At 42.1% G+C, this 72,089-nt stretch overlaps 2 protein-coding genes across 3 annotated transcripts; one reads left to right on the top strand and one right to left on the bottom strand.

Annotated features, from left to right (window-relative positions):
• Positions 11,394-22,095, top strand: SRP19 (signal recognition particle 19). 2 transcript variants are annotated; one of them, XM_003480888.4, is made up of 5 exons: positions 11,394-11,716; positions 12,336-12,411; positions 16,026-16,097; positions 16,186-16,297; positions 18,484-22,095. In XM_003480888.4, exons 1-5 carry the CDS (start codon positions 11,676-11,678, stop codon positions 18,615-18,617), a joined length of 435 nt encoding a protein of 144 aa, XP_003480936.1. In that variant the 5' UTR covers positions 11,394-11,675; the 3' UTR covers positions 18,618-22,095. The 2 variants fall into 2 exon arrangements, with proteins under 2 accessions (XP_003480936.1, XP_003480938.1); XM_003480890.4 differs by having other exon boundaries at positions 18,452-22,095.
• On the bottom strand, positions 26,534-67,214 carry REEP5 (receptor accessory protein 5). Its single transcript, XM_003480887.4, has 5 exons — positions 66,073-67,214; positions 65,307-65,400; positions 42,062-42,200; positions 34,400-34,568; positions 26,534-29,150 (listed from the first exon to the last, which is right to left on the bottom strand). The coding sequence occupies exons 1-5, from the start codon at positions 66,188-66,190 to the stop codon at positions 29,101-29,103; spliced, it is 570 nt and encodes a 189-aa protein (XP_003480935.1). The 5' UTR covers positions 66,191-67,214; the 3' UTR covers positions 26,534-29,100.

Below are 72,089 nucleotides of genomic sequence, written 5' to 3'. Positions count from 1 at the left end.
TTGAAGGGTCTTATTTCACATTTGTATTAATAATTGTCAAAAGGGCCTCTTTTAAAAGCTTATATAAATTTTTTCTTCAAATTCTATGCATTAAGAGTAAAATTCCTCTTACTGTAATAAAAACAATTGAAGCTGACTGTTGGCCTTTAACCATTCCATGCATTGGCACTTAACTTTTCCTGAAATTTATTTTTTATATGTGATGAGCACTTCCTGATGTTTAATATTTTTCCACTTTTTTTTTTTCTTACTCCGCTGGAGTTGATTTTTAAAATTCATATGATAGCAATGTGAACTGCCTAGCACAGGACTTGGTATAATAGGCCCAAATGGAATATTTCTTTTTTCTTAAAAGAAGTCTATACTTGAGAAATTAATTATTCCTAGGTATAAGTGGTCTCTTCCAAGCCTGTCTTGGAATGTAACTGTCTTGTCCCTGCGTCTTCTCCCTGTTGCTTCTGGGTCTGGAATGAACACCTTTTTATCCCCCTGTGTGTTACAGCAAAATTCCAGCAGCCAAGTATAATCAGCACTTTGCCATGCTCGGAAGATGCAAATCGCGCGGATCTTCAAAGGTAGATTTAATACTGTTAAGGTATTCAGAAGACTGTTTAGCAACCCCTCCCTGTTAAGGAAAACTTTGTTTTTGATGGATCAAGTTGTGGGGTATGTATTCCAGTGCCCCCTTCCTCACAGAGCAGGGAGAGAATGAAGGAAGATAAACTGTTAGACTTATTTTAAAAACTAATATATCTTACCAGAATTTGTTCTAAATGATCAGAGGGTAAGGATGATGGTAAATGCTCACATATTTGTTGAATAAATGAAATTTTATTTTGAATAATAAAAGTCATGCACTCTGCATTTGGGAAAGGAAAAAAGATATTTAGATATGTCAGAATCCTGGGGAAAGGAGGTGAGGGGTAAGCACATCTGTCTACCTGGTGTCTTTGAAATCACATCGTGTCGTTAATTATCAACCTCTTACCTGTGTTTATCATTTATAGAGAATGACTTTTTTCTAAGCTACAATAGCAGTACATAAGTGCTATGACTCGAAGTAAGGCATTTGATCCCAAAGCCCATAGTCTTCCTATAGCACCACTTTGCAAACACCTCAATTACTGACCTTTGGAATATATCTACATTTAAATTTGTGTTAAATGTTATCTGAATGAAATAATGTGTAAGTAATAATACTCATTTATTCTGTTTTTCTCAAAGGCTGCCTTATCCGAGAGGGATATACATGGATATAGGTCATATTTCTTTTCCTTTTCCTTTAGTCCTGATTTTCTATTCTTTTTCTTGTTGTTGTTACTGCATGCCAGTTTTTATAAACCACTTCAGATATTTTTATGGAAAAAGATGGCATGTAAGTCAATTAGAATAAAATTGCCTTTCTCAAAGAAGAAAAAAAAATATTATTGAGACTGAAAATAGGAGTTCCCTTTGTGGCTCACTGGTTAACAAACCTGACCACGATCCATGAGGATGGGGGTTTCATCCCTGGCCTCGAACTCAGTGGGTTAAGGATCTGGCATTGCCATGAAATGTAGTGTAGGTCTCAAAGGAGACTCGGATCCCGAGTTGCTGTGGCTCTGGCCTAGGCTGGCCGCTGCAGTGCCAATTCGACCCCCTAGCCTGGGAACTCCAAGGTGCCACAGGTTCGGCCCTAAACAGCAAAAAAAAAATTAAAAAATAAAAGAGAGAGACTGAAAATGAAAACAAGGTGCCTTCCATAGGCCAGAAAACTCAGGAATTCCAGTAGGCAACACCTACTGGGAGAAGGTACAATAGGTCTACATTGACCATTGAGGGAAAAGTTGCTGTCTGAGACCCTCTAGTTGAGATAATGGCTCTGAATTGGTAAAGGAACAAATCTCAGTTCTACTTTTAGAAGTTCACAGGGTGCTGCCGTAACCGATGACAGGCCAAATATTCCAAACTGATGCTTGTTACAAATGGCGTACCGAGTTAAGAGTTGGGGATTAGTTGAGTTGCACTGCCTGTTTAGAGAAGTAAGGCAGTGCCCTCTCTGGCTTTGGACTGCAGCAAACAGAACTCCTAAAGCACTGGTTTACAAACTAGAATGCATTTGAATCACCAAAAATGCTTATTGAGATACAACCCCCATACTTTCTGATTCTGACTGAGACCTAAGAATTTGCATTTCTAACAAGTTCTCAAGTGCTGCTGATGCTGCTGGTCTTGGAACCACACTCTCAGAACTACTCCCCTGTATTGAAACGGTGAAGCTCCTTGAGGACTGCTTTCTGTCCTAGCTATTCATCTCATCAACTGCTCTCATCATCTGACTAAGTATACCAAAAAATAAACTTCCCTCTCCTTTAGGCTTGAAAGATTTGAATATTGAGCTGTATAATCTGATACAGTTCATCTCAACTCCTAATAGTAGACAGATTTACCAGACATGAATGAACAGGTAATTCTAAAGACAATGACTGTAGCTGAATGATTGACTGATGTTGCCTTTGGAACAGTTATTGAAAAGGCAATAATTTCAGCACATATCTAGATATTTCAAAAATATCTTATTTCCAATAAGATCAAAAGACACTCCCCCTAGAAAAAGACAAAAGAGAACTTTGAAGTGAGGGCAGGGGTTTCAGGTGAAAGAGAAATGTACCCAGTTTGTTAGTATACAAAGAGCGATGAGTTAACTGTGGCAAATTGGTATTTGAGAATAAACTTTACAAGTTACCTTGTACTAGAAGGAAAGATAATAAGAGGGAAATAATGAGATAAAAGATAAGCCCGAAAGGATCAAATTACACTAAGTACAGTCAAAAATTTTTTTCCTGTAAATTAGGTTGTGTTTCCACAAAGTTAATGAGAAGGGCTGAATCTTGGTGAAGAAGGGAGCCAGTTGCACTATATCTGAATTCATGTTATCACAGGATTTTTTTTTACCTAAAATAGGAAAAGAACATAGTGCCAGAAATGCATACTGTAAATTGCAAGAACTGAAAAATATTTGCATAGTCAGATCATTTAAACTTACAACACAAAAATAAATTTTCAAAAGTCATGATGGCTGAAATAGGGTATACAAATTATTTTTTAATTTCTAATTCCTGCATATTATGCTACTTTTAAATACTGCTTTGTAGTGTTGAAACCTCTGGTCTTTGATTCCTGTAAACACCAGTTCATTTTCTTGCCATTCTCCTAACTCTGTCCTGTGGTCTATAAAACTATATTCTGGTTTTTGTTAGACCATTGCTGCTTCTTTCAACCTGTATAGGTCTTTTTGTGTGTAATATTGTTCTTGGTGCTAAATACACTTTCTTATGGTATTCAGGATAACTCTACATTTGTGACTATTTGCTTATTTTCTTCAAGTTATGAGACTTATTTTTTTAATTAAAAATACCCAACATTATGCTAGTAAAGGTGACCACTGAATATAAAGTAACATTAGTGAAAATTAACTATTGAGAACATTGCAAACATTGCCAGCCTTGGAGTTCCCGTCGTGGCTCAGTGGTTAACGAGTCCAACTAGGAACCATGAGGTTGCAGGTTCGATCCCTGGCCTTGCTCAGTGCATTAAGGATCTGGCGTTGCCATGAGCTGTGGTGTGGGTCGCAGACGCGGTTTGGATCCCCGCGTTGCTGTGGCTCTGGCGTAGGCCAGTGGCAACAGCTCAGATTGGACCCCTAGTCTGGGAACCTCCATATGCCGCGGGAGCGGCTCAAGAAAAGGCAAAAGGACAAAAAAAAAAACCAAACAACAACAACAAAAAAAACATTGCCAGCCTCACCTACAGTACCACCTTTTGGAATCCAGACACTTAGTCTTACTATTGGTCACTAAATCCCGTATCCAGTCTTTCCCCTGGACCAGGCACCAGAAGCAGATATCTGACCTAGGGCAGACTTATTAACTGACCAGTGACCAAGACATGTAAGACTTGTCTTAAAAAGACAGCCAATTTGAAATGAGTCACAAAGGAAATTTGTAGTTGGTGATTGAGTGCTGGAACTGAAAGATCTTGTAGAGTTAAAGCTGAGATCACTAGGACTGGGCTCATGAAGCTAAGAGAAGGACGGTCAGTAGAGAGAGAAGGAACAGATACGGGAAGGAGGCATTAAGAACAAGTGAGAGAGTGACTAGCCCCTGGTGTTACCTCAGTCCCTGCCGGTTCTGGGACCTAGTTCTACTTTCCCTTGTGTTTGGGGTACCTGTGAACCTTAAATCCACTTTGTTCCTGAAGTAACTTGAAACTAACAGAAAACTACATTTAGACACCTCTTAGTTGTTTTTTAATTTTAAATATAGAGAAAGCTTTCTAAAAAACATTGTGGGGAGAGAAGAATAAGCTGCCTTAAAAAAGAAAAAAATAAAATTGGTACTCTGCCAAGTACCAAGTGCCAAAAAAGAAATATTATCCAAGAAGGCCAAAACCAGCCAAACTAGCATTTAATTTATCTGAAATACTTGTATCATTTGGGATTCTTATTATAATTGTTAACAAGAGCTTCTCTGAAAGACAAGACCTTCATTTAAGAAATTGTAGGTAGCTCACAGGAGCAGTATGAAGGCCAGAAAGTCAGTCTCGGAAATGACACAGCAAAAACAATACCCAATACCCAATACTGTGAGACTCCATCATTAAAGACCTAGTTATTGCCCCTAAACTCCAGAACCCTCTGACACCACCTTCCCCCCAGAATTAAGGTTCTGTGTGGCACTTGCTTCCTCACACTGCTCACTTCTAGACTGAAGTCTTGCTTGGCAAGTCATGATTGGCAGAAGCTATGCCACATGCCTGTGGAGTCTGGGAAAGATTGATTGTGTGGTTTCTCCACTAAGGAAGTTGGATACATAATGCAGGAATTCTGCAAGTTGGCCAGGGGTGTTTCAAAAGCATTGGGCAACTGGAATCTATGACATGTCTCTATTATAGTATTCCTGCTACCTGAGCAATTAAATAACTGGGAAAATATTAAGGAAACAATTTGAGCAATAAAACCTTTAAATTTGAATAAACATGTAAATAATTGTTAATCTAATAATGAATCTCAATGTGAATGTCCATGTAACTCAAAACTAAAAAGATGGGGAGTTCCCACCGTGGCTCAGTGGATACAAATTTGACTGGCATCCAGTTCGATCCCTGGCCTCGCCCAGTAGGTTAAGGATCCCAAGTTGCTGTGAGCTGTGGTATAGGTCACAGATGCAGCTCAGATCCAGCATAGGCTTTGTCGTAGGCTGGCAGCTACAGCTCCAATTCAACCCCTAGCCTGGGAACCTCCACATGCTGCGGGTGGGCCCTTAAAAAAAAAAAGACCTGGAGTTCCCGTCGTGGCGCAGTGGTTAACGAATCCGACTAGGAACCATGAGGTTTCGGGTTCGGTCCCTGCCCTTGCTCAGTGGGTTAAGGGTCCGGCGTTGCTGTGAGCTGTGGTGTAGGTTGCAGACGCAGCTCGTATCCCACGTTGCTGTGGCTCTGGTGTAGGCCGGTGGCTACAGCTCCAATTCGACCCCTAGCCTGGGACCCTCCATATGCTGCGGGAGCGGCCCAAGAAATAGCAAAAAGACAAAAAAAAAAAAAAAAAAGACCTGAAAAGATGAAATACTTAACTATTTTAATGATCATAAATGCCAGATTATTCCAACCCAAACTAGGAAATGATTTACAAGGGAGGGAAGATGTAAAAACATGCTAAATCTGTAATCTTTTCTTGGGGGGGGGGTCTTCCATTTTTGGCTGCCCAGTGGCATATGGAGTTACCAGCCAGGGATCAGATCCAAGCTGCAGCCAAGGCAATGCCGGATCCTTAACCCACTGTGCCTGGCCAGGGATCAAACCTATGACTCAGCACTCCCAAGACATGGCCCATCCTGTTTAGCCACAGTGGGAACTCCCTAAATCTCTAATCTTAAATAAACAGTGTCAAAATATACTATTTTAATTTGGAAAAGTACAAATTTAATTTTTTTATTTAGTGGTAACCCCAAATATTAAAAAGAAAAAAAAAATTCCATCCAAATCTTTAGTCAAAAGATAACTAAGAATACCTGAACAAGATAACAAAGAATGGGGAAAGTAGGAAAGGGGGAATTAGTCACAAAAAAAGCATATAATGACACATTGATACCAAATAAGAAGTGGACTAAGCGCATATGGTAAAATAACTGCTCTCAGGTTGGAGTCAAATTTTTAAAAATCTTCCAAATATATGTCATTAATAGAAGACAGACTTAAAATTATCCCAAATGAATAAAACTAAAATTACAACCACAGCCAAATGCAAAGAAAACAGTAAAGATAAATTTATGTCAAAGTATAATTCTCAATAAAAAGCATCAAATGTTAATGAAACATCAGTTACGACTTTCTTCAATATATCAAACAAAATTACCAAGGTACTGACAAGAACCGTGGAACTAGTGAGACTATCAGTATTTTACACACACAAATCAAAAGGAGAGTTATTTAAAACCACAACCTCCTTCCAGAAAGGGTGGCTCTTGCTGTGGGAAAATTCTCAAGGGTGATTATCTTTAGCTGAGGACCTTGATGGGTTTGGGATCTGTAAAGCCCAGCCTGGAGTTTGAGTGGGAGGAGGGTTAGAGAAAATCTTAGGTTTGCTAAAGACAGGCAAGAACTTGGGATTCTTGGGGTACACGGGAATAGGAATTGAGGAACAGAGATGGGGAAGACCAAAGGAAAGTTGGAAGGCAGAAAAAGGCAAGTCAAGGTCCTATGAAAACCCTGGAGATGCAGCAAGTTAAATTACTTTGGAAACAGGCATACAGCTGTTTCAATTGGAACCTAAGTCCTTTGTAAAGTCTCTGTTCAAGTGGTAATCATTTGTTTTTAACTTTCAGAATCTTTAAACAATCGCAATTATCTTCACCATCACATTTTAAAATTTTTGGCTGCCACACAAAACAGCTTGATGTGGGATCTCAATTCCCACACCAGGAATTGAACCTGGGCCAAAGCAGTGAAAGCACCAAGTCCTAAGCCCTGGACCAGCAGGAAACTCCCCACATTAGTAATAATTATTTGAATTTAGTTATAAATTAGGTATAAATGTTCACCACTGTTTGCTCTATATTGCAAAGGAAATCCTTTGCCAATTCCTTATATTAGCATAATTTGGTTTGGCTGCAGTATGTCCTTAAATAGTTTTGGGTTTTGTTTTGTTTTTTTTTTTCCCCAGAGAAGCAAAGTTGGAAATATACTTTCTAAATTCTTGCTTATTTAAAATTGTTTTCTTTTTCCATCACACAAAGGATAATTTGGTCACAACTTTGGTCACAATTCATTTTCTCCAAAACTTTAACTTTTAATGTTTACCATGGCTAAAAACTTCAAGTAGCAATCTGAGTTATTTTCCAGTATAGGCAACTTTTATTTCCTATCTTCATGTTTTTAGGTTTATGTTTTCAATCTTTGAAATAAAGCAATTTTACTGGCATAAGTCCAGCTGTGTGTCTTTTTTTCTACAGCCCTGTCTTTTAATACTGAATCTTTTCAATCTTGAGTCTTCAGTTCAGTAAGTATTCTCATGTTATCTCTTTTCAATCCAATCAGATTTACCAAAATGGCCCTCTCCATCAGACACCATCCAAAATCTTGGTGGTGCCTAAGTGGGGACCACACTGTCAGGGTTCTTGGCATCAGAAGTTGCACTCTATTCCTCTGTAAGTGGGAAGAACACCTGTCCTCTACTTTGGTATCGACATTTCCCTAGAAGTGTACCAAAGCCGTATTTCATGTTTTCAAATACCTTAAAGGATTTGTAATGAAAGTTTCATTAAAAGAAATTTTACTTACAGTGTACCCTCCTACCCCAGGATATAGATATGGATCCAACAGAGGCTCGATATGGAATGTAGACAAAACTTAGTCATAAACATCATGTTGTGCTCTGAATTTCCCCCGCAACAGTGAAAGCTGTGTCATTAGATCAGGTTGGTGTACCTAGCATTTCATTATCCTAGGGCAAATTCTACATCTTCTGTGGAAACTGACTTCTGATTCTGTGGTAGATCACATTTCCAAAGATGGGAAAATATCCCTCATACTACATCTTTTTTGTAATAGATGCCTATTACCCCTCCTTTTTCTTGTCTTTTTTTTTTTTTTTTTTTTTTTTTTTTGTCTTTTTAGGGTTGCACCTGCCCTATATGGAGGTTCCCAGGCTAGGGGTCAAATCAGAGCTGCAGCTGCCAGCCTACACCACTGCCACAGCAACAAGGGATCCAAGCTGAATCTGCCACCTATACCGCAGCTCTCGGCAACCAGATCCTTACCCACTGAGCAAGGTCAGGGATTGAACTGGCATCCTCTTGGATACTAGTCTGGTTTTTTTTTTTACTCTGTGCCATGACGGAAACTCCTATTACCCCTCCTTTGAATCTCAGCTGGCCCTGTGACTGTTTCGACCAATAGAATATAGAGAAAGTTACAAAACCAGGCATTTAAAAGTCCTGCCAGGAGTTCCCATGGTGGCAAAGCAGAAACAAATCTGACTAGTATCCATAAGGACGTGGGTTTGAACTTTGGCCTCGCTCAGTGTCTCAAGGATCTGGCATTGCCATGAGCTGTGGTGTAGTTCACATATGCGGTTTGGATCCCGCATTGTGTCTGTGGCTGTGGCTGGCAGGTGTAGATCCAATTCAACCCCTAGCCTGGAAACTTCCATGTACCATGGGTGCAACCCTAAAAAAGCAAAAAAAAAAATTTTAATTTAAAAAAATCCTGCCAGCTTCCATTTTGTGATCTGCAGGAAGCCAGCCAGAATGTAAGAAGTCCTACCTTGCTATGAGGAAGCTTTTAAAGAAAAAGTTACTCTGACACTGGTTAAAATGGTAAGGAAGACTTTATTTATCCCGAGTATATAACAGGGATATTGCAAGAGAGGAGAGAGATCAGCTCAACTCCAAATGCAGCAAAGATGGCTGGATATCTATAACCAAAGAGCAAAGTGAGGGAATCATAGAAAATTACTAAGGGTAAGGGGATTCTTGTTGAAGGTAGGCCATGGACTTAGAAGTTGAGAATGAGAAATTTGATCAGTTAGTGAGGGTGATCAGATAGCAAGGTGGGGAGACTTGCTAAACTTACTGTGATGGTTAATTTTGTGTCAACTTGACTGGGCTGAGAGATGCCCAAACAGCTATTCAAACTTTATTTCAGGGTGTATCTGTGAGGGTGTTTCTGGAAGAGATGAGCATTTGAATCAGTAGACTGCATAACAAAGATCTGCTCTCATCAATGTGGGAAGACATCATGCAATTACTGAGGGCCAAACAGAACTTATGGGGTGAAGAAGGGCGAGTTCTCTTTTTTTTGATCTTATACTTCCACCTCTTCCTGCCCTCCAACATTGGAGCTCCAGATTTTCAGATCTCCTAACTCCAGGACTTAACACCATCAACTCTCCCCCTTCCCAGGCCTTCAAACTGCACTTTCCTGGGTTCCACTTGGAGGTAGCATATCGTGGCATGTCTCAGCTTTCATAAAGGTGTGAGTCAGTTCCTCTAACAATCTCCTCATATATCTGTATATGTCGTAATGGTTCTCTGTGAAGAACCCTAATATACTTAGTAGGATTCTTGCTAAAACTGAGTTAGGAAGATAAAAAGACAGAACAGGGGTTAAGGTCAAGGCCCACTCAGGATGAGGGCTCAAAGGGGTTCCCTTATATAAAATGGTGTAGTATTTGCATATAACTTACGTATATCCTCCTGCAGATTTTAGTCATCTCTAGATTGTTTATAATACCTAATACAATGTAAATACTATGTAAATAGTGGTAAATAGTTGCCATCATGCTGCAAATTCAAGTTTTGCTCTTTGAAACTTTCTGAAAATAATTTTTAAAAATATTTTGACCCTTGGTTGGTTGAATCAGCAGATGCAGAACCCATGAATACAGAGAGCTGACTGTACATCACATCTCTTCCTTAATCCCTCTCATCCTGCTTTCAAGTCTTATTCAACTATCTCAGCGAAATTTCTCCTGCCCACCTTGATCTTTGCTTTCCACCTTTGTGAACCCCGTCCCTACCCAAAAGCCTCAACCAAGGTTGTTAGGTTGAATTTATTGGCACATCTATATGAGGAATACTGATTACACTTGAAAAAAGTACGGTCAATTCCTGAAGGCCTTTCATCATCTCTGCAATTTTCTGTGTACCACTTTATCCTCTAGTTTAACTCGCTTTTCCGCAAGCATCCACATTTTAAAACTTTGTATTCACTTGTTTTATAATCATTAGTGTGGTAACAATATTGCCACTCGCCCTCCCCTTCTCTTTGAACTCCTACAATATTTTAACAATAGTGTAGAGTTAAACAGGCATTACAGCATGGAATGCCACTCAAAAACATCGGCCCCATTGAGTCCCTATGTATAAACCAGGAACTATAACCACTTTTAATATTGGTCTTTTTGTCTCAAATTACTTACATGGCTCTGAAAAAACAACCCCACTGTAAACTACTGCATGTGTGTATTAAACCTAAGACTGCCTTGTTCATTTCACACCTTGTCTATATATCACATTTTTCTATATATCGTATTTATGGTAACATAAAATGTTGATTTTCTTAAAGTATGTGAATTTTCTTGTGATGCAACTAAAGTATGAAAGTGAAGTCCTGAACCATCTATTTCAAAGTCTGGATTCATTTCATCCCTACATGTTTGGTTTGGCCAGGCATGAAGATTTTTTTACAGGACTCTTGTTCACTTTAGAAAGAAGTAAAACATTTATATCTGGTACTAAGGCACTAGTACAAGGATGATTGAGAGGCAGGAATTGAGAGGATGGAGAAAAGTCAGGAGCTTACAGTCAGACCAGCTGGGCATCTATGCTCAGCCATCATTAGTACGATGATAATGGGCAAATTACCCATCACTGAGACTCAAGCTTTTGGGAAGACTTGTTTATTTTGTTTTTTTTTTTTCATCCGTAAAAGGGAAAATACCTATTTTGCCTTGCCCCCTTTTTGTTGGTTTTTGTTTTTAATAAGCAGCCGCTAAGAAAATAGGAATGAATGTGTGTTTAGTTTAGGAACAGAATCCTCAAATAGTGCTTTGCAATTAACCTAAAATATATAAAAATAGTGAATTTTAGGGTAGAAGTTTTGAAAGGTGTATAGTCACAGTGCAAGTAATTTAGCCAGTTCCACACCATAAAAATGCTTTTTTGCCAAGTTGAAAGCAAGCTGCAGGGCCCAAAAGCGGTTAAAAATTTGCTTACTCTAACAACCTGCTCGGAATTCACAGATTACTGTGGCGTAGGGCCCTACTCCAAGTGGGAGAGAGTTTAGCACAAAACTCAGCGTAGAATTGAATTCAGATAAGAGCATGAACGTGGAATCCAAGTTTAGCTGTCGCGCATGCGCCCCAAAGGCCGGCTTTGAGAAAGGAAGGAGTTGGTCGCGTTCTCAGGTCGTCTCGCGAGAATTGGAGATTGCATCGCCACGTCAGAAACTAGCAATCTTGGCGCCTAGGGACAGGTGCTGGAACAGACCGACTGTGAAAAGCCGCGGTCGCGTAGGCGTTTTCGGTGGGCTGGACTTCCGCCGGAAACGGGGTGGCCTGGAACCTCTCCTAGTGGAGATTCCGCTGTTTTTTTTTCCTCTTCTGGTCGTGTCTTGGCACTGTCTGGGCCTGAGTGAAGATGGCTTGCGCCGCCGCACGGTCCCCGGCCGACCAGGACAGGTGGGTCCGGAGAGAGGAAGAGGCCCGAGGCAAGCTCGCCGGTGCTGCAGCGCCTTCAGCAGCCGCGAGAAAGGCCGGGGGAGCTCGGCCCGAACCCCAGGCCTCGCCTCCCTCAGGCCAGCTGCGCCAGCCTGTTCGCAGGGCCCCTAGTTTCCGACTTTACGTAGCTCACTATTTACCTGTACGTGAGACAAAGGGCTCTGGATGCTACGTCAACATTACGTTAAGTAGTCACAAAATGAAAAAATCTCTTGTAATTGTTAGTACGTTCGGAAAGGCTTATTTGGTTTCTTTCGAGTCCTTTATACCTGTGACACCGTACGTTCTGTGTAAGAAAGCGGGCTCCCACCCTCGGGAATTTTTGACAGGCATTTGTACCCAACTCAACAGCGACTTTGTATCTCACTGAGCAGTATTTTTTGTTTAAATGTTATCTAGCAAGTGATTTTTTTTAAACATCTAAAGTAATAAGTTAATGGTTACTTTTAAGTAGTGGGGAGACAATTTAAAGAAAAAAGTAAATAATAGTATATGTGTACCGGTAGTCCTAATGATGACGAATGAATGAATTTTTGAAAATATTGCTCTAGTGATGCCAGCTGGGTTTTTCCTGTGGCAGGTTCATTTGTATCTATCCTGCATATTTAAATAACAAGAAGACCATTGCGGAGGGGAGGCGAATTCCCATAAGTAAGGTAAGCAGGCTGGAATCTTTGGACTTGAGGGTCTGGGGAGGTTGTCCTGTTAGAGACACAAAGTTTTCTTTCACTTGTTGGCCTGAGGAGAACAGCAAGCAAGAATTGGGGTGTTTTCCTTAATGGCAAAACCAGGAGTTCCATTGTGGCGGGGCAGGTTAAGGATCCCACATTGCCCTACTTCTGGTGGAATCACAGCTGCAGCTCTGATGGGTATGACACAAATCAAAAAAGAAAAGAATGGTGAAACCAGAAGGGTACAGATTCGAAGTTCCTGTGGTGGCTTAGCAATAACTAACCCGACTAGTATCCATGAGGATGCAGGTTGAATCTCTGGCCTTGCTCAGTGGGTGAAGGATCTGTTGTTGCCTTGAGCTGTGGTGTAGGTCTTGGACATGCCTGGGATCCTATGCTGCTGTGGCTGTGGTGTAGGCCCGCTGCTGCAGCTCTGATTGGATCCCTATTCTGGGAACTTCCATATGCCCACAGGTGTGGCCCTAAAAAAAGAAGGGCATGGATTCATAACTAAAAGAATTGACTTTTTATTTTTATTTTTTTTTAAGACTGCACCCGCAGCATATGGCGGTTCCCAGGCTAGCGGTCCAGTCAGAGCTACAGATGCCAGTCTAGCCACAGCCACAGCCATGCCAGATCCGAGCCGTGTCTTCAATCTACACCACAGCTCAAGGCAATGCTGCTGGATCCTTAACCCACTGAGCAAGGCCAGGGATTGAACCCACAACCTCATGGTTCCTAGTTGGATTCATTTCCCCTGTGCCACGATGGGAATTCCATAACCGAAAGAATTTAAGTGAGAGTTCCCCTGTGGCACAGCAGGTTAAGGACCAGCTTTGTCATTGCAGCAGCTTTGGTTGCATTTTTGGTGGGGGTTGGTTCCCTGGCCTGGGAGCTACCACATGCCTACAAACACAGCGCCCCCCCCCCCAAAAAAAGAGAAAATTTAAGTGTTTCTTCATGAGTGTGTGTTTGAAAGAAGTTTGGGGGGGATTGTGGATATTCATATATATAATTTTAAAGCAAGGTTATGACAGTTTTCCCCTTAATAAAGGAGACCAACATTATGGCACTGTATGATATGCCCCAAATGGAATTGAATTTTTATTTTTTTTTTATTTTTTTATTTTTTTTTCATCTTTTTGCCATTTCTTGGGCCGCTTCCGCGGCATATGGAGGTTCCCAGGCTAGGGGTCGAATCGGAGCTGTAGCCACCGGCCTACGCTAGAGCCACAACAACGCAAGATCCGAGCCGCGTCTGCAACCTACACCACAGCTCACGGCAACGCCGGATCGGTAACCCACTGAGCAAGGGCAGGGACCGAACCCGCAACCTCATGGTTCCTAGTCGGATTCGTTAACCACTGCGCCACGATGGGAACTCCGGAATTGAATTTTTAAACAAGACTTGTAGAAAATGCAGATGTGTTGAAATTTATAAAAGGTATATCCATTATCATCACTTTTTTTCCCTCACTTTTTAGGGCTGCACTCAAGGCATATGAAGGTTCCCAGGCTAGGGATCCAATCAGAGCTATAGCTGCTGGCCTACACCACAGCCACAACAACTTCGGGATCTGAGCTGAGTCTGTGATCTCCACCACAGCTCACGGCAACACCGGATTCTTAACCCACTGAGCGAGGCCAGGGATTGAACCCACATCCTCATGGATCCTGGTCCCCTCATGAGCCATGACGGGAACTCCACCTTCATCTTTTTTTTGAGAGGGGTAATGTTACTTTAAAATTAATGCTTTTTAAAAGTAGATGTTTATAGTTCTAAAAGAGATGATTTCTCCTTTGTGCTGTTTAAATAGAAAAACCCAAGATCAGGAGTTCCTATTGTGGCGAAGCAGAAACGAATCCAAGTAGGAACCATGAGGTTGCAGGTTCGATTCCTGGCCTTGCTCCATGAGTTAAGGGTCCAGCATTGCCGTGAGCTGTGCTGTAAGTCACAGACACAGGTTGGATCCTGTGTTGCTATGGCTGTGGCATAGGCTGGCAGCTGTGACTCCAGTTGGGCCCCTAGCCTGGGTACCTCCATGTGCCACAGGTGTGGCCCTAAAAATCAAAAAAAGAAAAACCCAAGATCTAAGCCTGGTGGCTTAAGTTTGGAAAGTGCCTAGTGCCAAGTGAAGGGTCTTTGTAGTTTTTTATTTTCAAAATTAATGTCATATTTCTATTTTTAAGAGTCATTTACATTTTGTAATCTAATGAAAATTATAAGGAACTTGGGCTGAAGCATTACATTATATTTGTGTTATTTAATATCTCCCATTTTACTGCTTAAATCTATAAAGTTTACTTAGCTGCCACAAGGCAAAAAAGAAAAGATGCCAAAGCACAGATTCACAGTAATCCTTAACATCAAGTCTCACTGACTGAGGCCTCTAGTAGCAAGCTCTCAGACAATTTGGGGAATGATTGAATTGTTTTTAATTTTATTTGGCTTATAGGATATATTCAGAAACATAAGTAAATCTTAATTTTTTTTTTTTTTAATTTGTCTTTTCTAGGGCCGCACCCACAGCATATGGAGTTTCGCAAGGCTAGGGGTTCAATCAGAGCTATAGCCGCCGGCCTACACCACAGCCACATGGGACCCGATCCACGTCTGCAACCTACTCCACAGCTCATGGCAACGCTGGAATCTTAACCCACTGAGCAAGGCCAGAAGGATCGAACCTGCATCCGCATGGATGCTAGTCAGATTCATTTCCACAGAGCCACGACGGGAACTCCTATCTGCACTTTTGAGTATAGTTTGTTAAATCTCATTGTTGTGTAATAGGGTTTCCTGACAGCCACTCTCTTGACATCTTGAGCCAGCTAATTCATGGTTGTGGGGGCTGTGCTGTGTTTTGAGTTGTTTAGCAGCATCTTTGGCCTCTACTCGGTAGAAATCAGTGCCCTACCCACCTTCATTTTAAAGATAAAAAGAGCTCCAAGTATTGCTAAATGTCAGGGGACAAAATTACCATGCTAAAACCCACTGCTCTGTAGTATTTCATTGTGTAAATGTACCACAGTCCATTGTGTTATTGATGGATAGTTAAGCTGTTTCTAGTTTGTGGCTATTACAAATAGTGCTGCTCTTAAAATTCTTGAGATTGTTTTAAATAATGAATATGTTTTTATGTTTTTCTTGGATATGTACCTAGCAGTGGAATTGCATGATATACTTGGTATTCCATGGTATATAATTGCATGGCTGTAAGGAATGTATACATTTAACTTTAGTAGATGCTGCCGAACAGTTTTCTAAGGTGGTTGTATCTGTAATAGTTGTGTAACCAGTATTCATTGAGCACCTACTATGTTCCAAGCATCATGCCAGATGCTAGGAAATATAGTGGTGAACAAAACAGAGAAATTTATGAAATTTATGTTCTGTTGGAAGAGAGATGGACATACAAGTATGAATCATTGTGATTCCCAAGAATTTAAACAATTATAGAGGAAACAACTGTACCTAGTAAAAAAAGAAACCTAGGGTTTTGCTATGTGTTCGGATCATAATATCTGAAATGATTTACACAACTGTAGCAAATATCCACTTATAGCTGAACTGTTGAGTGTTTCTGTTTTTAACTTTTCAGGCTGTTGAAAATCCTACAGCTACAGAGATTCAAGATGTATGCTCAGCAGTTGGACTTAATGTCTTTCTTGAGGTATGATGTGGTTCTTCACTGTTTTCTGTGCTCATCTCATTGACATAATAACTTTCTCAAAGCCTGTTCTTTTTTTTTTTAATGTTAGAAAAATAAGATGTACTCTAGAGAGTGGAATCGTGATCTTCAGTACAGGGGCAGAGTCCGAGTCCAGCTCAAACAGGAAGATGGCAGCCTCTGTCTTGTACAGTTCCCATCACGTAAGCTTTTGAAATAAATGAATAAAATTTGGGATAGGTTATTCTGCTACACTGCAAAAAATGTTTTAAAACTGACTTTTTGACAGGTCAGAAACATAATTTGCATTTTATAGATTAAAGAAAAGACTGATGCTGATTGAGATAGCTGCTGAAAGTCTATCATTGTTCCCAGGTTTAGAGTGTGAAATTATTAAATGGTCAGATATTATTGCTATTTCAGATCTTAAAGACACTTAAGGTCTGTGACTAATTTCTTTCTTTTTTTTTTTTTTGCCTTTTTAGGGCTGCACCTGCCCTATATGGAGGTTCCCAGGCTAAGGGTCTAATCAGAGCTATAGCTGCCAGCCTACACCTCAGCCACAGCAACGCCAGATCCAAGCCACCTCTAAGACCTACAGCACAGCTCACGGCAACGCTGGATCCTTAACCCACTGAGTGAGGCCAGGGATCAGACCCTCAACCTCATACGGTTCCTAGTCGGATTCGTTTCCACTGTGCCACGACAGTAACTCTGGTCTGTGACTAATTTCTATCATTAATCTAAAAACCCATGTTGAATGAAAAAAGCAAGAGATAGTTATAGGGTGGTTCCACTAAAGTATAAATTTAAATACAAAATATTACTGTTTATTAATATTATATACAAACATTTTTGAAATGGACTGGAAGGAAACACCAAGTCTAAAGAGTATTTAAAGAGTTCCCATCGTGGCTCATCGGCGGTGAACCCAACTAGTATCCATGAGGACGCAGGTTCCATCCCTGGCCTTGCTCAATGGTTTCCAAGATCCTGCGTTGCCTTGAGCTGTGGTGTAGCTTGCAGGTGAGGCTCCGATCTGGCGTTGGCCATGGCTGTGGCATAGGCCAGCAGATGCAGCTCTGATTCGACCCCTAGCCTGGGAACTTCCATATGCCGTGGGTGTGGCCCTAAAAAAAAAAAAAAAAGATAGTATTTAACCTACTGGCAAGCAGGGGTGAGGAGTGAGGTCAGGGGTGTGATGGTCAGAGAAGACTGTAGTATTATCTCTAGTATTTTGTTTCTTAAAGAAGAAACAACGATAGAGGGAATTCCCACTCTGGTGAAGTGGGTTAAGGATCTGGTGTTGCTGCAACTGCAGCTCACATTCGATCCCTGGCCCAGGAACTTTCAAATGCTGTGGTTGTGGCAAAAAAAGAAAAAAAAAAGTAACCAAACAAAACTGGACCTCAGTATTCTAAAATATTGAGTATTGAGAAGATAAGTATTTGTTTACATGTTATTCTTTAATTTTCTAGATTTTTTTATTTCTAAAAAGTATGTTTTAATTTTTTTAAGTGGCGTTATTAATTTTTTTGACACAGTAACCCCAAACTGATGACTTGTTTTTAGTTGGATTACAATAATTGGTTATTGTATGCCAAAACATGTCAAGATTGGTAGCTATTTCTAGAAACTTAAGGGTCTAACTCAGGAGTAACAAACAGGTAGTTCATTCCAGTGTGTGTTTTCTTCTCCTTGGCATCTTCCTGTACCAGCTCTTAAAAGTCAAAAGACCAAAAAACAAAAACAAAAAAAACCCCACAACTTTTTGCCTAGACCAGAATAATAAAAACAGTTAATAAAATAAATGTAACAATTACAACTGAAAAGATGTTGATTCCTGTTTCCAGAAAGGAAGTAGTAAGTAAATAGAGAAGGAAAAAGTAAAACGAGAAAAGCTGAGAGGCTGGGCGTATTGAACGTAGTGATTGGAGCTAGAGGAAGTGATTGTTGGCAAATCAGGGGTCCATGTATGCATAAATCACTTGGGCAGATGAGTAACATCTTTTGTAGCTAAATGACATTCGTTTTTGTCGTAGGACTGAGGAGCTATTTCCTAGCTTAGAATACAGTGTTTTCCTGACTCCGTTTCCATCTTATGTTTCGATATACTCTTCTTTGATCTTCAAGTCAATTACTAGGAGCAAGATCCAAATTTTTGTTTCAGATAAAACAAAATGTTTGTTCATTTTAATATCTCCAGCATTGTTCTTAATACATTTTGTTCAAGAAAGGTTCCTACTTGAGCCAGTCATTGTCTTCATAGTCATTTAATTGTTTCCCTTTAAATTCTTCTCATTTTCTTGATGTGATGATTTCTTGAACTTTATAACCTTCGATGTCTTATTTCTCAGATTATACAATGAGCCTCACTTTTGGTTCCTAGGTAAGTCAGTAATGTTGTATGCTGCGGAAATGATACCTAAACTAAAAACAAGGACACAAAAAACAGGAGGCGGTGACCAAAGTCTTCAGCAAGGAGAGGGAAGTAAAAAAGGGAAAGGAAAGAAGAAGAAGTAACCTGATATGAGAATCAAGGATGTGGTACTACTGTAAGAGTAGAATGGAGGCTTCCAATTTGTGTCTGAAGGAAACAGAAGCTTTTTGTTTTCATCCTTTAACTGAACTATGAATATTTGTGCCTCCCAGCTTCAGCATCCAAGTTACAGTGAAATAAATTTACATCAGAAGTTGGCATCTAGCTCTTACGCAGTTAAAAAAAATTTTTTTTGCATTTCAATGCAGTTTTTGTGGAAGAAAGAAGCATAATTTTAGATGGACAGTGGACTCTACCATGTGTTACCTGAAATCCTGTATTTGTTTGTCGTCTTTGTAAACATGTTTCAGTTTAGTAAGATTTGAAATACACATTTTGTTCATCTTAAGTTAATGAAATAAAATTTGAAAGCGACTTTGTAGCCTTTGCTTATGAACTATTTAATGCCAGTAGAGAAGATAAAAGAGAATAAAATGAGTAGTGGAAGCTTAGTGTGAGCCTAAAACCAGAGGAAAGTGGTTAAATCCTCTTGGAGACCTATAAACAGCTAATCTGTAGATCATATTCTTTTAGTCAATTACTGTAATTGAATTGTTCAGTTACTAGTTTGGAAAATCCTGGAGTTTAAGCTTTAGATTTGTTTGTTTTTAGACTTAAGAGCATTATTATAATTGGCATTCTAAAATTACCTTGCTTCAGTATTTTGAGATACATTTTTCTTAAGAAACTAAATTGGATTGGTGATCCTGACTTTATTCCAAAGCACTGTTCCAAAAGTGGTGATTTTATGTAAAATGTGAGAGGCTCCTTATCTAGACTTTTTTTTTTTTTTTTTTTTTTTGTCTGCTGAGTATCTCTTGGGGAAGCCGTCTTCTCTTGTTCCATATAATTATGGAAGAGCTATTAATTACAGCACTGCATTCTGACCAGAGAATATGACCCAAACTGAGCCAATGGATTATTTCTCATGAATTTTAAATCTGGAGTAGAGACTGAAGTACAGATCATGATGGGAACTAAAATAGCTAATGGTCTACAAGTTTGAGCTTCCTGATTCCTGTCTTGCTGAGGCCTGGTTTAAATTGGTGAATGCTGTGAGCCCCTTCATGTCCTTTAAGTCCCAGTTCCTTTAAGTTTTTATTGCATGAGATCAAACAATTCCAGGTGATTACAAAGTGAATGAAGCCAGGAATTCCCATTGTGGCTTACTTAGCAGGTTAACAGCCCAATATTGTCTCTGTGAGGATATAGGTTCAATCCCTGCCCCTGCTCAATGGGCTAGGAATCCAGCATTGCCACAAACTGCAGCACAGGTCGCAGATGTGGCTTGAATCCAGTGTGGCTGTGGCTTTGGTGTAGACTGGCAGCTACGGCTCCAATTTGACCCCTGGCCCAGAAACTTCCTTATGCTGAAGGTGCGGCAGCAAAAAAAAATGTGAAAATTAAAGAGTTTCGGAGCTTTGAAAGGAGTTACGCACCCAGGCTGTATAAAGATGATGCATTGGTATGCAAGAAGAAGTACTAGGATTGCTGCTTAGCTTTTTTCTAACAATTTCTGTTAATATGTTTTATAGTGGACATAGTATAGCAGTTTATATATTGGACATAAATAAACACAGGGGTGCAAGTCGTGACTCAGAGCAGCCCTCTTGGGAAAGTACATCATCTACAAATGTGTTTGGCCGTGTAACAGAAAACAGAGGCTTAAGCAGGAGTTAATTTTTACAAAAAAAATTGGCGGTACATTTGCTTAGTGATGCCCTCGTATCTTTTTACTCCACTATTCATGCCATACACTTGTAAAAGGGCTTATACCACATCTGACATTTTATCAGTATTCCACTTTTTTCCCTCCTTGAAAGCCAAAGATTTCTCAGAATCCCTCCTGGCCAACTTTTGCTTAAGTTTCATTGTCAAGAGCTGTGACACTTAGCCATCTTCAGCTGTAAGGAAGGCTAGGAAAGTGAAAGACAGCATTTTCAGTTCTGAAAGAGGCACCCAGGGAAGAGAGCTGTTGAGAATGGATACCAGCTGAGTCAACTTAAAAGATTTGTTGCAAAAAGATGAGGAATCTAAAATGGTTTAGTTATGGCACAATAAGGATTGTCAGAAAAGGTTTCAGAACTATTGCTGTAACACTGTATTGCTGTTGCTTCACATTGTTGTAATCAGTGAGTAACTGCTTCTTTGCCAATCAAGTGAAAAATAGAATAATTTCTTATGAGCAAGACTGAGCATTGATTCATGTGTTGAAATTTGTATTTATTTCAGTGAATTATGTTCACATCCTTTGCCTTTTAAGGACTTTTATTATTATCGTTGTGTAGAAAGAGCCAGCTACGGTTTTTTTGTTTTGTTTTGTTTAGCTTTTTAGGGCCACACCCACGACATATGGAGGTTCCCAGACTAGGGGTTGAATCAGAGCTACAGCTGCTGGCCAACACCACAGCCACGCCAATGCCAGATCCCTAAGCCACTGAATGAGGCCAGGGATCGAACCCAAAACCTCATGGTTCCTAGTTAGATTTCGTTTCCCCTGTGCCAGGACCAGAACTCTGCCAGCTAGTTTTAATTAATAGTTTCGGTTTTAGGCATTAACTTCCAATCTGAAGGAGAAAATGATTTCATTTTCCTCCTTTTACTAACTCTGACAGGCATGCATGCTTCCCTTCTTCCATCCTACCAACTGTATTTTATAATTTTAGTCACAATTCAGAGTGTATATTATTATCCTATATTCCATTCATAGTTGAACCATGCAGTACCTTTGCTGCTCAAAAGTGTGGTCAAGGGTCCAGCAGCACTGTTCTCTGGGAGCTTGTGAAAATACAGTCTCTTGTCCCAGCCCAGAATTTGAATGCAGTTTTCAAGGTTCCCAGCTGATCCCTGGGAACACTCAAGTATGATGTGATTATTTTTGTTTTCCTTGGGGCTAATTATTTTTATTTGCTTAATTTTCTGAATATTTGGCACTAACTCAGCCACAAATCATCAGTTGTCAAAATGTCCTTTCAGGGAGTTCCCTAGTGGTCCAATGGTTAGGGTTCAGCACTTTCACCTCTGCAGCCCAGGTTCAAGCCTTGGTCTGGGAACTGAGATCCCATATCAAGCTGCTGCATGCCATGGCCAAAAAAATACCAAAAAATATATATATCCTTTCAAAAATTTTGTTCATTTACTCAGCCATTAAAAGGAAAGAAAGAATGGCAATTGCAGCAACATGGATGGACCTAGAAATTATCATGCTAAGTAAAGTTAGACAATGAGACACCCACATCACATGCTGTCACTTACATGTGGAATCTAAAAGCCACAGTGAACTTCTTCACAGAACAGATACTGACTCAGACTTTGAAAAACTTAAGGTTTCCAAATGAGACAGTTTGGGGGTAGGGGGATGCACTGAGGGTTTGGGATGGAAGTCCTGTGAAATTTGTTGTGATGACTGTTGTACAACTATAAGTGTAATAAAATTCATTGAGTAATTAAAAAAATAAAAATGCAAAAAAATTTTGTTCACAACAAGTATATTCCTTTCATCAAGAAGTCTCTGGAGCCATTCACTTGGCTCTAATAACTACCAGTTACTCTTTCAGCTCAGTGCACATCTTCCCTCAGGGTTTTTTCTTCACCGTCATTGGGAGTGTGACTCACTTCACTGCTTTACTGTTTGGATATCCTGCATTACTGCATACTGGGCATTATTTCTTGGGTTACTTTCTTGTTTTGTGTAGTCCATTCTTCAGGATATTTTCTGGGGAAAATGGAAGGAAGGTAAATATTCTTAGACCTTGCATATCTGAAACTCATCATCCTACCTCACATTGATTGGATGGGGATAGAATTACAACTGGAAATCATTTCATTTTTATTTATTTATTTATTTATTTTGGCTTTTTGCCTTTTCTAGAGCCACTTACCGTGGCATATGGAGGTTCCCAGGCTAGGGGTCTCATCAGAGCTGTAGTTGCCAGCCTACACCAGAGCCACAGCAATGCAGGATCTGAGCCGAGTCTGCGACCTACATCCAGATCACGGCAACGCTGGATCCTTAACCCACTGAGCAAGGCCAGGGGTCGAACCCAAAACCTCATGGTTCCTAGTCAGATTCATTAACCACTGCGCCATGATGGAAACTCCTGGAAATCGTTTTATTTCAGAAGTTGAAGGGCATTGTTTCATGGTCTTCTGATGACCATTATAGCTATTCTAGTTCATGATGTATTGTGACTCGTATTTTTCTTATTGAAACATCTTAGTATTCAGAAATATCACAATATTTCATGTGTGAGTCTTCATTTGTCTGTTGTGCTGAGTACCTAATGGGCTTTTTCAATATGGAAATGTGTCTTTTTCAGTTCTGGGAAATTTTCTTTAAAATTTCATTGATGATTTTTCTCCCTTTTCTGATCTTGGAATTCCTTATTTGAATATTGAACCTGCTGGATGATTCCTAAAACTTTCTTTTTTTCTTATTTCCATTTTTTGCCTTTATTTTCTATTTCCTGGAATTCCTCCACTTTATCTTCCAACCCTTCTATTGAACATTCCATTTTTCTTGTATTTTCAGCTTCAGTAATCTCTTGTGTTACCTGAATGTTTCTTTTGTCTAGCATTCTAGTTCATGGATATAATTTCTTCTTTCTCAGAAGGTATGGTTTCTATCCTTTTATTGCTAAGTCCCTTTTTTTAAAAATTTTTATTTTTATTTATGTCCTTGTGTTGAGCGGCTTTCCTTAGACTAATTTTTTTTTTTTTTTTCCTAAGAGTAAAAAACCCAAAAAGTTGCCTGGAAGTTCTGAGCACATAAGAAAGGTTTGCAGACTGTGAGATTCACTAAAGGGCTATCTGGCTGAGACATGTGGGGCAAATTTTCTAAGATTAGAGGAGTTTTCTCTTAGGCTGCTCTGAAAAGTCAGACAAGCTCCCAGGAGAGCCTAGTGGAGAAGGCAGGATGGGGGAAATGGGTCTCAGCATTTAGTCACTCCATCCTGTTTTTTTGTTTGTTTGTTTTTTGTGTTTTGTTTTGTTTTGTTTTTGTCTTTTTTTGCTATTTCTTTGGGCCCCTCCCGCAGCATATGGAGGTTCCCAGGCTAGGAGTCGAATCGGAGCTGTAGCCGCCGACCTACGCCAGAGCCACAGCAACTCGGGATCCGAGCCTCGTCTGCAACCTACACCACAGCTCATGGCAACGCCGGATCGTTAACCCACTGAGCAAGGGCAGAGATCGAACCCGCAACCTCATGGTTCCTAGTCGGATTCATTAACCACTGCGCCATGACAGGAACTCCTCCATCCTGTTTTTAATGCAAATTCTCTCCCCTAACTCTATCCAAACTCTGTCCCCCACTCCACAGATCCCTTACTACCTCCACAGGATAAATTTCCAGTCGTTACTTAGATGGGAATAGGGTAGTTCTTCACTCAACCCTTTTTTAAAAAATTCTCTCCCAACATTAAAATGCTCTTTGCAGTCATTCTGACATTAGAGGTAACTAGAATGAAATTTCTGTACCCAAAGAGAGACTTAGGTGGGATGAGCACAATGTGGGGCTCACTTCCCCCACCCACCACTGCCGGCAAAAAGGAAAAAAACTACCTGTGACTATGTTACTTTACATGGCAAAAGGCTTTGCAGATGAGATGAAGGATCTTGAGCTGGAGAGAGTATCCTAGGTGATCCAGGTGGGTCCTGTGTAATCACAGGCGTCCTTATAAAAGGGAAGTAGCGGTCAGCACACTTGGGAGTCCCTAATGGAGGCATGGCGGCAGCCCGGAGAAGCTGCAAGGAGCAAAGAAATGCATTCTCCTCTACAGTCTCCAGAAGTAATGCAGTCTTGCCACCCTGTTTTGGCTGTCTGATCTTCAGAACTGTAAGCTACATTTGTGCTGTTTTAAGGTACTAAATTAATTTTTTTCATTTACTTTTATTATCTCTTTAAAAATTTATTGGAGTATAGTGACTTACAATATTGTATTCATTTCAGGTGAACAGCAAAGTGAATCCATTATACATATGCATATGTCCACTCTTTTTTCCCGTTTTGGTTATTATAGAATATGCTAGTAGATTTCCCTGTGTTATACAGCAGGTCCTTTTTAGTTATCTATTTTATATAGGGTAGTATATATATGTTAATCCCATCCTCCTAATTTATCCTGCCCCCACCCCACCGCCAGTTTCTCCTTTGGTAACAGTAAGTTTTATTTTGAAATCTGTGAGTTTGTTTCTGTTGTATATAAGCTACTTACTCAATTTGCAGTATGTTCCAGTAGGAAGCTCATGCCTGGTGAACTAATTAACTAAGACAAGCTCTCCAGGCCTTGAGACTCTCGACCTTATTCACAGTCTGTAACAGTGGTTCTCAACCCTGGCTATCTATTAGGATCACCTGAAGAGTTTTAAAATGCTGGCTTCTGGGTATATAGTAGATTAGTGTCAGAATTTCTGGTAGTGGAGGCAGATATCAATATTTTTTTCTTTCTCATTTTTGCCTGCCCTGCGACATATGAAGTTCCCAGACCAGGGATCAGAGCCACAGTTGCTACCTCTGCTGCAGTTGTGGCAATGCTGGATCCTTAGTCCATGGTGCCGGGCTAGGGATGGAACCTGCATCCCAGCGCTCTAGAGATGCAGCTGATCTCATTGTGCCCCAGCGGGAACTCCAGATACCAGTAGTTTTTGGAAAGCTACTCAGGTGATTGTAATGTGCGGCCAGGCCTGAAAACCTGTCTGTATGATAAGCGTAAAGATAGCATTAACCTAACCGAGCAGGTTTATGTCAAAGTGTGGTTTCTGGAGCATCAGCAGCACCTGGGAACTTGTTGCAGTGCACATTTTTCAGCCCTGTCCCAGACTTCCTAAATCAGACTTTGGGGATGGGGCCAGCAATCTGTTTTACCAGTTCCTGCTCCTCTCCCCCCACCAAATAAATCCTGATGCACACTAAAGTTTGAGAACCACTGATTTGACCAAAGAACCTCGTTATTGCTCTTAATTCTCTGAGGTGTGAGTTACAAAGAGATTTCATAAGCAATATTGTAGAAAGGAGCCAGGAAAACCTATAATCGTGGTCATTTTCAAATATACCTACTTTCTCCCACTGGATTATACAGAACTGTACTATGTGATGGCTAAGAATGTGAACTGTGTTACTTGAAACACAGACATACAGACCTGTATAAGCAGCTGTAGGAGATAAAGCAGACCAAAAAAGTATACCCTCCAGAAATAGGCATTTTTAATAAAACCCCAAGTTCTTCCTTTCGTGGTCTCTTCTTAAAGTACAGAATGATTTGGAGGCACATATAAGAGGTGTTGACTACATCAAAATATACATACATGCACTAATAACACTAACTAATAGCTATGTGACACTGTGTGTAATGCATCATGCCAGTAGAAAGCAGTACAGCTGACCCCACCTCAAGCCCATGGTCCCCCATCAGCCACTGCCCTTCCTTCCCATGCAAAAGAGCATCTCCACCTCCTGCTTTCCGCTGTAGCTGGACAGCTGACCCCTCCCAGTCAAATATCCAGAGGTGGCTTTGTAACTGGCTCTCTGGAGCTGCAGTTCTGCATCTGAGATTCAATCAACCGCAGATCATGCAGTACTGTAGTATGTATTTATCGAAAAAAATCCGCATGTAAGTGGATCTATGCAGTTCAAACTCGTGTTATTCAAAGGTCAAGAGTAACTTAGGTTTCCTCTACATCTCTGCTAATTATTGGTAGAAACCTTTTGGTTGCTATGTTTTCTTTAGAGAAATTTTTTCCTATGACAGGTGGTTACCATCAGGGGAAAATTACAGACCAAGTACGGAATGGGGGTCGATAAACATCAGTGTTTAAGGTTCATTTATCTGTATTTACTTAATATTTTCCTTAAATTATTCTCGATTTTTTTAAGCCCCATAAAATAACATGAAATATAACAGCTCAGTGAGATAACGGAATTTTATTTTCATCCATTTCCATTTAATATATATCACATCTTCAGGAGGGGGTAACTTTTAAAGGCTATGCTCATTTCCTTCAGGCTGTAGATAGAAGACTCCCTGGAGCAGCAGTGACTGTCAATCAGAAGCTTTTAAGCAGGAGAAGAATTATTGTAGGCATTCTTTAACTTTACATATCCCCAGTACAGTACTTGTGTACAAATAATTGCTTGTCTTATAGCTAGACACAGGCTCAATTAGTTTTTCAAATACTCTAGCCATGGCAATATATTATTTGGGAAATCTAAACTGAGATAGAATTTTCAACTCATAACTTCTGTCATTAATATTATGTACATTATGACTGCCAAAAAAAGGTAAAATTTCCTAGAGAATGCACTGTAAGAGAAAGCTATGGTGATTAAAAAAAAAAACTGCATAATTTTCTTTCTATAGTAGTTTTTAAACTGATTATTAGGCTGTAAGTAGTTAAGAGCAACAGTAACTTTTTGCTTCCCCATCTTGCCTGATATTTTGCATACAAAAAGTTACATATTCTGTATACTATCAATCTGACTATATAGTCTCCATGCCAGAAGTTGCTAATTTTCATACTTTTTCACATCAAGAAACGAATTTTTTATGGGGAAAGGGATTTAACTATTCCTAGAGGTCCTTTTTTCTTCCCCCTTTAATCTAAGGCTTGATATTCTTCTAATAACAACTAATTCTGTTTGCTTTCTAAAGTTTTGATTTTTATTTTTTATGGAGTTCCTGTCGTGATGCAGCAGAAACAAATCTGACTAGGAACCATGAGGTTGTGGGTTAGATCCCTGGCCTCGCTCAGTGGGTTGAGAATCAGGTATTGCCACGAGCTGTGGTAGGTTGGAGACTCGACTTGGATCCTGCGTTGCTGTGGCTGTGGTGTAGGCCAGCAGCTACAGCTCCGATTAGACCCCTAGCCTGGGAACCTCCATGTGCCGTGAGTGCAACCCTCAAAAAGACAAAATAAAGTTTTGATTTTTTAAAATAAAGTTTAATAAGCTGCCTTATCATCATCACACTCCCCCACTGGAAAAAATAAATGTCCTCATCCATATTATTATAATATTTGGGTGATACTGTCCCTGATTTTTCATTGGTTTGATATTTTTTACATCATAAAACATCATTATGATTTTACCTAATTGTTATCTGCAAGACAACAAATCATCTTTATTTGCTTTAAAAAGTAATATACAGGCCTGGATATTTAATTATGTTATTTGTTATACTCTTGTTTTAGTCAGTATAGTCCAATTCAGAAGGATCCTAGTAGTATGGCTGATATAAAGCTCCAATTCTCCAGTACAGACAAGTTGTCAAGATCCCTATAAGCTATTTGGCCAATCAGGCTAGTGACATTATATGCAGATTATCAAAACAAAGCATGGAGATGCAGGCAAGGAAATGGACTACAAATGATTCTGACTTGTAAACTAGGGAAGCCTCTGGTGCTAGACCTTACAGGCCAAGGAAAGAAGGTGAAGGCAGTTTGGCTTAGCCACTGCCAGCCAGATGATGGGGCGTGTCATCCTTCCTTTCCTCTCCCAGAATGGCTCTTCGAGCCTGGTGACATCCTTAGCCTCTAGTTGCTAACAATATAAACAAGAATGTACATATAACAAGAGGTGGGGAAGTCTCTGGATGTTCCTTAAACAGTTTAAAAAGAGCCTGGGAAAGAAACAAGACTAAACCAACATGTTGCTTGGCTATGAAGGTGAAACAGGGGATGGTTTCCACTATAGCATCTTAAAAGCAGACGAATATCAAGCTTATCAGCCAGTTTTTAAAAAGCTACAAGACAATGGTACTAGTTCTACCGAATTGGGAGTGGTAACGTGTGTGTACATTTCCCCAGCTGCCACTCAAACGACTGCTTTACAAAGCTGTACTGGTATTCAGCTGCTATGGTGTTAGGAACGCAAGCAACCAGGCCAACTTCCGTTCTGCCTCATTTATCAATTAACTGTTCATTTGAAACATGACTCACTGGTGTTCATTTTCTGGAGTGTTACTGGGCAGATCACACCAGCACAAGGGAGTCTTCAGCCTTTGGCAGGCACTCCCTGTGGGCATCTGCACGCATCTGCGCACAGGAACATTCCCCACATGTGTGTGTACGCACAGATACATTAAAACATTTACTACAAAATTGCACATTACATGAAGTAGAACCGAAAGAGTGTCCTAAAATATAAGTACAGAGAAAATGCATGCAGAAAGCCTACTCAAGTACAAGGCCCATGGGATATTATAATTTAATTTGAAGTTCATATTTCTACATGGTAACATAAGTCTTTTCCTACCCAGAGGCAAAATCTACTTTCCAAAAACTTGGACACTGTCCCTATGTATATAGACAGTAAAGGTAAGCAAAAAATCTTACAACATATTCCTTTTTTTATATATATCAAAAATGTTTCCAAGGCAACATTATTCAAATTATTTTACCACAGTTCCTAATATAACATCGAGCTCTAATAGGAAGGTACAGGGAGAGCAGGAAGCTTTCATCCAGCCAGTGGTTTAGGTGCTCTTCTTCTCCTCACCCAATAAATTCACGGCGGCTTTCTTGGCTGTGAAGAGGAAAGAAAATTTTATCAAAGCTGCTTGCAAGGCTGGCTCTGTGCCTCGTGGAGCTACCAGATAACAACTTGGATGACTCAGGTTCTGGTGAGAACACAGTGAGGTCTGTGAGCAGGGTCAGGAGAGTTTCCAGGAACTGGACAAGAGACCTCATTAGCATAAATCCTGAAGGTTACCTGCCCCAGCCCCCTGGTAGTGACCTGTCACCTAAGCCACCTGACCTCTGTCCTCCTTTAAGTGTCACAAGATGCAGAGATTCCTTGGGTATATAGTGTTCCTCTGTACAATCCAGGAACTCTGGTTTGTGTCTGGAGTCGCCTGTGCAATGTCATTTTGTCCCCATCTGATGACAATAGGGTCAGCTTGCTATTCCATGGTGACAAAAATCAAAGAAAAGCACCATTCCCTGAATCAAGAAATGATGGAATATTTATATGCATATTTACTTTCTCTCATTGTGCCACCCTTTCCTTGTATGATGGGAAGGGTGTGCTGTAAGGCTTCAAGTTCCTGGTAAGGTGCTGCATTCATCAAGAAAATATTCCTACCGCGGGGGGAAACTAAGCTGTACCCTTCTAGTTACCAAGTGGCTTGGAATGTGCTGTAAGAATGAGTGTGCTCTGTGTGATGGGGTGGGGGGTGGTGTTTCTGGGGGCCTCCAGGGCCTCCTGAGTTTCCACACACTGCAGCTGTTCCTGATGGAGCCCAGGGGCCCCTCCTTTTTCACCAGCTGCCCAACAGCTGCTCTTCCTCCACTCAGTGAAAACTACTGAACACAGTTTACCAAAAAAACCACTGCAGCCTCTCTCTTAACTAGCCCTTTGTAAAAATGTCCTTTTTGGAGAATCCAGAAACTTCGATATGAATCCAAAATGTGTCAGCATTTAAATTCATTTTACTTTCATTCTCGGAAACCATGGTCTGTTTTGTTTTGTTTTGTTTGCTTTTTAGGGCCACACCCATGGCATAAGGAAGTTCCCAGGCTAGGGGCTGAATTAGAGATACAGCGGCTGGCCTACACCACAGCCACAGACCAGAATCTGAGCCATGTGTACCATCTACACCTTGGCTCATGGCAACACGGGATCCCCGACCCACTGAGCAAGGCCAGAGATCGAACCTGTGTCCTCGTGGATACTATTTCGGATTTGTGCCATAATAGGAACACCCTCACAACTGTGCTCAAGAATGTATCATATTAAAGTATAACTGGATTTTAGAGGACTGAGATCTCAGGGTGAGAGATGTGGCTGAACTAGACAGAAGTGACATCACTGGAAGACGCTGGTCAGGCCAAGAGCAGGGAGGAAGAGTTAGGGAGTCTAAAGAGGAAAAGGCGATCTCGGAGCAGGTGGCTGTGAGGGCTACACCTCAGGACAAACTTAAGACTATAGACAAGGTCCTGAAGGAGACTGGGGCATGTGCCCAGAGCAGGAGTCGGAGCAGAGCGGTCGGTGAGGGAGGAAAGAGAGGACATGCCACACATCACGACTGGGACAGCCATGCTGCTGGGGACTGTCTGGGGGAGCTCCCTCGCCAGGGGCCAGGTCCCCTCCCATCTCCCACTTCCTCATTCCGGTAGAGCTCTTGTTCGAAAATCCCTAATTCTGGGCCCACTTTCTCTACTTCCTAAAATCTTAAGTGCCCTGGAACTTAAGACCCATCATCAGCAAAATCTCTATCATCCATTTCTCCGTCTGTTTCCCTGATCTTGTTGTTTTTACAGAAATCTGGCTTTCCCCTGATGACATGGCTTCTCAAGTGCCCGCTGTTTTTTCCATCTGTGATCCTGGTCCTACTGGGTCTGCAGGTCTGGAAAGCGCGGTCTCGTACTTCATGGCCCTGTTCCGAATCTCATGTTGTCAGATTATCGTTCCAACTGGTCCTCCTTGTTCCTCTCTGACCTTTGTCCAAATTAAATATCACTCTCGAGCACCAGTTGTACTTTGATTATCAGTGACTGCAATGTTCTTCCAATGTGTTAGCCTCCTAGTTCCTCCCCTCAAAGAACCTTTACATTCCATCCTCACTGCTCCAGCCCACCCAGGAGCATCCTTGTCATGACCAGTATGGGCAGCCTCTCCCTAGTCGCAGTGTCAGCATTCCGCTCCACCATCACCTGTCTTGGCAGCTCACCCCCTCTCTCATCCTGCCTCCGAGTTCTCCCCCGACTACCTGGCTGTATCATCCATCGACCCTGTGACTGTTTTAGCTGTTCACCACTTCCCTCCTCACCCAGTTTAAATTCCATCATCAAACATTAGCCACTACTTAGTTCTACTCTCACTTCAGAGTTCCTACTTAACGAAATCAACCTGGACACAACTCTCTATCTATTTCAAAACTGCACCCATGTAGCTGGAAATAAGGCTGGGAAAAACCCCTCAAACATGATCTGGGCTCAAGGTAAGTTCATGAGCACAAACCTCAAGCAAGCCTTTAATACTCCCTGGCAATCACAGGACACTGACCCAGTCCACTCTCTCGGAGGAGCCAGCAAATTGGAGTCACACCCACTGATGACCATGGTACTTTCACGCTGCAACGGCAGAGCTGAGTAGTTGCAACAGAGATCTGATGACCCGTAAAAACCAAAGTATGATCTGAAGCTTTACAGAAAAAGCTTGCCAACCCTGGTCCTAAATAACTATTTCATACCACCTCCTCTTTCCAACACCTCGTTCCCCATCCTCTCCTGGTTGACCTTCTTTCTAAGTTTACCACCCAGCCTCCTCATCCATAAACTCTGATTTCCCTTCTGTAATTCTCAACTGTTCCTGCTCCTGTGACCAATCCCTGTATTTGTTCTCTAGATCCTATTTGCTCTGGTCTAGGTATGGACAGAGTTCCAGCAATTCGCCTTCTCGCTCAGATTTTTTGCTTTTGTTGTTCTCTACTGGATCATCCGTGTTAGTTTCAAAGCTACTTTGTTTCTTATACCCTCCAAAAAAGAATAAAATATCCTCAGGACCCCATTACCTTCCTCTAGTTACAGCCCCAATCTTCCACTTCTCGCTGCAGGAAAAGTCTCAAAAGACAAACCTCTGTTCTCTTGGGCTCTTCCTCCCATCTCTCACATCCATTCTGATCAGGATTTCATTCCCACCACTCCATGAACTGTTTTGTCATGTTAAGTTTGCTAGTGCCGTCCTCACTGCTAAATCCACGGTCAGTTTTCAGCCTTTGTCTTACTTGATCTGTCTGCATTGTGTGATAAAACGGATCACCCCTCCTCTTTGAAACACTTTCTTCACTTGGCCTCAAGGACACCACAGTCTCGGGTTTTCTTGTCCCCTCAACTGGCCACTCCTTACCAGTCTGCTTTTTGGGCTGCTTCTCATTTCCTCGGTCTCTAGACATTGGTGGCCCCAGGGCTCAGTCATCGGACTTCCTCTTCTCTCCCTACATCCCCTCTCTTAGGGATCTCACCCAGTGTCATGCTTATGATCCTGTCTATGTATGCTGACCCCCAAATGTATATCCTTAGTTCAGACCCGCCTCCTGAACTCCCAACATTTTTATCCAGCTGGCTGTGCAGACTTCTCCATGTACCCAGTCAACACAAAGTTATGTCCAGAACCGAATGCCTTTTTTTCCCCTCTAAACTTGTTATGCTCAGTCTTCCCCAGCTGAGTGCCAACTCTGTCCTTCCATCTGTTCAGGCTGAAAGCTTGGCCTCCTTCCTAATACTCCATGCCTAATCCATAAGCAAATCCTATTGGTACTAACTTAAAAATATCAAGAATTTAATGACTTCTTACCTCGTACCGCTACCCACCACGAGTCACGCCACCACCAACATCTCCAGCCACGTCACTGTGATAACCTCCTAACTGGTCTCCTGATTTCCTTCCTGTCCCCTTCAGTCTATTCTTGGCCTCTACAGCGGCCAGCGTGATCTTGTGCAAACACCAGACAAGTTATGTTGGACTTCTGATCAAAATTCTCCAATGGGAAGTTCCTCGGTGGCCTCGCGGTTAAGGATCCTGCACTGACACTGCTGTGGCTTGAGTTCGATCCGTGGCCTGAGAACTTCCCCACACTCAGGGCATGGCCAAAAAACAATTCTCCAAGGCAGTCCATCTCACACAGAGTAAAAATCAAAGCCTTTACAACAGCCTATAGGGCATGGCCTGATCTGCCTTCTTCCAGCTCCAGCTCCCAACCTCTCTGCCCTTGTCTCCTTCAACTCCTTCTCTAGATCACTCCCTTCCAATCACACAGCTTCCCATCCCTGGATTTTGCAGCTGCTGTTTCCTCTCTCTGGAATGTTCTTTCCCAGGTTCCTTCCCTTAACATTTTCTGTTTGTTAGTTTTTGATCTTTTTGCCTTTTCTAGGGTTGCTCCCACGGCATATGGAGGTTCCCAGGCTAGGGGTCGAATTGGAGCTACAGCTGCCGGCCTACGCCAGAGCCACAGCAACGCGGGATCCGAGCCGTGTCTGCAACCTACAGCACAGCTCACGGCAACGCCAGATCCCTAACCCACTGAGCGAGGCCAGGGATCGAACCCGCAACCTCAAGGTTCCCAGTCGGATTGGTTAAACAATGAGCCACACATGACAGGAACTCCCCCTTAACACTTTCAAAGCTGACTCAGTATAGCTACCGTGTGAGGAGTCCTTCAATCACTCTAGTTAAAATTGTAACCTTCCCTTCAGCCCCTGGCACTCTGTTTTATTTGTCTCTGTATCATCTGCTAACTATACCATAACTTGTTTTTTAATTGCATTTGTCTCTCTCTCAAAAACACTGTAAAGTTCAAGTCATATGGTCCGCCTGGCTTCCTGTCATGTCCAGTGCTGTGAACATGACTGTCACATGTTAAGCACCTCAATAAATAAAGATCAGCTGAATGAATGAATCGAGAGAGCTCAGAGAGAGGGTATTCTCTTGGACCACTAACAAAAGCAATTTCGGCAGCATGTGAAGCATCTCAGCCTGAAGAGAAGTAAAGCAATTGCACCTGATATAAATGCATGATTCTCTAAAATCGCTACTCACCACAGGAAAGTCATTTTTCCTCATGTGCTGATGGAATGATGCATAAATGTAGGTGTAGCAGGAGAATGTTGGGAAAAGTCAAGGCATCAGGCAAAGTCTGGGTAAGGAAACCCCAGAGACGCCTTGGTGTGGGGCTGAGGAAAGCTGACAGGGCGACAAGTAAGGAGGCTTGCGATCTGAGCTCAGTGTATCCCTTGTCTTCTCACATGCTGAACCAAGCTGTCCTGGAGCCTTACCTTCCTTAGTGATGGCATCCGCCGTCTCTTTGGCTTTGTCCTTCAAGTCACTCACCACATTGTCTACCTGAGATTCGTGCTTCAGGAAGAAGGGCCGGATGATGCGCTGGTAGAGCAGGTCTGCTCCGTTGGCGGGGCTGGGAGCCATGCACCACAGCAGGAAGCCGCACTGTCAAGAGGAGAGGCAGATGTGACAGAGGGTGGTGGCATCTGACAACACACACTGCCACCACTGCTCTGGGGCTGGCCCTGCCTTTGTTCCTTGCTCCAGGAGCACTTCCAGTGTTTCCCGCATGCTTTTCTTAGGTGGCAAAAAAACATGGCAAATAATGACCTCGTAAGGAAAGGAAAAGCTGAGACCGACAAAGGTAAAACACAGCAAGTCCAGCGGCTTAACTTCCTTCCTAACTTGGACCACTTTTGTTCTTATTTTTATTTTCTTTCTTTATTTATTGCCTTTCATCTTTTTTGGGGCCGCACCCATGGCATATGGAGGTTCCCAGGCTAGGGGTCTAATTAGAACTACAGCTGCCGGCCTACTCCAGAGCCACAGCAACGAAGGATCTGAATCGCATCTTCGACCTACACCACAGCTCACGGCAACGCCAGATCCTTAACCCACTGAGCGAGGCCAGGGATCGAACCCGCAACCTCATGGTTCCTAGTCGGATTTGTTCCCACTGTGCCACGACGGGAACTCCTGGACCACTTTTTAGTTTAGCGCTGCAAGAGGTTTTTATTTATGATAGCTCTTAATCAACTAAAATTAGTATTTAAATCAACTATAATTTAAAAAATTCAATAAATAAAAATACCTCATGGAATCATTGAAAAAAAAAAGTTATTTATCTGTGTGTGTACACCCTGTCCATGTAAACATCAACGCAGCTTGTTCTCAACAGGCTTACTTCCATACGTTTGTACATTGATGCATCCTGTGACAGAAACTCACTTACTGAAAATGGGATATTGAGAGTTTGGGACGCAAATGGAAAGCAAGGTAGTTGGAAGAGGAAGGGCAAAGATTCAGACTGGCCATCTCATAGCCTTACTACACCTGTGTGTGCAGCCACCCAAAACTCCAGTGAGCCCTCGCAGACACACAGTGGGAAGGAAGACCTTCTGCCGCAGGTCCAAGCACTTAAATGCAGCCAGTTCCTTGAGATACCTTCAGCCTCTAGACTGTATGGGAAGTTCCATGTTTACTGTCAGTTTCCCTAGTGACGCTGGAGCATGCACTGGCCTTGGCCAGCTGGCCTTGTGAAGATGTTGCCAGAGAAACCTTGGTTTTCTGAACTACACACTTGCGTTAACCCCCAATGCGGAAGTAAGCATGACTACATCTTTCACTGGTTTGAGCTTCCATTTCCTTTGCTTAGAGCCAGGTTCGTAACAGAGAGACCCTGCAGGGCATCTTTCTAGTTAACAGTTCCCTACGGAAGACCTGTGGTTTTTTTTTTTTTTTGTTGTTGTTGTTGTTGTTGTTGTTGTTGTTGTCGGTGTTGCTATTTCTTGGGCCGCTCCCACGGCATATGGAGGTTCCCAGGCTAGGGGTTGAATCAGAGCTGTAGCCACTGGCCTACGCCAGAGCCACAGCAACGCGGGATCCGAGCCGCATCTGCAACCTACACCACAGCTCACGGCAACGCCGGATCGTTAACCCACTGAGCAAGGGCAGGGACCGAACCCGCAACCTCATGGTTCCTAGTCGGATTCGTTAACCACTGCGCCACGACGGGAACTCCAGACCTGTGGTTTTTAACATCCAAGCATTCGTGTTTGCCATCAGTTGCTTCTAGAGGTAACATTAATACATACACAGCCCAAACTCAGTAAAGCAATTTAAATGGATGTTTCGGAAAAGGAAAAGTTACATTCTGGACAGAATTCCTTGTGGAGATTTAGAAGAGGATGCAGTGTCCAAGGGGAGTGCCATGTAACACTGCAATGGTTTCCCCCCAACTGTGGTGACTAACATCCAATATATTTGCTATTTATATAGGGGAATTGTGATGTGTTTGTTAATACTTGGGAAATTGACATGGGGTTTTTAATTGGCATGTAATACAGTTTCATTTTTGCTGTTTAAAATGGTGAGAAATAGTCTCCCAGCTGGTATTCCTACAGAAGATAGGTGATTTGTCAGGGATGGATTATTGATGGAGAGACAGATGCCCATAGTGTAACCACAGGCCTCAAGGTGAAGTGGAAATGACTCACTGGATGAAGATCAGGAGAGTTGGTGACTGTTTTGTGGCTTGAGGGAAATAGCCTAAGAGTCAATTTTCTCCTCTGTAGGACTTTAGGAAAGTCATAAATTAATGTACTTGAAGAAAATATACAAGATTGCAATAAGATTATCAAGTCCTATAGGTCTTAAGACTGTTGAAAAATCTCTGAAATATTATCTGCCTATGCAGATATCAACCCTGCAGCAGTCCAGAAAAGCTGCTTCATTTACCTTTGGTTGATGACTTAAGCATGACAAGCACACGGGACCAGAGCCAAGAGTCTTATGTTTTTGCAGGTCTCCAGTGTGATGACTTTTAGGCTGTACTCCAGGCTGTTCATTCCGTTCTTTCCAGTACCCTCCAGCTATTGTCTTGAGACAGTAAAATAATTACTGCTCTTTACCTACATCCTGGTCATTTTCCAGTTCTCAAATGAAATAACTTTCTTATATTAAAAATAAGGTTAATTACTGTTCAACTCTCAAGGTGATATTCAGCCACCAACTCCCTTTTCTTAATCTCTGTAACTATACAGCCCAGAAATAGCCTGAGCTACACAGATCTGACCATCCTTTGAATCACTCTGCCCTTGGGAATTCCCATCGTGGCTCAATGGTTAATGAAACAGACTAGGATCCCTGAGGATATGGGTTCAAGCCCTGGCCTTGCTCAGTGGGTCAAGGATCTGGTGTTGCCATGAGCTGTGGTGTAGGTCTCAGCTGAGGCTCAGATCCTGCGTTGTTGTGGCTGTGGTATAGGCCGGCAGCTGTAGCTTTGATTCAACCCCTACCTGGGGAACTTTTTAGGACCGCAAGTACGGTCCTAAAAAGAAAAAAAAAAAAAAAAAAAATCATGCTGCCCTCAAAGTGTCAGCTGATGATACTCCCAAGAGCAAGTACGAGCCCACTAGAACCTGCACTTGAGGCAAAGAATCTGTGCTATTTCACCTGAACTCTCAGCACTATTAACTATTAGCACTACTAACTCTCAGCACTGACACACTAAAGCCTTAAATTACAAATTACGACAGGCCAGATAATTCTGTGATTCTAATGCTGTCATGATTCAGTTCTCCCCTAGAAAAGGTATTTCCAAAGCAGGGAGGGATATGCTTAATATGTACAGTTTGGGACTAGCCTGGTCAGAAGTGAGAGTTAATGTCAGAAAAAAAATGTATTTTAACACTGACCTCCTGACACACTGCAGTCACTTGATCAGAAACGTAAGTCTTAGGAAGCCTTTGTGAGGTAGCCACAAAAAGAGTGATGGACTCAAGTTAAAACCCACTTCAGGGAGTTCCCATCGCAGCTCAGTGTTTAATGAACTTGACTCGTGTCCATAAGGATGCAGATTTGATCCCTGGCCTCGCTCAGTGGGTTAAGGAACCAGCGTTGCCGTAGGCTGTGGTGTAGGTGGCAGACGGGGCTCGGATCAGGCATTGCTGTGGCTTTAGTGTAGGCTGGCAGCTGTAGCTCTGACTGGACCCCTAGCCTGGGAACATCCATATACCACGAGTGTAGCCCTAAAAAAGGCAAAAGACAAAAAACAAACAAACAAACCCCAGACTGCTTAGCATGTACAACTAAAAGCTAAAATTGAACATGTGAAGGGGAAGATTTTTCTACCTTTTCTGCCTCCTATGAAGTTAAGAGAAATATTATGCTCTGTGACAATGAGTGAAACAGTACAAGTGACATTCTGGATCAGGATTTGAACTTGCCAGAATTTATTCAACCTTGTTTTAAAAGTAAATCTAGAGTAAAAATGAGATGCAAGGAGATTCTCTACAGCATTAGTTATAACAGCAAGAGAAAGGTCCTAGATGTCTATCAGTTGGGGAATGAATGAATTATTATCTATAATGCATTAAACATTTATGTCAAAGAATAGTGAATAACATGAGAAAATGCTCACAGTGTTGTGTTTATTTTCCAAAGTGAGGTTTAGAATCATATATACATAAATATGGAATCAACCATACGTAGATGGTTAGGGCAATAATACACACAGTTCTTATTAACTGTTCTTATATATAACACAATGTATATACGTGTTTATATACATTGAACAATTTGCACATTAAAAAATAGGAAAACCACCCTGAAATGGTAACAATGGTAGCACTAGAAATAATTTTTTCTGCGGCGTAGGCTGGCAGCTGTAGCTCCAACTGGACCCCTAGCCTGGAAACCTCCATGTGCCATGGGTGTGGCCATAAAAAGCAAAAAAAAAAAAAAAAAAAGAAAGAAAAAACAATATTTTCTTCCCTGTCTAAAACATGCCCCAACACACACACACACAACCATGAATGCAAACAGTACGGACAGTAGGGATTTTTATTCACCAAAATCCCCCTGACCTAAAACAGATACTGGCACATAGAGGTAACTATCTAGTGAATAAAGGAATGAACACACACTACTTTTATAATCAGAGAGAAAAAGGACTTTTATGTTTATTTTGAAACCTTCCTGCTAAAGGTCAGACTGAGCAAAGCTCTGAACATGCAGGACCCACTGTTCTAGTTCAGTACATTGGTACATGATCTTCTCAACCAACTTTGATGCCTATTCTTGGTTCCTCCTACCTTCCTTCCCTCTTATGGGCTGCTTTAGAAAAATGGGAGGTCAGGGGTGGGAGGGGAATGCCAACAATATTACTCCTGCAAAAGATAAACTAGCACACATGGCCGTAGTTGCAGGTTTCTTTTCCATCCTTCCATACAATCACCTTGTGACTGCAGCACCTCATAGGTAAGATCCACCCAAGTCCTTAAAACGGAATTCTACACTCTGCATTTCAGAGACTTCCATTAAGTTCACTGAAGCCTCTGAGAATATGCCACTAAGGCAGGAAGAAAACATTTTTACTGACAGTGTAATCAATTTTTAATCATCTCAAGTATATTATCTCTTTGTTGATGTGCAGTAAATTCACCCTCTCATTCTCCTGGATGCCATGCAGCTGGACCCTGCCTACTGCTGGCTATGCTTTCTTTTTACCATTAGGGAGGGAAATTTGCTGCAAAGCAATTTTTGCAATGCACTTCAATATCAAATATAAATGACAATGAGTATCGTTTATTTTGGATCCTATCTCAAGGGGCCTCCATTAGCAGACGTGATTAGGCAGACTGAGGTCAGGCTTGCTTGTGTTTTGGCAGTGTGAGGTCAGAGAATGATGTGAGTGGTTCTGTTGACAGGATACTGGTCACTGTGGTGAGCAGGGTGGCCCAGGGCAAAAGCCCAGTGTCTTCCCGTTAGAGACTGCAGTATGATGTCACTGCCGTTCGATGGATCTTATTAAATTATTAAGGGCTTCACAATTATTTGAAGTTTAAAATACGGCCATCAAAGGAAAGATGATAAAGATATTTTTATAAATGCTAAATATCTCTGGATAACAAAAACATGTGAAAAATCCAGCAGTCTCTGAAATCTTAAATCTTCCCACAGACCAATCCCCTCTGCCTCCTGTTTGTTTTGAAAGGAACATTCTTCAGCTTTCTTACAAAGCATTCTATGATAACATTGTTCAAAATTAAAAGAATATCCATGTTTTCATTAAATTTTTTAAACTATTTAGTTTTTTTTTCTTTTGCAATAAATGGTTTCATACTGTAGACAGTGTAATGAATTATACAAACATTTCTGTATCTGTACAAATGGATCATTTCATTGAACAGTATGGACGGACTATTGATTCATTTAACCATCAACCCCTGGAACTGTGACTTCACCTTAGGAGTATTTGCTTCTAATACTGCTGGGGGAGCAAAGGCTGATGCCTGGACCTCAGAAACTGTTTAGTGGGGTGAGGGTGACTGACTGTGGCCTCTCTGCTGCCTAGGGCTCCCCACCTGAGCACTCGTGCAACCCTGTCCAGAGTCCCTAGGCCCAGCACGGATCACAGTGTGACCTTCTCCATTCCAGTGCCTCAGGGAGCAGCTGGGGACTCCAGGCAGCCAAAACAACAACTGTTCCAAAAGAAAGCACCCTCAACTGCAGAGTGTATCAACAGCAGGCATTTTAGAACTGGATTGCTAACTATACTAAAAGAAATACAGCAACATGAAACATGAGCAAGAAAACACAGGAACGAGCCAAGCAAAAATACTAGGTATAAAAACTACAACAGGGGAAATAAAGAATACGATGGATGGCATAAAGAGCAAAATGGAACAAACTTGGTAATTGAAAGAGCACACTGAGAAAATCCCCTGGAGTTCCCATTGTGGTGCAGCGGAAACAAATCCGATTAGGAACCACGAGGTTGCAGGTTCAATCCCTGGCCTTGCTCAGTTGGGTTAAGGATCCAGCATTGCTGTGAGCTGTGGTATAGGTTGCCAACGCGGCTCGGATCTGGCAGCCAGCGATTAGACCTCCTAGCCTGGGAACCTACACATACCTCAGGTGCAGCCCTAAAAAAAAAAAAAAGAAGAAGAGAACCCAGATTTCCTAAGGGCTGGTCTCTCCACCCTTTGCAGCTTGGGAAGTCTGGCTCGTGAACCACTGACATCCTATGCACCTAAGAGGAAGCAGGTTCTCTCCTATGGAAGATGCCTGAATCAACTAAAGACAGCTTGTCTGGAGTTGATACAGGTCCCATTAGGAAGAGTGTCAACCTCTTATTCCCCTTCCTCATCTGGCGGTAACCAAAGCTAGCCCCCTGCCAAACACAAGGTGAGGCAGGGCTGATCCTGGACTAGTGCACCTGCCAGAATTATAAAAGTGACTTCCTCAGAAAGCCCATTTCACATCTTTCTCCAAACCTATATAAGGAATAGGGGGTTTTTTTTGTTTGTTTTTTAGAAATAATGACTAGTGCAGCTCTGTGAATAATCAACAACTTGATAAAATTTGCAATATTTATGCATCAAACATAGACAACACTGCATGAAGATAGGATGCGGGCAAACTAACAGCAATGCATGTGCTAGGTCCTAATGTTTCCATATTTTATTATTATCAAACATTTTTTTTCCTTTGGCTTTTTAGGGCTGCAACCATGGCATATGGAAGTCAAATCGGAGCTGCAGCTGCTGGCCTATGCCATGGCCATAGCAGTGCCAGATCTGAGCCGCATCTTCAGCCTATACCACAGCTCACAGCAATGCTAGATCCTTAATCCACTGAGCAAGGCCAGGGATCGAACCTTCATCCTCGTGGATACTAGTCGGGTTCACTACCACTGAGCCACGATGGGAAATCCTATCAAACACATCTTAAAGACACAATTGCTTTTGCTGTCTCCAAAATAATAAGTTAGACCTGTTGAATCCTGTCCTCCTGTTTATATAATCTGAGGTTGAGCCACAGATGTCCAACATTCAAGCATTTGTCCCTGTTTCCTGTATATAGGTCCTGAAACAGAGTTTACTTTGGTGTTAGGGAGCAAAGATAACAGATCAGTTCAGGAAAAGCTGACATACCTTCAGCATGTAGTAGAAGGGGAACCATGACAGGAAGAGGTCAGAGAAGAATTCGGCAATGCTGAACACACCATACACTACCCAGTAGGTCAGCCACTGGGTATCATCTTCTTTGTTGGGACTCTCTATGGCTTTAATTCTGAAAGATAATACAGGAGCAAGTGTATGATGTAGGAAGATCTCAATGAAACATTTTCAAGTATTACATGACCCACTTACCACTAGATGCAAGAGTACAACACGAAAACAGGCAGCAATGTGGAGATAGTGGGCCAAGCTATTATTACCATTTGTTACTAGTCTTCTGGTCACCAGAGAAACCAGGACCAGTTGTCCCCTGGATCTGCACCGTGGCCCCAGCAGATACCACCAGTGTCTGGGCACCAGAGTAATCCCTACTTTCAAGTGTGTCCTGCCACTCTGGAGGTATCAAGAATAAGCTCATGTAACTCACTTCCTGCATACTTTTAATAACTGGAGTACTTCATTGGTTAGGAGGCATTTCCATTTAAAAGAAAAAAATGCTATTGACCATAGTTTAGGCACTGTCGAAAGTTTGTAACATACTTCATAACAGATGAAAACAAACATTATGGTGTCTGTTTGGTTCCGATTGTCATTATGGGATCCTCAGGCTGTGATCTTTGCTCCCCTGGTCGGTTAATAATATGACTTTCTTCTCGGAGTTCCTGCGGTGGCTCAGTTGTTAACGAATCTCATTAGCAACCATGAGGACACAGGTTTGATTCCCTGGCCTCCCTCAGGGAGTTAAGTGTCCAGCGTGGCCATCAGCTGTGCAGATGGAAGCTACAGCTCCGATTTGACCCCCAGCCTGGGAACCTCCATATGCCATGGGTGCAGCCCTAAAAAAACAAAATAAATTAAAAAATATATATATATGACTTTCTCAGTACCAACTACTGATTAAATAAAAGCATTCTGTAAATGAACAGAACCAAATGTAATCTTTTACATCTAAATCAGAGAAATTTCTTCCAGTCCTGGGAATTCCTTCATTCTAAACCCTAATTCCATAACTTTTTTATCCAATCCTCATATATGTCTGGATACTTATCATAATTGAGAAATCTGAGTCTTGTTTAGCCTACGCCATGTTAACTCTTGAAATACACTGGCTACTTGGTAAATTGGGTTTCCCCCAAAGAGACAGTTAGGCTGAGGAATCATGCTGAGTCATTCCCTAAGAAAGCCTCTGCATTAATTAGAAGCTGCTATGGGTGTATATGTGTGTGTCTGCATGAGTGGTTTAAGAAAAATAACCCAGGGGTGAAAGTTACAGCTGAATGAGATGACTATGAATGATGTCAGGGAACTAAACTAGTCCAGGACTAAGTAAACACATGTAATGGAGCAAACACACATCCACACACAAATATAAACTGAAATAAGCATTTGTAAAACCATGTTGGTACTTTCAATTTCATCCTCTGTCATCATGTTTAAGATGTTAGGATCCCCAGATTCAAAACTGAGGAAAAAACTACCCTAACAATTCAAGTTCAGTTCTTCAGGGAATAAAAATTGATTAGTTCCCTAACTTAGCAACAATATGAATTCAAAACCTTTCATACTGACACACTTGAACGCTCTGCAGTAACACTAACAAGCAGGAAGAAAAGAACTCAAAACTGAACATACACAGTAAATACAACTTTGTAGGACACCAAGGTTGAGGAAAGAAGACAGGAAAAGATCACAGAGTCTTATTAAGGGGAAAGAGATTTTTTTTTTTTTTTTTGGTCTTTTTTTTTTTTTTTTGCTATTTCTTGGGCCGCTCCCGCAGCATATGGAGGTTCCCAGGCTAGGGGTCGAATCGGAGCTATAGCCACCGGCCTACACCAGAGCTACAGCAATGCGGGATCCGAGCTGCGTCTGCAACCTACACCGCAGCTCACAGCAACGCCGGATCGTTAACCCACTGAGCAAGGGCAGGGACCGAACCCGCAACTTCATGGTTCCTAGTTGGATTCGTTAACCACTGCGCCATGACGGGAACTCCGGGAAGAGTTTTTTAAAATAGAAATTCTCCTATTATTGAAGCAGTTAATTACTGTTTTAATTTAAAATAGTACAATGTTCATTTTAAAAAATATATCTACATGTCAAAACACCCTAAGCTAGTTACAGCGAGAAAGAACAGAAAAGACAGTCTGACCTACTCAGGGTACAGGTGAGGAATCTGACTCAAAAAGGTGAGAGAAGAAAAGAGCTTAATACTGGGGTTTCCTGAAAGCTATTTATGTATATACTTTTTTATCCAAATGAGTGGATGTAAAATCGGGATTTATAAGCAAACTACATATTTGGTCATCCATGGCTCCTCCACAGCTCCCCAAACCCAGACAATTTCTGCGTGTTTACAGAGATACATTGTTCTTTTGTTAGGTTAAGGAGTGACTTTGGTCTTTCAGTCCCATCCCTGACCTCCAGGGAGGAGACAGGCTGGAAGTTCAATCAGTTGCCAATGGTCAATGATTTAGTCAGTCATGACTATGTAATGAAGCCTCCATAAAACCCCCAAAGGACAGCTTTTTGTCACTTTTCGGAGAGCTTCCATGTTGGAGAACCACAAGGCTTCCTCGTGCCAATGTGCGGGACCCCAAACTCCATGAGGATGAAGTTCTTTTGTTTGGGATCTCGCCCTACGTATCTCTTCACCTAGCTGTCAATTTGTTCCCTTTAATATCCTTTAGTAATTAATTGGTAGTCCAGTGAGTGAGTTGCTTTTTCTGAGTTCTGTGAGCCATGCTAGCCAATTCACTGACCCTGAGGAAGGGGACGTGGGAAGCTCTGATTTATAGGCAGTTAGTAGGAGCACAGGTTAAACCACCCAGGCTTGTGACTGGAGTCCAACGTGGAGTGTGGTCCTGTTAGACTGAGCCCTTTTTAAAATATATATTTTTTTATTATAGTTGATTTACAATGTTCGGTCAATTTCTGCTATATAGCAAAGTGACCTAGTTACACATACTCTTTTTCCCGTATCTTCCATCATGTTCTATCACAAGTGATTGGATTATATATTTCCTGTACTATACAGCAGGATCTCATTGCTTATCCACTCCAGATGCAATAGTTTGTATCTACTAACCTCAAACTCCCAGTCCATCCCACTCCCTCCCCCTCGGCAGCCACATGTCTGTTCTCTATGTCCATGAGTTTGTTCTGTTTTGTATACAGGTTCATTTGTGCCATATTTTAGATTCTGCATATAAGTGACATCATAGGGTATTTGTCTTTCTCTTTCTGACTTGCTTCACTTAATATGAGAATATCTAGTTCCATCCATGTTGCTGCAAATGGCATTATTTTGTTCTTTTTTATGGACTGAGCCTTTTTCATCTATGGAATTTTTGTCTTTTTTTGTTGTTTTCTTAGGGCCACACCCACAGCATAGGGAAGTTCCCAGGCTAGGGGTCAGATTGGGACTGAGGTACCAGTCTACACCACAGCCCATGCATGGCAACGCCAGATTCCCGACCCACTGAGCAAGGCCAGGGATGGAACCTGCGTCCTCAGGGATGCTAGTTGGATTCGTTTCTGCTGCACCACAATGGGAACTCCCCCCTTTTTAAAAAAATAATAATGCGTATGTATTAATCCCATCCTTCCAATTTATCCCTCCCCCCATGGTTTTCCCTTTGGTAATCCTAAATTTGATTTTGAAATCCTTGAGCTTATTTCTGTTTCATAAATAACTTCTTTCACATCATTTATTACTAGATTCCCCATATAAGCAATATGACATTTGTCTTTCTCTGTCTGACTCACTTCACTTGATATGATAATCTCTAGGTCCATCCATGTTGCTGCAAATGGCATTGTTTCATTCTTTTACAAGGCTGATTCACAGTCCATTGTATATCTGTACCACATCTTCTTTATCCTTTCCTCTGTTGATGCATTAGGTTGTCCATTGTTAATAGTGCTGCAGTGAACACTGGGGTGCATTTATCTCTTTGAATTATGGTTTTCTCTGGATGTATGCCAAGGAGTAGGATTGCTGGGTCATATGGTAGTTCTATATTTAGTTTTTTTAAGGAACCTTCAAACCATTCTCCATAGTGGGTTGCACAAATTTACATTCCCACCAACAGTATAGGAGGGTTCCCTTTTCTTCACACCCGCTCCAGTACTTCCTCTGTAGACTTTTTGATGATGACCATTCTGACTGATATGAGGCCAATGGTTTTGATTTGCATCTCTCTAATAATTAGCGATGCTGAGAATCTTTCCATTTGCTTTTTGGCCATCTGTCTGTCTGGTTGTTTTTCTTTGTTTGTTTGTTTTTTAGGGCTGCACCGATGGCATATGGAGGTTCCCAGGCTAGGGGTCGAATTGGAAGTACAGCTGGCAGCCTACCCACAGTAATGTGGGGTCCAAGCCACATCTTCAACCTACGCCACATCTCACGGCAAAGCCAGATCCTTAACCTGCTGAGCGAGGCCAGGAATTGAACCTGCAACCTGATGGTTTCTAGTCAGATTCGTTTCCAATGCGCCACAATAGGAACTCCTGTCTTTCTTCTTTGGAGAAATACCTATTTATATCTCCTATTTTCTGATGTAAAGCTGAGTGAGATGTTCTTTATATTTTAGAGATTAATACCTTGTCAGTTGCTTCCTTTGCAAAGATTTTCTCTCATTCTATTTGTCGTCTTTTCATTTTTTTAGTGGTCTCCTTTGCTATGCAGAAGCTTTTAAGTTTAATTAGGTCCAATTTGTTTGCTTTTATTTTCATTACTGTAGGAGGTGGATCAAAAAAGATATTGCTACGGTTTATGTCAGAGAGTACATCTTGCTCATTTTTGAGGGGAAGAAACAAGGCTTAGGGAGGAAAAATAACATGTGTAGGGCACCCAACTCCAAAAGCAGAGATTGGGTTTACACCCAAGACTAACTCCAACCAAGCCTGTGCCTGTTTCTCTTTCTCAAGCTGTTGGGACATTGGGACAGCCACGAACTACCCTGGGGCACAGCACTTAGCAAAGTGTCTAATACTAAGTGGGCAGTTAATAAACATTTATTGCATTTATATAAATACAAAAGGAATTCAAAATCTTCTTTTCAGAAGGGACCAGAGTCCTATATTAGAGAAAATCAAGGTTTAGAAAGACTAACTTGGGCACAGAACACACAAACAGGAGGAAAGGTCATAGTGTGAACATCCGGGTCCGAAAGGGACCCTTCCACGCTGCATCCTGCTTCCTTAGAGGTCGGGGGGGACCACTGGCCACTGGAAGTGATCATCATGGTGTACTGAGATGACGCTCTAGTCCACTGGGTCTCAAACTTGGGTGATGATCCACATTCACCTCGGGAACTTCTTCAAAATATGCATGCCCAGGTGCTTTTTAGACCTAGTGATTCAAATTCTCCAGCATGTACAGCACAGGTCTGTGCTTTTAGAAAGCTATGCAGGTGATCCTAAACCACAGCCAAGTCTCAGAACCATCGGCTCCAAGTTCCAGTGTCAGCACCACCTTGCCATGTTATCTCTAGGACAGAAAATCAAAATGACTGATTTGTGTCCAATGAGCTGTAGCCAGAGGGTAGGCTACCCCTTTCCAGCAAATGAATGAGAAGCCAAGAGAAGAAAAAGGATGAATCCTGGAGGCACCCTGGAACTGTCCCAGCAGCAGCTTGCAGTAGTTCTACCACTCTCCACAGAGCTGGCCTATCTTTCTAGTGTTATCTTATCCCCCAGTGGCATGTGTCAGCAGTGACCCTGGGCTCAGAACGGCTCCTGGGGGCATGAGGAGCGATGTATTCCCAAAAGATGGGCACCACTGTCTTCCACTGCTCTCTGCCCACTGTGACTGCCACACTCTCACCACTGCCCCAAAGCCTGGCCACCCAGGCTCAGTGCTGGGGCTCCTGGTTCCCTCCTGAGCCACCTACCATGTTTTAGGGGCAAGGCTTCACCTCCCTTAAGCAGGTGGCAAAATAGGAGCGAGGCCTGAGTGAGCAGCAGACACGGCTGGGCTGTGGAAGATGCTGGGCAACACTACACGAGCAGCTAGCAGTTCTAAAATTCACTGGGCAGGAGTTCCTGTCGTGGCTCAGTGGAAACGAATCTGACTAGCATCCGTGAGGACACAGGTTTGATCCCTGACCTCTTTCAGCGGGTTAAGGATCTGGCATTGCTGTGAGCTGTGGTGCAGGTCACAGACATGGCTTGGATCTGGAGTTGCTGTGGCTGTGGTGTAGGCTGGCAGCTACAGCTCTGATTCGACCCCTAGCCTGGGAACCTCCATATGCCATGGGTGTGCCCAAAAAAGACAAAGACAAAAAAAATTCACTGGGCAGATTTAGAAACTGTGGAATGTTTAGTTGGAAGATACCTTAGAGATGAGCTAGTTCAAATTCTACATTTTATAGCCACACAAAGATCAAGTTCGAAGAGGAAAGTAATACTAAAATGAATTTCAACTCAAACTAAGATTACAGAAGTATGTGTCTACACTTTTAAGGGCAGCAATGGACTACTTAAATGCAATTGGCTACATCCATACAATGAAATAGTCTGAAGCCTTTTAAAAGGATATTCACAGGAAAAGGTGTTCCAGATACAGTGTTGAGTGGAAAAGAGATTACTAACTTTGTGTTTAAAAGAAAAAAGACAGGTCTGTATTGCTATGTGTGTACAGACCAAGAACAGTATCTGAAATATCTTAAGTTGTATAAAGTTAATCTTGAGCATTGAGGTTGCAGGATTTTACCTTTTTAAAGTCTTTGCAATAAGCATGTGTTGTTTTTTAAAATTGAAGTATAGTTGAGGTATGACAGCATATAAGTTATAGGTATGCAATATAGTGATTTACAATTCTATACTTCATTTATAGTTACTATAAAATATTGCCTATATTCCCTGTGCTGTACAGTATACCCTTGTAGCTTCTTTTGGACATAGTAGCGTGTATCTCTTAACTCTCCTCCCCCTATCGTGCCCCTTCCCCCTCCCCACTGGCAACCACTAGTTTGTTCTCTATATCTGTTCTCTCTATCTGTTAGCATGTACTATTTTTGATAACAACAGGGGGAAAAATATTTCTACTTAAGGGGAAAAACATACACACACAGTGGACCAAACTTTCTTTTTTCTTTCTTTTTTTTTTGGCCACACCCCAGGCATGGAAGCTCTGGGCCAGGGATCAAACCTGTGCCACAGCAGCAACCCTAGCCGCGGCAGTGACAATGCTGGATCCTTAACCGGCACCGCAAGAGAACTCCAGACCTGCTAATAATTACTTCCTCTGATGAGACTAGGTCTCTCTTTAGGGCTTTGTTACAAATGAACACAAAGTGAACATCAGACACATTCATTTAATTTCTCTCTTGAGGAAATTAAATTAAAGAGCTCGTTATTTTCTTACAAATAAGCTTCTCTAACAGTGATCAGATACAATCTCTGGTGTTTCAGAGCATTAAAAGGCCTTCAGCACACAGAAAGACACAAAGGGAGCCAAGAAAGCCACACTGCCCAGCACATGACATTGACTCACTCTCATTTTCCACTTAAAGCAAACTACCACAAATTATTAATTACACTGAACTATGAAATAGCCAGGCTTTTCCCTTCTTTTCTTCCCTGTGGTCGTCTGGCTTTACATCATTTCACCATTCTTGGCTTGCAACTTGTATCCTAGTTCTACCACTTAGTAGGTACATGACCTTGGACAAGTTATTCTGGGCTTAAGGATCCTCATCTATCAAGTAGGGATGATAAACCTCATTGTGCTGCTATGAAGATTAACTCAGTTAATACATGGTAAGCATTTAAACAGAGTAAGCACTCTGAAATATTACATTAATAAATAATAGTCATAATAGTAATAATTTATTATTATCATAGGGAGGCAAGAGATTAAAAAGAACAGAGAGCAATAAGAACACTCGTTCTGGCTAAGTACAGTGGGTAAAGAATTAATAGCATGGATAGTAAGGCTAAAAGGAGATTAGAGAATTACTCATGGATTTTCATTGTACCTATCACCAAATCTCAAATGCTACAGAAAGTGTGAGGTGAAATCCAAGAATCCTATTTGCAGGTCAGGGGGAACAAATTCAAACACTGCTGAAAACATTTTTCAGGCTCATGCTGCAAAAGAGGACTGGCCAAAAGTCTTGACAATGTGATTGGATTGGTAGTGAGAGGGATGTAACCTACCAACCAGACCTCACCCAGAGCACCTGGCCCCACCGATACCCACTGGTGTCAGCTGCCTCCACCTTTTTGGCTCATCTGTTTCTTTCTATGTGCGGTTTTCTAAAAACAAGACCAAGAACCAACAATGGCCAAAGGATAGAGTGAAACACTTGTGAAGAAAACAAAGTTTGAGAACAAACAGTCCTGGGCTATCAGTATCATCCCTCTCCCAAATTAAGAGCCATCATTCGGAAACCTACATTCCTGGAGTTTCCAAAGTGGTGAAGTGGAAACAATCTACTAGGAAAAAAAAGAAAAAAGAAAAAAAGAAAAGAAAACGAGAAACCTAAGTAATCTCTGACCCACAGACAAGACCAAACCGCAACCTCCCTAAGGACTTTATTAGAAAGAAACTGTAAACTAAGGACAGTCAATGGGTTTATAGAATTGAATGAGGCAAAAGGAAGATATCTTAGAGATGAACTAGTTCAAAAATCATTAAGGGAGGAGTTCCCTGGTGACTGGGTTGAGGACCTGGCATTGTCACTGCTGTGGTGCAGGTTTGACCCCTGGCCCAGGAACATCTGCATGCCATGGATGTGGCAAAAAACAAACAAACAAATCAGTAATGGAGGTGGCAATCTTGCTGCACTGTAGAGAAGGAGGCATGGGGGGAAAAGGCAACATTCCCAGGTCACTGGAGAAAAGCCTGAAGCCCCCAGCTCTGGACTTAACCTCCAGATTTCTTCTTATGCTAGATAATTCAACGTCCTTATCACTCAGGCCACTGTTAATAAAGGCAGCTGACTGTACCCTGGCATAAAAGGTGACTGGCTCCACCAAAAACTTTGTAAACCAAACTTATGTGAGATTCCTCGTTCATGGTCAGAAACAGCTCTGCTTCCTTGCTGAAGTTTCATCTATTAATTAAATATATCATTGTTTCTAGTTAATGCTCATTTAGGAGGGCAGGAAAGAGATAACACTTCATACTATTTTTACAATTACTTTAGGCAAGACATATCCAGCAGGGAAAACATCTGCCTTTACATGCTCTTAATTCAGATTCACGCTCTTAGTAAGCGAAATAGATAAAAATGCTTTCCTATATGTGACTTACAACCTATTTATATTTCCATTTTTAATTATCTTTTTAGGACAAAGTCCATGTTTATTCAGTGTAGCATGTAATAACTCTCAGAGTTATAAGCAATTAACAAATATTAAAAAATATGTCAAATAATATACCCAACTTTTTTTTTTTTTTTTTTTTTTTTTTTTGGTCACACCTGTGGCATATGGAAGTTCCTGGGCCAGGAATAGAATCCAGGCTATGACTGATGCCACAGCTGCAGCCATGCCAGATCCTTAACCTACTGTGCCACAGCAGGAACTCCCACTAACATACCCAACTTTTACCTAAACTTACTCTTGTAATATTTTATTGCTGTATCTTTAAAAAATTAAAACTAGAAAATAGGAAAAGCAGATATGAGGAGGAAAGCCATATTTTCTCCATAGTTTCTCAAAGACTATGTTTTTGAGAAATTTTTCATGTTCCAATTATTGAGATTTTATTTTTCCATCAGTGACAACTTTAGTTATACTATACCACTGGGATAGATGTTACATTCTCTCATTTTGATGTAGTTATAATTAAATATTTTTGACACTCTATTAACTCTTTCAGACTCAAAGGCTATTCCCTGCTTAATGGGTATTTCAACACCTTCACGCATTCATGTAAGTTGAAAAATGGAAATTTCCTACAATAGAATGGAGCATAAACTGTGTATTATATTTACATATTATACACATCTGTCAACAATGAAAGAGAAGCATAAGACAGATGACAGATCTAAAAAGCTCACTGAGAAGTTTTACAAGTATTTATTACTATATCCTGCATTTCAAATGATACGCTTTAAAGGTAGCTTCTAACAGGGGACACAACTGTCTGGTTTAATCTTCTTTTTAAGAAAAATTTTATTGGCGTATAGTTGACTTACAGTGTATTAGTTTCAGGTGTACAGCAAAGTGAATCAGTTATACATCTACAAATATTCATTCTTTTTTCCCATATAGGATAATTAAGCAATGACTTAATCTTTACTTTGTTATAATTTTTCTTAAGATAAAAAGGAAATGAGAAAAATAAGGTTATTTACTGTCAGTACAAACCAAAAACCTAACTGGCTTTACTTTTCTCCACTAAATTCTTAGTGGTGGAGAATGAAGTGAAATAGCCAGGGAGGTCCTGTCTAGAGACACAGACTCTCAGTGACAGACATTTGGACGCAAGCCTGTGCCGAGCACAGTCAGTGCACTGACACTGAAACGAAGCCCTGGGGCCAAAACAGTGATTTTTTCTTTTTTTCTTTTTTTCTCTTTTGGCCACCCCATGGCCTATGGAGTTCCTGGGCCAGGGATCAGAACCAAGCAATGCCACGTCCTTAACCCACTGTGCTGGACTGGGGATCAAACCTGCATCCCAGCACTGCAGACAATGCCAATCCCACTGCACCCCAACAGGAACTCCAAAACAGTGATTTTTTTAAGGACCTACAGTCAACAGTGGAAAAAACAGTTCCATTCCCAATGAAGCAGCACAGGTGTGCTTGGGGAGGGAGGGGTCCTATGCAGGAGTTACAGGGAACTGGAAATCTCAATGGAAAAAATGAAGTAAAAGATTCGATACTATGCCTAGTGTTTAGGAACATGTACACCACTGTGCCAAAACAAAAGAAAACCACCAGCCATACCATACACTTTGACATCTTGGAAGAAAGAAACTTTATTTTACTTTATTGCTCTTGGAATAATGATGTCTTAAAGTGCTAATAGAAGTACAAGAAAAAATAAGCTTAGTAACAAAAAAGAGTAAGTGGGAAAAAATAAAATGCTATTTGGGAGGTTTTTCCTCAATCATTTAAAAAGTTCAAAGACACAGAAGTAGAGAACCATGACTATAATTAGGTCAGTTTTCCTCTATGTATGTTAATTAAAGTATTCACCCTTGGAGTTCCCTTGTGGGGCAGCAGGTTAAGGATCTGGCGTTGTTACTGCAGCAGCTTGGGTTGCTGCTGTAGCGTAGATTCTATCCCTGGCCCGGGAACTTCTATGTACCACGGGCACAGCTGAAAAAAAAAGTAATCACCCTTTCTTTTTTTGTCTTTCTAGGTCCTCACCTGAGGCATGTGGAGGTTCCCAGGCTCGGGGTCGAATTGGAGCTACAGCTACCTGCTTACGCCACAGCTACGGCAATGCCAGATCTGAGCTATGTCTGTGACCCACACCACAGCTCATGGCAATGCCAGATCCTTGCAGTCACTCACACCAAGAAAACCTGGATACTTACAACCTGTACTGTACATGGTTCACATGGAACTTAATCACTACAGTTCAAACTAGCCAAATGACATAAAATTAAGTAATATGTGTCTTCAGAGCATCGGCCTCACTACAGAAATCAGTTATACCTATCAATAGGATTTTATTTATTTTTTTGGATTTTAATTTTAATGAGTTGATTAAATTACCAGGCTGCAAGTGCATCAAAAAAAGCAGTTCATTAAAAAATCTATAATAGGAGTTCCCTTCATGGCTCAGCAGTTAATGAACCCAACTAGGATCCATGAGGATGTGGGTTCCATCCCTGGCCTTGCTCAACGGGTTAAGCATCTGGCGTTGCTGTGAGCTGTGTGGGTTGCAGATGTGGCTCGGATTCTGCATTGCTGTGGCTGTGGCGTAGACTGGCAGCTGTAACTCCAATTTGACATCTAGCCTAGGAACTTCCATATGTCACAGGTGTGGCCCCAAAAAAAGAGGAGAAAAAAAATGTATATATATATATGAAATCTATAACAATAAAATCCTTTGAGATGTGCTATTGGTAAAGACCAGAAAGGAATCCACTTCAGGTCCATTTGCTTTGTTTTATTTCTAACATGGGAAGTTACATTTAATAACAAATATTCCAGAGTTCAAGGTGGATTCTTTGAAGCTTGAATATGAAGAAAAGAGACCACAATGTTTATAACACTTTCTGATACAGCAGACACATAATGTGACCACCTGCAGTGCCCACTCTGTGCGGGACTGCTTCTGCCTGTGCTTATCAGAGAATGTGAAATAGGAATTTGTGATAGCTCAAAATGGTTTTCCTATTTCCTATTACCTCTATTTAGGAGGCTGCCATGGCACCTATTATTCAACTCAAAGAGTACGTCACATTAGAAGGAAAAAAAAAAATCACACATTTTAAGACATGAACATTGGACAGGTTGTTTCCATGCCAATAAGGAAAAGATTTTTCTTTTTCACAGAGGAATAGGAAGGTCAGAAAATACAGGCATTTGGAAAAGTATGCTTGTTTTTCACTGCAAAATAGGTGTGCTTTCATAGCAGGAGAGGACCAACAGAGCAAGAGAGAAAACAACAAAAGAAACAAACAAAAGCAACAAACATACAATAAAACCAATTTGCTTATTTACTATTTACATCATGCCCAATTTTCCTCCCCATCCAAGAAAAGAAATCATCTTTAGCAACAAATATACTTCTTAAACATGTAAAAACTATATTCTAAGATCACTGTACGAGAACAATGAAAAAATATATACTATGACCCTTTATTCTTTAATGGAGTGTTCTCCTATAGGGTTAAATGACCAACCTAATGAAATGCATAATGTAAGATAAGCTAAATTCACAGGCAAGTGCATTTTCAGATGAGTCGATATAAAACATCTTTAACAGAGACTGAATTACCAAAAATAAGCAGTCACCATGTCGTCAAATATTTTGGTGTTTAATTAACAGGGATTTTATTTGCTAACTATCCACTGTTTTGTTTTTTAATGCAAAATGGAAGCCTCAGTCACAGTCAAATATAAAGCACAAAGAATGTTGACAGTGGGCAGTCAAGGGGAGTAAGGCATTTCTACAGCTACGCTTGGCTTTGCCTCAACAGACTCGTGACCTGAGTCACAGGACTTAATTTTGCCGCCTTGGTTTCCACATCTGATAAAGGTGGCTATCACCCCAGCAGCTCGATCTCTAAGACCTCTCCTAGCTAACATTTTGTAACTCAAAAGAGAATGCATTAGACATTTTTTTTTTTTTTTTTGCCTTTTTGCCATTTCTGGGCCCTCCTGCTATGAAGGTTCCCAGGCTAGGGGTCTAATCAGAGCTATAGCGGCTGGCCTATACCAGAGCCACAGCAACACGGGATCCAAGCCATGTCTGCAAGCTACACCACAGTTCATGGTAATGCCAGATCCTTAACCCACTGAGCAAGGCCAGGGATCAAACCCGCAACCTCATGGTTCCTAGTCGGATTCGTTAACCACTGAGCCACGACAGGAACTCCTGCATTAGATAATTTGATAGACAGTTTAAAAAGATGAACACCTCAAGCAATAAAATAGCAGGTGCAAACAGCAAATATAGCACAAGGAACTATATTCAGCATCTTGTAATAAATCATAATGAAAAGAATATGAAAAAGAAAATGTATATAAATGAATCACTTTGCTGTACACCAAAACGTAACACAACATTATAAATCAACTAGACTTCAATAAACAAAACAAGCAGAGACAAATCCTACTGGGGACAGCCCTCTGTCAAGAGAATTGATGGCTCTATAAATATATTATCTACATCAACTATGGCATCGTAACTTCAACTTACACTTAAGTGCCCTCACAACCTACACAGAAAGAACCTAAACTGACCTTTCCCAGACACAACAGGGCCACATCTACAACAGGATCAGCGGCATCTCTGCAGCGCCAGGATGCAGGTTCAATCCCGGGCACAGTGGGTTAAAGGGTCCACTGTTGCCACAACTGCGGTGTATGTTGCAATGCAGCTCACCCTGTCTGGGGAACTCCATATGCCGAGGAGTAGCCAAAAATGAAAAAAAAAAAAAACAACAAAAAAAAAGAGGGCCAGTAGTCTGGAGTTACCTCTGACATGTAAGTGATCCCTTCACTGGATCACCTGACCAAACTGTCAGAAGCTGCGGGATATATATATATATATATAGTGGCCACGTGAGTGAGACAGAAGACAGCTCCATTTCCAGGAATCTGGACAGCGAGTGAGTGACAGGATAATGTCAGGATAGGTTTCTACAACCCTTGCTTATGTTTCAATTGCTACAAAAAGTAATTTCATTAGCAGTTTTTGAAATTGTTTTTAAACTTCCACTCCACTCATTTGTTGTTCTCAAAGTTAATAATAGTAACACTAATAGTAATGACAGGCACTAAATACACTTGAAATGTCCCATAAAGAGTTAGAATTGGTTTAAGGGTATTAAGTTGAAAACTGAGTCCTCATTCAAAGTCAGTCCTCAAAAAAGAGAGCTCTGGGATTAGGGGGAGAGGAAGGCAGCTCAGAAGGACAAATAGACCCTATCTCTAGGGCCTCCATAAAGAGAACAAAAAAAAAAGTTCACTAAAGTTCATGAGCAACACTCCACAAGAGAGTATCAGGAATGAGATCTCCCTCCACAATGGCTTTCGAGTCCAGAAATTAAACCATTTAAATCATTCATCTTACTTACTCCTCAAAACTTTCTTCTCTATGACTCAGACAAAGGGGAGAAACAAACAAGCTAACAAAACAACCCACCAAAAATGTAAATGCTGCTGTAATTATCTACAAAATATTTACATGTTTTTATAAGACTATTTGATTAGTTCTTTCAGTTTTCTCCACAACTCCTTCTTGCAGCAGTAATACTAAGTGAAAATCTGACAAAGGTAAAATGTTTAAGTGTTTAACATTGCAATGGTGCTTAAGACCACATTTACAGAATGCCAGTTATATTTCTGGTCCAAGTGCCCAGTAGGCCAGAATATCTGCATGTGCTTCAGGCCCTTAGAAAAGCAAAATGTGGGCATGCACTGCTCTGCCAGGAAGCCCTCTTTGCAGAGAACACACAGTTGCAGAGAGAAAAGCTAATGTAGCAGGAGCAGAAGCAGCTTAATAGAAAAATGTGTCTGCTCCTAAGGGCTCATGAGTAAAAAAGAAAAAAAAAAAAAAGATAATTACAAGTTCTTTAAGAAACACAGGAAACAGACACACCCCTTACTAATGAGCCTCTGAAGAGAACCGCAAATACACATCTTCCAGCACCATTAGGAAAGCCTAGCTCTGCTTCAGATGACTGGCTTTTGCGAAAAGAAAGTAGTTCATAACTGTCAGTCACACCATGGCAACTTTCCCAAACTCTCCTCTGGGTAGTGACCCCTCTTCTGGAGTCTGCCATTGCAAACTGTCAGTAAGTAGATTTCAACCCTTTCAACCCATATTCCCTCACGTTATCTGCTGTGCATCATTTGCCAAGAAGATGCTGTAGCTTCTGCTTGTGGATGATTGCATGACAACTCTTGTAGTTATTGTGACAGTGTTTCCTTCACATTCCCCTCCCCGCCAACCCCTTTCTTGATCTGACCTCACAGGGATCATCCTCAAACTTCTTCCCCCCTTGAAATTGACTGCCTCTTTACAAAGAACTAAAGGCAAGGCTGCATTCACTCAGGAGATCCAGTTCAGGGTCCCATCTTCAGATGGGTGTGCACTGGTTAAAAAAAAAAAAAAAAAAAGCAGGTCTCTGCACACAACATTTTCTATTGCTGCTGTCATAAATCAATGCTACATCACAGCTAACAAGACAACTTGTTAGTAATAGATTCTAACCCAAGTTTACAAAACACTGCACATGACTATGTATGCAGATATATGATTTGGGATGGTAGTACCTTATTAGAGAAACCCACTGCATGAAGGTGCTTGCATTTGTAATGACAGTTTCAAATTGATTTAAAAATAGTGGAGTTCCCGTTATAGCACAGCAGAAACAAATCCGACTAGGAACCATGAGGTTGCGGGTTCGATCCCTGGCCTCACTCAGTGGGTTATAAAGATCTGGCGTTGTGTGAGTTGTGGTGTAGGTCGCAGACAAGGCTCGGATGTGGCATTGCTGTGGCTGTGGTGTAGGCAGGCAGCTACAGCTCTGATTAGAGCCCTAGCCTGGGAGCCTCCATATGCCACGGATGTGGCCCTACAAAACAAAAAACGTTACTGGGAATTCCCATCGTGGCTCAGCAGTAATGAACCCAACTAGTATTCATGAGGACTCGGGTTCAATCCCTGGCCTCACGCAGAGGGTTAAGGATCCAGCATTGCTGTGAGCTGTGGTGTAGGACAGACACAGCTCAGATCCAGTGTTGCTGTGGCTGTGGTGTAGGCTGGCAACTGTTGCTCTGATTCGACCCCTAGCCTGGGAACTTCCATATGCTGCAGGTGACCCCAGACCACCGCCGCCAAAAGTTACATCAGTAGTTAATTTTCATTATTGAATAAGGTTATGGCATGTATCTGTGAGACACTTAAAGAGCCATATGGGAAGAAATATAATAACAGTTAAAAATATGAACTTTGGGGACAGACTTCCAATGTTTAAAAAGCAGTGTCACCCTCTACCGTTGTGAGACCTTAATCAAGCTACTTCTCTTTCCCTGTTTCCTCATCTATAAAGTGGGAATAATCTTAATTCATTATAGGGTTGTCATGAGGATTAAATGAGCTATATGTGTAAAATACTTAAACAGAGATATTTAAGTGTTCAGCCCTGCAAAGAGCTAAAAGTAGTAATACTTTTTGTACTGATAGCAAAAGCTTAAAATGGGCTGGTGAGGACACACAGAAGATAAAATGACACATCACTGAAGTGGGTCTGAGATTTGAAAAGTGCTGCCAAACGCTAGATTAAGTATAGACATTAGGGAGTTCCCTTGCGGTGCAGCGGGTTAAGGATGTAGCATTGTCACTGCAGCAGTTCAGGTCACTGCTGTGGCACAGTTTGATCCCTGGCCCGGGAACTTCTGGTTCCAAAAAATATACACAGTAGTCATGGCCAAAATATATACATATGCAATAGTTCCCATCATGGCTCAGAGTAACAAACCCAACTAGTATCCATGAGGACTCAGGTTCCATCCCTGGCCTCGTTCAGTGGGTTAAGGATCTGGTGTTGCCGTGAGCTATAGTGTAGGTCACAGACTTGGCTCAGATCTGGCAAAGCTGTGGCTGAGGTGCAGGCCTCCAGCTGCAGCTCCAATTCGACCCCTAGTCTGGGAACTTCCATATGCTGCAGGTGTGGCCCTAAAAAGACCAAAAAGGAAAAGTATATATCTCTATCTTTATCTCTATATCTATATCTCTCTATATAGACACACATATACAGACGTTAAAATGCTGGACTCTAAATACATTTAATCTTTTCAAGCTTGGTACTGAGATATGCCTCAATGTGCTTTCACATTCCTCTTCAGTAATCGAGGGCTCCAGACCAAGTCTAGCCTCTATGCGACCTTGGAAAACCTCCTGACTCTCCCTGTCCCTGGATCTTTTGAAAACTAATCAGACTCCATGTTTGATCTCTAAGGCACAACTCTGTTAGTCCCAGGAAGGTGGCAGCCTGCTCAAGAAAAATATGAAATAAAGATGAAAAGTAATAGACGTTTCTATAGAATTTTAAATAAAAAGGTTGCTGAGCTGGACAAAAAGCCAACCCTTCTCTTTTCCTTTCTCTGCGGGGCAAAAATAAACCTAGAAACAGAGTCATTACACTTTCCTTCGTAATTCCATTTGAATAAAGAAGCAGGGACAGGAACAGCCCCTGTCCTCCAGGACCACTGGGAGAAGGGTACCATGGGTCTCAGGCTTGGACTTTGTGTGTGAAGGAGCAGCACAGATTTCTCAAAAGGATTCACTTCTGTGCCATTAAAAGCAGGGCTGCACCAGAGACAAGAGTCACCTAGTATATGATTTCATTTGTATGAAATGTCCAGAATAGGCACCTCCATAGAGACAGAAAGTAGATCAGACGTTTCTGAGGACTAGGGTTTAGGATAAGTGGGGAGTGACTGGTAATCAATACAGGGTTTCCTTTTGGGGTGATGGAAATGTTTTGGAATTAGAAAGCGGTGATGACTGCAAAACTTTATGAATATACTCACCACTGAACTGTACACTTTAAAGGGTTGCATGGGAATTGTATGTCAGCAAAAAACGAGGCGAAGGGCAGGTCCACCGAAATAATAAAAGGCTCCTATGTGACCCGCTAGTCTGCCTTCTCTTATCAGAAATAGAAGGAAGTAGGGAGATTAAAGTCATTCTGTCAACAGCTCTTGATAATGAGAAGGGTAGAATTAGATTTCTTTCTTTCTTTCTTTCTTTTTTTTTTTTTTTTGGTCTATTTTTTTTCTTCAGGGCTGTACCCACAGTATATGGAGGTTCCCAGGCTAGGGGTGGAATTGGAGCTGCAGCCGCCGGCCTACATCACAGCCACAGCAATGCCAGATCCATCTGTGACCTGCACCACATCTTAGGGCAACGCCAGATCCTTTACCCCACTGAGCGAGGCCAGGGATCAAACCTGCAACCTCATAGTTCTTAGTTGGATTTGTTTTCTGATGTGCCACTACAGGAAATCTAGAATTAGATTTCTAATGGCCTATATAGGGTGGCCAAAAAGTCTGGAAACATAGAGCGAGAGGATGAAGGAAGGGCCCTGCTCTCAAAGGGAAATTATGTACACAGAAAATAAGAGTAAGCACTAGGAAGGGGTCCCTGATAAGGCACTATTCCTCCCTCCCTGAGGGCTGGCCCAGCCTCCAGCTGTCTGTGTGCTCCAACACACCAAGACCTGTCGCACACCAATACCTGGTGCCCCTGAACCTCACCCACAGATTTCCCAAGGTAGTGAGTCATGAAAAAACCCCAACGAGCCTTCTCAAGTTTTATTTCTGCCCCCTGCAGCCTCTAAGCTCAACACTGACCATTAAGTGCAACCTGTAGGTCCCCCATGATGACCCAAGGAGAAGCAGCAGCAGGAGCAAAAGCTACAAGGTGAGAAAGGAAGGGATCAGCAATCATTTGGCAGGATCACCAACTCCTTCCAGAGATCACAGTGGCCAGAATGACCTTAAAATATAGGTCACGCCATGTCAACCCTATTTAAAACTCATCACAGGCAATCAGAAAACATGCAAACTCCCTACGACTGCCTAGAATAAAAGGCACACATGATGTGATGGCTGCCTAATGGCACCTGCACCTCTCTGGTCCTCCCTCACCTCTCTTCCCTCTCAGAGCTTCCAACACACCAGATCCTCCAACAGCCTAAGCACCTGCTGCCCCAGGACCTGGCACACGCTGCTCCCTCTGCTTGGCTCTTCTCCCATCTAGCACCTTCTCATCCCACTAATCTTAACTCAAATGGTACCTCAGATAAATACCTACAGGAGTCCCTCCTGCTAATCTCTACCACAGCTACCCCTCGTGGGTGCTCTGCGGGGGCTCACCCACACTGTCACGACTTTATTATTTATTGCAGTTCACTGTGGATTGTTCATGCAAAGATGGAGATTGTGTCCACCTTAGTCCTGGGCATATCTAAGGTGCTGGCACACAGCTGGCATTTGATGTTTGCTAAATCGATGAACCTGTATTCTTAAAAATAACTGGCTGGGGAGAATTCCAAGAGACAAGGAGAACAACTAAAGTGACCACAGATGACATCTTAAGTAACAATGATTCAGGTGCTGCTAATACCACCATTTTCAAAGACTGTCTGACAATTACACAGCCACATCTGTTGAAGCAATGATCAGCCTTGATTAGACGAATGTAACAGTGATCGCCTGAATGTTTACTACCTGGGGGTCTGTCTGCTTTTTCTGTGTCCACAATCCCATGTCTCCTAGAACCCCTCCTTCATCAGGCAGAGGCCAGGGGGGCCTCCGGACTATTCCCAGGGTCAGAGAGCCATTCTTCCTCCCCTTTCATTCCCTCTTCAAGGGTAATCAGCACACATTATGCTGCTACTCTACACCAGGGCTTCTCAACATGGACTGCACCTAAGACTCCTTTGAAAATTTGGGGTTGGTAGATGCAAACTATTGCATGTGGAATGGATAAGCAATGAGATTCTGCTGTATAGCCCAAGGAACTATATGTGATCACTTGGGATGGAACATGCTGGAGGATAATGTAATAAAAAAAGAATCTATCTATATACATATATATATATATATATATATATATATATATATATATATATACACATAACCAGGTTACTTTGCTGTACAGCAGAAACTGACAGAACATTGTAAATCAACGATAACAACAACAACAACAAAAATTCCAAAACCCAGGCCAAACCCCAGATCAATTACATCAGAATTTTTGGGGATAAGGCCTAGGCATCAGTGTTTTTAAAGGCTCCTCAGGTAATTCCAATGGGCAGCCAAGGCTGAGAGCCACTGCTTTAGGGAAAAGTCCAAATACCCACCAAGACCAACCTTCACTTAACTCCTTTATGGTAATAGAATCCTATATTCATGTTTGTATTTATTTATTTACTTATTTATTGTAGTTTTTTTCCTTGTAATTCATTTTAAAGGTAAAAGAGTTGAATCTACCAAAAAGAAGCATCCTGTGAATAAATACTAATCTAGAGATACTCATTCATTATTTCCTGAAATTTTTATGTCTTTCAATTCCCTTTATTAGATATTTATTACTCTTTCAACACCTATTAAGGCATACTACAAATGTCACTTTGCCTCAAAATACTCAGATAGAAAAAAAACTAAAGCGTATCTACTTGGTGAATAGAAAAATTCCAGAATGTGGGGTTCCTGTTGTGGCTCAGCAGGTTAAGGACCTGACGTTGTCTCTGTGAGGATTCAGATTTGAACCCTGGCCTCGCTTGGTGGGTCGGGTATCTGGTATTGCTATGAACTGCGGTGTAGGTCACAGACGTAGCTCGGATCCCGAGTTGTTGTGGCTGTGGCGTAGGCTGGTACCTACAGCTTGGATTTGACCCCTAGCCTGGGAACGTCCATATGCCTCGAGTGCGACCTTAAAAAAAAAAAAGGGATCTGGAGTTGCTGCAAGCTGTGATGTAGTCACAGATGGGGCTGGGATCCAGTGTTGCCAGGGTTGTGGTGTAGGCCAAAGCTGCAATTCCAGTTCAACCCCTGGCTTGGGAACTTCATATGCTGCAGGTGTAGGCCAAATCTGCAATTCCAGTTCAACCCCTGGCTTGGGAACTTCATATGCTGCAGGTGTGGCCATTAAAAAAAAAAAAAAATTAAAATATATAAAACCCATTTACCTGAACTATTCCGAAACATGACCAGACCATCTCTATCATTTCACAAAATTCCTAGCAAGACAGGGACCTTTAGCTTCTTATAAGTAAAAAAAGAGCCAGTAATATTCAATTTACTATGCAGAAAATGAATGAATGAGTTCAAACAAATGATGAGAAACTGAAAGTGCCTTGCTTGAAATTACTTTAAAATATGACTTTAAAAAATGGTTCCTATTAGATTTAATCCATTTCAGGTCAAGAAGAAGCCTGTTCAAGCTCTGTCTGCCTTTAGCCACAACCACTTCCACATACACCAACCTGCATGTCCCACCCAGAAGCAGATTTCCCCTTTCCTAAAGCTCATAGCACTGCTATAATTGTACCAATAGGCAGATTACGTTTCTCACAAGATTATGCACCAAAGGTACTGATGTGGAAAAAACATTTTTTATGATCTTCAGTATGTTTAAAGATTCACTGTCTTTACTAGTTCAAAATAATTCAAGCAGCTAGGTAGTTACTAAATGTGATCAACACCATCTAAAGCACAAACCTGAAAAATACTTCAGAATCTTCCCTATTAAAAGTAGCACACACATATAGAAGAAAAGTATGTGCTAGTAGTTTATTTTGTCTGTTGTCATAGACTCATTGACGTGCAAGCCATTTTGAATCAGGGTTGCCTAAAAACGTTCTAACTACACCACCTGTTATTTTATGGAAATCTGCTATTCTTGTTCCTTTTTCATTGATCTGAAAGTGAAATCAGTTTTTCTGGTCTGCCTTCAGAATCACTCAGTATCCACATACACGTGAATGATACTTTAGCAAATAATGCTGGAGAGGATTTCCAAATTCAAAAGCAAGTAGTATCCTTGGTGTTCCCTGGTGGCCTAGCAGTTAAGGCTCAGGTCACTGCAAACTCCTACTTAGGACATTTTAATTTAATTGTTCAAGTCAGAACTAACTTCTAAAACATATTTCCCCTTTTTAGTCATATATTAAATTCTAGCCTAGCTTATGATAGACAATAGATGTAAAAATGTGTTATCTGTGTCTTAGCCTTCTAGCTGTCATTTTTTTTCTTCCTTTATCATTATGGTCAAGGGAGGTTGTAGAGACCAATTCAGTGAAAGTGAAACCCACCAACTTTCTTGGAAAGAGCCTTAGAGTAAAACGAATTTCACTTGTGGAGAGAAAAAAGTCCTATTTGAATGAATGGAAAAATGAAACTGTAGATTATTTGCAAAACACACTGTAGAGTAAAAACAACCTCAGAGAGTAGAAAAGTCATAGCATAATCTGATAAGATTTATTTTTAATTTAGATTATATAAATGAGCCATTTATATAACCAAAGAGACATAGTAGGGATGCATTGTATGCGGTTTATTTTTGTTTTTATACTAGGGTAAGTGTTTCCCATTTGCCTGTTAATAAGCGGCCAGCCTTTTTAATATCAAGAGGACAAAATTCTCCCCAGTGTCTGAGTTAATATTAATTCTGAATTAAGGAAACCCTAATTAGTGGGGTTTTCCTATGTATATAAGGTGAAATACACTTTAAAAGAATTATTAGGAAGAAGACATTGGCTCTCTGTGCCCGCTGAGATCTCCCCACCAGTAAAGGTCGACTTTGTTCAGCCTTTCATTTTTGCATCTGTTAGAAGGTCCACACCCCGCCAGTATAATCTGATGAAATATACATTCTGGCTGGTCATCAGGAGATCAGGTGTCAAGTTAAAGGTCTCTAATGTGTATCCCTAAGCAGTCAGTTACTACTCTCTGGTCCTTTGACCACTCTCCCAGGGAAACGGGGGTGTACAGTAGCTAGGGCAGCTCACGATGGGGGACGGGGAGAGAAGGGGAAGAAGAGACAGTTGCAGGAAGCCACTTACGAGACGTAGGCTGGGTAGCCAAATCCTATCAGATTGCAGAGGAGAGAGGCTCCATAACCAAACACCAGGTACAAGGCCACCAGCCCGATGACACCTGGAGACACGAGGAGAGAAGTGGGTCTGGTAGCACGACAAGCGCTCCAGCTGGGCAGCCCCCGCCCACACCACAAGGCTTGGCCGATACTCGGCAGCGGAGAAAACAAACCGAGTGAAGACTGGGCCTGCGCCTTCGCGGGGCTGTGCCTTCCGTCTGGGATACACCGCAGGCCCCACAGTAGTGTTCCTCCTCCCGCCCTCCCTCCCGCAAGGGGCCCCCAAGCCATGCTGCGCACCAGCTCCAGCAACGGTCTGGAGAGTCCAGAATTCCAGCACCCGCCCGCAGCCCCTCCTCTCCCGAGGGGCCACCCGTTCTCGGCGACGAGCTACGCATAGGGTCTGGCTAGGACCCGGTAGTCCGCCACCAGGCCAGCCCTTCCTCCTGCAGGCGCCCCCGCCGCCCCGCGCCAGCCCTGCGCTCGGCCGCTGGCACTCGGCGCTCCGCCGCGGGGCAGACACGTCAGCGCCAGCCGGTACCCGTCCCCCCGGGCGCCTGGCCACCTGGCCGCCCCGGCGGGCTCTCTGGTCCCTGGCCTGTCCAGGGGCCCAGTTTGGTCCCCGGGGATGCCGCCCCCACTCCAAGTCTGTCCCCGACACAGCGACATGGATGTAGCAGCTGTTCCCGGCCGGGTTGGCGGCGGGACCCAGAAGGCTACCACCCCTCACTTACCTAGCGCTATGTAGCTCCGGTTCACGCCGGTCTTGGCCTCGATCTTGGCCAAGATGTCAGTCAGGTAGTTTTTCTGGTGCAGGAATTGGTCGAACCTCTGCCTCATGGCTGCAGACATGGCGGGGACCGTCGCACCGCCGCCCGGGGCTGCTTCTAGTAGCGGGTGGCCGCAGAGGGGAGATGACGGGGGGGCGGGGATGGCAGCGGCGGGCGGGGCCGGAGGCGGGCGCTTGGATGCGTCTCTCAGCTCCGCTCCCCACCGCCCCTCTCCCTGCCCCGCCCACGCCACACCACAAGCGCCCCACCCCCTCCTCCGTCCACAGCCCGGAGCTCTGCAGCCAGTGCCACACCCCGGGTGGCAGATGGAGTGGCATGCGCTCCCCCGCCGAGCTGCCGCCCTCCGCCTCTGTTAACTGGGTGAAAAAGGGGTGATGAATCTTGTGAGCGCCTTTCGCAAATCCGAAAGGAGGCGGCTTTGTGGCTCCCAACTGCAAAGTAGTGGGGCTGGTTCAGTGCACCTACACTGCTCTGCTAAACCTAAGACATTTTAAATCGAAAAGTTGAAATGCACGACCATTCTGAAAAAGCTCTTTGGCGGCAGACCTGTTTTTTGCTTCGTTGCCGAAACTCGGCAGCGTTTTTCTCACTTTTCGAAATCCTGTAAGAAATTTACCACCCTCCTCTGAGCGACACCATCTACAAGAAAGTAGTGAACAGATTAAACCTTTTCATGGCGGGCTTGGCATTTGCTTGATGTCTGCTATCATTTCCAAATCCCCGCGGAGACATTGGTGTGTGCTTGCCTTTCAAGAAAACTTACCCTGTAGAAGTTAATTCCAGGTTTTAGGGCCAGAACTTCACTTTGCTTCCTTCAGAATGTTGTGCTCATGCTTTTCCTCCACCTAAACTTATGTTCTTGTTATTGCTTGCCCATCATTTCAGGAAACTCCTTTTGAAAGTATTCTTTCTTTCTCCTGTGATCTGCACCCTGCTGCAGAGTTTTCCTCCTTGCTTAAGCTTTAAAGGAACTTGCAGACCAGAGCTCCAGTTCTTTAGCATTCGCTGATCCTGGGCACAAACTGGCCCCCACCATTCTCTCTTTTTCCTACACAACCCGTCTGCTCATTCAGTTTGACTTTGCAGTACTTCCTTCCACTTCCTCAAAAAGCTATCTTGCCCACTCTTAACCTTTTCCTTTTAAGCTAATTCTCCTTCCTCTTTTCTTCTCCGGAACTTCTTAGCTCAATTCTCTGAGCACTGCCCTCACCATCCAGCCAAATCAGTGACCAAACAAAAGAAAAACTAATGATACTGAGACAGCCTCCCGACCGAGCTGTTCATTTCTGTGTTTCTACCTACAGTCTATTCTCAGTGTGGCAGCCAATTGGATCATTTTAAAATGTGGGTCAAACTGTGTTGACGTTTTGTTCTTAACCCTCCAGTAGCTTCCCATCTGCCTGAAGAATAGCCTCAAGGTCATAGATGATGTATATGGTTCCTTCTTCTCTCTTTGAATTACATCTCCTATTGCCTGCTTCCTAAGCCTCAAACAAGCCGAGGCCTCTCCTGCCCCTGGGCTTTCATTTTCCTTCTGTCTTAGTGGCTCTCGACTCGCAGTGATTTTGTCCCCCCCACACAAAGTCTGGAGACATCTTTGGTTGTCAAACAGATGGTCACAACTGGGAGAGCAGATGCTACCCACCACTACTAGCATCGAATAGAGATACTGCTAAACATCCTGCAGTGCACAAGATAGCCCTGCTGCCCCCCACCACGTAGAGGTGCGAAGATAGGGAAACCGTTCTCTATCTAAAAGCTCAGATAAATACTTAACTTTCTGCTCCCATCTGTCAGGTCCTTGCTCAAATGACATATCTGTGAGGCCCTTTCTGATCCAGAATTGCAACTCCCAGTACTCTCTAGCTTTATTTTTCTTTCTAGCACTTACTACTCTGACCATCTATGTGTTCTACTTTTTGTATTTTTTTTTTCTTTCCCCACAAAATTATGAGCCCCAGAAAGGTGGGTATCTTTGCCTGTTTTGTTTACTTCTTTATCTCAAACACCTAGAACAGTACCTGGTAGTTAATAGGTGTTTCAGTAACTATTTGTTGAATTAACAAATATCTAACATGCCTTGTATCACTCAGTATTCGAGGTGTTACATGTACTGATTCATTAAGTCCTCGGAACAGCATGGGGTTGATAGATCGATTTTTATTCTCACCTAAGGGAAGGAAATGAGGTACATGAGGGCTCAAAATGGATACATGTCAGAGCTAGAATTCAAACAGGACTCTTACCCCTCAATGTACTGCTGATATCGGTTGAATTGTGTCCCCTGCAAAAAAGATATGTGGAGTGATAACTCCCACTACCTCACGACGTGACCTTATTTAGAGGTAGAGTCTTTACGAAAGTAATCAAGTTAAAACGAGGTTATTAGTGTAGTCTCTCATCCAATATGAGTGGTGTCTTTATAAAATGGGGAAATTTGAGAGGAATTCCCATCATGGTTCAGCGATAATGAATCTGACTAGCATCCATGGGGACGTGGGTTCGATCCCTGGCCTCGCTCAGTGGGTTAAGGATCTGGCGTTGCTGTGAGCTGTGGTGTGGATCACAGGCACTGCTCGGATCCTGAGTTGCTGTTGCTGTGGTGTAGGCCGGCAGCTGCAGCTCGGGTTTGACCCCTAGCCTGGGAACTTCCATATGCCGAAAGTGCGGACCTGAACACTAGTTGGATTTCTCGCCACTGAACCACGACAGGAACGCCTATCTATGTATTTTAAGGAAAAGGCATGTTCTTGAGTCAAAGAGTATTGTCACAGCATGATTCATGTCCAAGAGCTAGAGGATCTTGGGCCAAAACTCATTCAAAAAAATGTTGAGGAGTTCCCGTCGTGGCACAGGGGTTAACAAATCCGACTAAGAACCATGAGGTTGCAGGTTCGATCCCTGGCCTTGCTCAGTGGGTTAACGATCCGGCGTTGCTGTGAGCTGTGGTGTGGGTTGCAGACGTGGCTCGGATCCCGAGTTGCTGTGGCTCTGACATAGGCCGGTGGCTACAGCTGTGTTTCGACCCCTAGCCTGGGAACCTCCATATGCTACAGGAGGGGCCCAAGAAATGGCAAAAAGACAAAAAAAAAAAAGAAAAAGAAAAAAGTTGAGACGTTCCTGTCCTGTTGCGGTGGTTAATGAATCTGGCTAGGAACCATGAGGTTGAGGGTTTGATCCCTGGCCTTGCTCAGTGGGAAGACAACAAACATTCAGTCTATAGCAGGTACCTACCAACTTATCTTCATTTTATACACAAGAAAGTGAGGCTTTTAGAGTTCGAGAAACTTTCCTGAGCTTATGCAGCTAAAAGCCAGGGTGTCTGCTCTGGGGCATGTGCCTTAATTAAAACTTTGCTGGAGTTCCCACTATGGATTAGTAGTTAATGAACCTGACTAGTATCTATGAGGACACAGGTTTGATCCCTGGCCTTGCTGAGTGGGTTAAGGATCCGGCGTTGCTGTGAGCTGTGGTGTAGGTTGCAGAAGTGGCTCCGATCCCATGTTGCTATGGCTGTGGTATAGGCCAGGAGCTGTCAATCTGATTTGACCCCTAGCCTGGGAACCTCCATTTGCTGCGGGTGGGGCCCTAAAAAGACAAAAGACCAAAACAAACAAAAACCTTTGCAAGGTCCTGGGTGGGCCATCAATGATAAAAGGACTATGTTCATTCAGTGATCCAAGCACATGCATTCTTTCTGGAGACCTTGAGGCTGGTTTTGGACCCTCCGGGTAAGCCTGGTGTGGTAGGCAGAATAATGATCCCCCCTAACGAAATGTCCATACCCTAATATCTAGAACATGTGACTATATCCCCTTACATAGCAAAAGGGACTTTGCAGATGTGATTAAAATTATAGACCTTAGGGACCCCTAGCCTGGGAACCTCCATATGCCATGGATGCAGCCCCCCCCAAAAAAAGCCAAAAAATATATATATAATAAAGTTATAGACCTTAAAATAGAGGAATTATTCTAGATTATCTGGGTGGGCCCAATGTAATTACATGAGACCTTCAAAATGGAAGCAGAAGCCAGATGGGTCAGAGATGAGACGGAAGAAAAAGGAAGAGAAATTTGAAGTACAAGTGGGATTGAACCCACAGCTGCTGGCTTTGAAGACAAGGAAGGAAACAGCAACCTCAGTCCTACAACCACAAGAGTCCAACTTTTGCCAAAACCCCAAATTAGCCCCAAAGAACAGATCTTCCTCAGAGCCTCCAGAAAAGAATGTAGCCTTGCAGAAGACATATTGATTTTAGTCCAGGGAGATTTGTGTCAAGACTTCTGATTTAAAAAGAAAAAAAAAAAAAAAGACTTCTGGCAGAACTGTAGGACAATAAGTTATGTTGTTTTAAGCTACAAAGTCTGTGGTAATTTTTTGCATCAGCCTTGGGAAACCAATACAGCTGGTCAGTTTCTTTATTGACACGCTACCTGATGCCTAGTCACAACGGGAAGTGCACAAAATTGTCTGACTCTCCTGTCCTTCTCTTATGTGGAAAAAAAAAAGCAAAAATGCACACCACCTTGTAGGCTATGAGATGAATCTGGATTGTTCTCTGTGGTTGGAATCAGACCCCGGGGGTCAGTGAACCCAGAAGAATCCAAATACCATGGTTTGTCCAGAACTGGACTAACTGGTCCTGAACATACAGAAACAACCTATCAGTGATTTTCTGCTCTGTGTCTCCTTTGCAGACATCATTCTGTTAGAGAAATGGAGGGGGAAATAGGCAGCATAGTTAGACCTGGTGAAAATCTCTAGATTAATGTGCCATAGCAATGACACATGAATAAAAATATTTCGCTAAACAAAAGGATATTCCCGGAGTTCCCTCAGTGGTTAACAAACCCGACTAGGATCCATGAGGTTGCGGGTTTGATCCTTGGCCTTGCTCAGTGGGTTAGGAATCCATCGTTGTCTTGAGCTGTGGTATAGGTCGCAGATGCACTTCAGATCCTGCATTGCTGTGGCTATGGCCTAGGCCAGCAGGTGTAACTTCGATTTGACCCCTAGCCTGAGAACTTCCATATGTCACGGGTGCGGCCCTAGAAAGAAAAAAAAAAAAAAAAGAGGATATTCCCTGGTTGCTTTATTCTCTCTCTCTTTTTTTTTTTTTTTTTTTTGTCTTTTTACCATTTCTTGGCCCCCTCCCGTGGCATATGGAGATTCCCAGGCTAGGGGTCGAATTGGAGCTGTAGCCACCGTCCTACACCATAGCCACAGCAACGCGGGATCCGAGCCACGTCTGCAACCTACACCACAGCTCATGGCAATGCCGGATCGTTAACCCACTGAGCAAGGGCAGGGATCGAACCTGCAATCTCATGGTTCCTAGTTGGATTCATTAACCACTGAGCCACGACGGGAACTCCGGTTGCTTTATTCTCAATTGTGAACAATTATTATCTAAAATTCCACTTCCTTTTCGATAAATGTGGACACATAGTAAAATGCTTAGTCCATGTTTTCAGAAGAAAATGTTTAACAATAAGACAAATGAGGCAGACCAAATGGAACACAAATGTATCCAATGAAGCTTGGTAATTTTCACATTTTATTGCTTTTAATAATTTCTTAAGTTATATTAAACCTCTGCATTTTCCTTCTGTTGTCTGGCCGGTCTGTGCCTCAGGTTTTGTTTAGTTTGTCCTTCCCTCTTTCTGTTTTGATGGCATGTGTCCACCTGAGGGAAGGGCAGAGGGAAGGGCATGTGTGCCCACAGGGCTGTATTCACAGGACCAGAAGGTCTCCTGACTGACAAGGCCGGCTACTTTATGGGTGCCAGGCTCCAATAAAACCCAGAGTCCCTCTTCCATATGTGGGGTGGAGGGAGGGTAATGAAGAGATTATCTGGCAAATTAAAACACTGCACCTTCTTCCTAACATATACGAATGTTAGAACAAAAATATTTTTGTGACATCAAGTCATTAAGAAATCATCTTAACCTGGGAGT

The sequence above is a fragment of the Sus scrofa genome, chromosome 2 (genome assembly GCF_000003025.6).
Source record: "Sus scrofa isolate TJ Tabasco breed Duroc chromosome 2, Sscrofa11.1, whole genome shotgun sequence".
NCBI classification, from domain to species: Eukaryota; Metazoa; Chordata; class Mammalia; order Artiodactyla; family Suidae; genus Sus; species Sus scrofa.
Note: the sequence above shows the minus strand (reverse complement) of the source record. Positions and strands in the feature narration are given on the sequence as shown.

Coding starts and splice junctions, on each gene's coding strand:
- SRP19 (XM_003480888.4), top strand. CDS start 11,676: ATGGCTTGCGCCGCCGCACGGTCCCCGGCCGACCAGGACAG. Junction 11,717..12,335: donor TCCCCGGCCGACCAGGACAG/GTGGGTCCGGAG, acceptor TTCCTGTGGCAG/GTTCATTTGTATCTATCCTG. Junction 16,098..16,185: donor GACTTAATGTCTTTCTTGAG/GTATGATGTGGT, acceptor TTTTAATGTTAG/AAAAATAAGATGTACTCTAG.
- REEP5 (XM_003480887.4), bottom strand. CDS start 66,190: ATGTCTGCAGCCATGAGGCAGAGGTTCGACCAATTCCTGCACCAGAAA. Junction 65,401..66,072: donor CCGGAGCTACATAGCGCTAG/GTAAGTGAGGGG, acceptor TCGTGTCTCCAG/GTGTCATCGGGCTGGTGGCC. Junction 29,151..34,399: donor GGATGCCATCACTAAGGAAG/GTAAGGCTCCAG, acceptor TCCTCTTCACAG/CCAAGAAAGCCGCCGTGAAT.